The sequence below is a fragment of the Homarus americanus genome, unplaced genomic scaffold (genome assembly GCF_018991925.1).
Source record: "Homarus americanus isolate GMGI-L3 unplaced genomic scaffold, GMGI_Hamer_2.0 scaffold18703, whole genome shotgun sequence".
Taxonomy (NCBI): domain Eukaryota; kingdom Metazoa; phylum Arthropoda; class Malacostraca; order Decapoda; family Nephropidae; genus Homarus; species Homarus americanus.
The window spans coordinates 9,282,414-9,344,998 of record NW_024749779.1 but is presented as its reverse complement, the minus strand read 5'-3'; the positions used below and the strand labels follow the sequence as shown (position 1 = coordinate 9,344,998).

Below are 62,585 nucleotides of genomic sequence, written 5' to 3'. Positions count from 1 at the left end.
TTTACAACAGTAACGTCTCAGAGCTGTGCATTATAAATAAAACAAGAAACAAGTGCTTGGTGGATTATCCTAACTAGTATATTATCTTTGCTAGTTCACTACTCATGCTCATCGATTTCATAATGAAGCAGAGTCGTCGTCGGCTACAAAGGACAGCCTTAAACAAGTGTGTGTGTGTAATAATAATAATAATAATAATAATAATAATAATAATAATTAACGGTTTATTGAAGGAGCATGGCAGCCGGAAGGCTGAAAATATATAGTTGCATAATTGGGAATGGGTCTCTTGATTGACAAATAATATAAAATATGTGATACAAATATGGTATGCAATAACTATGTGCGGAAAAGGTCATACTACAGTGCATTTCAACATAGTGAAAATGCAGAAAAGTAATACTGGCTGGGAGTGAATACACTGATTGATTACAAGTTATTGATAATTTTTACAATGGTTGGGACTGGGCTGTTCTTATTGCGATCAGTACGTGCTCGTATCGGCTGGATGCGGTTGTGGTGTCGAACAGCAATTCGTGGACGAGGGATCTCGGGTGGTAGTAGATGCCTGTGTCGAGGATGGTGCAGAAGCTGCTCACCAAATTTACAGATGAGGTCATGATAATGATCAGAGAGAGCCGAGATGATCAGTGTGTTGAGCGCTTCTTGATATGTTGAGTAAGGAGGGGAGAGAATAATCTTGCATGCCCTGTTATGCATTTTTACGTTGTGTGGCATTTAGGGAGGAAGACCAGGCAGGGGAGGCATAGGTGAGCTTGGGAAGTATGAATGTTGAGTAAACACTGAGGAGCTCGGGCGCAGGAACTTCGAGGAACTTGAGTCGGCGGAGGAGGTGGAGACGGAAACTGGAGGATTTGACAACTTCACTGACGTGTGTTTTCCAATATAGTTTGTTATCTATAGTGACGCCGAGGAGCTTAGTGGAGTCTACAACCTAGAGTGTGTTGGGGCCAAGAGTAATGGAAGGGAGTGGGACAACGTCGGAGGAGAGGTTGATGTGCATAACCACGGTCTTGGTATGTTTGATGGTGACGTGGTTGTTGGTGGCCCAATTTTAGAGACTGTTCAATAAATCCTGGCGGGCGGTATAGTCGGGAGCCGAATTGTTGACACTGATCCCAATGGTGTAGTCGTCGACATATTTCGAGCGAGCAGGGATTTCTCTTAGGGAATCATTGATAAGCATAAGGATGCAGAGAGGTTCCATCTTGGTGCCTTAGGGGACGCCTCAGGTGAGTGACTGAAAAGTGGAGACAACCCCTCGAGGTGGATAGCTTTGTTGATGATTAAATTGTGGTCGACTAGGTCAAAAGCTTTAGTGAAGTCAAAGAAGGCGACAGCCACAGACGTTTTTCGTGTTTCCAGATGGCGATATATGTAGTCGAGAAAGCTGACAAGACAGTTTTCATATTGCCAAACTGCTGAGGATCTATGGCGCCTGCAATATCAGCATAAACCAAGTCAAAAACGAAAATTTCACAGATTAAGCTGGGTATTGGGGTGATTGCAATGGGTCGTAGCTCATTTAAGGATTGTGGGCTAGTTGATTTGGTCACTGGTGACACATATGAGGTCTTCCAGTCAGGTGGTCATCTTGCTTGGCTGATGGAAGAATTAATGATGGAGCAGAGGGGCTTAGCTATTTCCGGGAAGAATTCCTTGTAGAGTTTTATTAGTAAGTTAATTGGGGTGGTGGAGCTCTTCAACTTCAGGTTGTCCAGACGTTTTGCTACTTCAAATTCTTCTACTAAGTCAGTGGGAAAGGGGGCTGGTAGGTAGGCAGGGAGACTGGTTGTACAGGTATCAAGCCGGGGGAACGTCTGGCATATAGTTGCGAAATGGTTGTTTGATTTCTCAGCTGCGTCACCATTAGTTCTTTAAGCTTACCATACCACTGACTGTTGTTGGTCTGCTTCAGGTGTTGCAACTTGGTTGGGTAGTGGGACTTATATGCGGTGTGTATTTCGCGGATGACTTGCTTGAGAAGGGACCTGTAGCGGTTGTGGTCATTGATCCGAGATGAGATCCAGGGCAAGTCAGCTGGGTGTGATTTGACAGACTTCTCGGGGAAGAAGTGGTGGTAAGCTTCTGTGGTAGTATTAGTATAATTTATCCATTTGTGTCCACGTTATCTACACTAAGTACTTCAGTACAGGGATGGTGAACTATCCACTGCCCGAAGAGACGTACAGTAAAGTCAGTAATCGGCCTGTAGGTCTTGATGTAGGGTCTTTGCACTTGGCTGGTAGTGGCACCTGGAGACCAGAGCACTGATAGGTGTGTGCCACACCCAATAGGAGGCATCGGTTGAGGTAGTTAGTACTGGTCCGCTAAGTCAATTAAGATAAGGGCAAGGATATTTTGACAGTGTGCGGGGAAGTTTACAACTTGTGATAGTGACAACTGGTCCTGGATTTCAATGGTGTTAATTTCGTTAGAATCCCCGCATAAAACGAGCGTGACACATGGGTACCTAACTCTGAGGTGGTCTGAGGTAGTAATGAGGTGATTGATAAGAGTGTCTCTGGTGGGTGAGCGAGGTGGATGGTATGCCACACAGTATATTATAGAAACAGTGTGGCGTGGGTGGGCCCGTGGCACGACCCGTACTCATTATGCCTTCACATCAGCTGGAACTTGAACATCCAGGAGTGACAGGCGTAGTTCATCTTGGCATAAGAGGGCAACGCTCCCTCTGCGTCCATGTGAACGAAGGTGATGAAATAGTTGATATCCCCCAATGTGACACGTCTCAGGAACAATTTGCCAAGCTTCACATATGGCAACGACGTTGGCAGCGACTGAGCAGTTGCCTGTTTGTCAAATTTATTAGTTAAGGAAGTGACGTTGGGGAGCAGTAAATAAGGGAGATGATACCGTATTCGTGGAACTTCAGTGTAATGGTAGAGGGAGCGTCTGGAGTAAGTAATTGCTGGGCATCTGTTGATATCTGTTGTTGAGGACAGACGGATGTGCTCGTCCTCGGTGGCCATAAACTCACTGGCGGCACTTTGAGGGCCACTGACACTGGTAAACATATGCTAATATTTGTCTTGTGAGTCCTTGTCTCCGGCACTTAGGAGTCACCAACATGGTACCCACGGAATATGTAGACACTGCGGTGGTCCGTGTCACTGGCACTTTGAAGGTGTCAGACAAAGTGCTCACGGTCTGGTATTACACTGCTGTGAATTACGCTTGTTTTTGTGCTTTTCCTTGGAATACACTATCGGATCACTGTTTGGTAGCCAATCATTGCTCTAATCGCTTGAATGTTTTGGTGATAAATCCTGGTGTAGTGAGGTTGGGAAGGAGTTAAAATATAGCAGGGGGGTATACATACTTGGCCTGGCTGCCAATCAGGAGCGCCTCCAAACACGTCTTATCTCTCTGAGGGCTGACTGATATGTGTGTATGTGTGTGTGTGTGTGTGTGTGTGTGTGTGTGTGTGTGTGTGTGTGTGGATCTAGGCAGCGGTGCAATCCGGTTCTGTCTGTTCGACAAAGCAGCCGTTTCGAGGAGCCACTCTGCTTACCCCACATGGGGAAGGGGCTAGAAAAGGTGCCCTAATCATAGACTGCCTAAAAATAAAACGTGACTGGGAAACCGCACCCAGTAAGGCCATCTTTATGCGGTCGAAAACATAATCATAATCACAGATAAAAAAACAACATCAACTATACAACCTCTTATGGTCATTACAAGGAATGCAAAGACCCTTCTGGATTCTGGCACAAATGTGCGTCCTGAAAGATGAACCACCCCCAAAACAGAAGAGGTTTTAACGCTAAGCATCTGGAGGATCCAGCTGTAGCTCATGCTTTCAGAGAGCAGCTCGAACATGGACTGATAAACAACCCGACAACAAACAACCCAAATCCCAGTGCCGAAAGGGATATTCTCGACACTGACATGACAAAAACCTGCAGAGACCCTTGGCCAGATCGAACGAATACACTTGGACTGGTTTGATGAAAATGACCCGGCATTCAATGTGCTCGTCGATGATAAACGCGCTCCTTTAACTGACTGGCAGAACAACCCTACATCTTGGACCAAAGCTGATATCTTCCGCAAGAAGAAAGCGGCGCCCCAGGGCGAACTTTGCAATCTAAGGACCGACTGGCTTAAAAAAAGCGCATGTGAAACACAAAAGTTTGCAGAACAGCACAAGATGTGCAAATTTTTCAATTCCACTGAAACATTTTATGGGCCAATCACTCGTGGCACAGCCCCCATCCCCTCATCAGACGTAACTCTCTAATTAAAGACGATGAAGGCCTTCAGCGATGGAAAGGGCGCTACCATTCACTGCTCAACCGAAACACCGAAGTGAATGTCCTGACTAGCCAGCAGGTCCCCCAGCATCAAAAGCTGACCCACCTCAGCTAATTTCCATCCCTGGATGAGGTAGCTACAGTATTGCCATCAAACAGATGAAAAATATCACAGCCTCAGGGCCTGATGGAATCCCAGCCGAAGTGTATAAAGCAGGAGGACCTTTGCTTACTAGCCGTCTTCACTTTCTCCTGGAGAATATATGGAAAACGGAGGAAATTTCCCAAGCTCTTAAAGACGCCTCCATTATCAATATTTATAAGAACAGGGGAGACCGGTCAGATTGTGGCAAATACCCCGGGATCTCGCTGCTGTCCATAGCCCGCAAGATTATCGACCGAGTCCTCCTAAACAGACTTCTTCCTGAGGCGAAAAACTCCCTCCCAGAATCTCAATGTGTCTTTAGATCATTACGTGGCACCACTGACATGATCTTCGCTGCCCGTCAGATACAGGAAAAGTGTTGAGAACAGCGTCATGACCTGTACAGGGTCATCATCGACCTAACCAAGGCCTTCTACTCGGTCAACAGGGAAGCCCTCTGGTGAACCCTCAGCCGTTTTGTCTGCTCACTAAAATTCATCGCCATTGTGAGGCAGCTCCTGGCATGATTTGCAGTGTCCTGCACAATGGCACCCAGTCTGAGTTCTTCCCCATCCAAACGGTGGTTAAATTTAACCGGCGGGGTGGACTCCAGACAAGAACAAATGTGTCGGCTTCTTCCATTACTGAACTTCAGTATGCAGACGACCTCACGTTAGAGTCAGATTCTCTTTCAGCCTGCCCTTGGTTCATATACATCTCCACCATCCTTCCAACTTAACCGTACTACCCTCTCTAATGTTACCCACTTTTAGTATCGCGGCTCCTACCTCTCCACCACCGCGGACATCGATGAAGAGATTCAGCATCGGATTAGATGTGCATCTCAAGCCTTTAGCAGGATCCGAAACCGTATCTTCAGCTGTAGGGAGCTGAAATTATCTACAAAGTTACATGTATATCGAGCAGTGGTCCTCCCCACCTTGATATATGGCAGTGAGACATGGGTCATATACAGGAGGCACCTCAAGGCACTTGAAAACTTTCACTAACGTAGTCTACTTTCTATCCTCCAAGTTCGCTGGGAAGACAAGAGAATAAATGCCAGTATTCTTGCTAACACCAACTGTAGGAGCATCGAGGCAACCATAATCCATGAACAACTACGCTGGACTGGCCATATTACCCGAATGGACGACAGTAGATTGCCAAAGCAGCTACTTTACAGTCACCTAACAAATAGCAAACGTAACGCTGGCGGGCAAATGAAAGGTATAAGGATAGTCTTCAGACAAACCTGAAAAAATCCAAATCGACCCCCTCACCTGGGAGACGATTAATCCACACTGTAACGTTTGGAGGAGCACCACACAGAAAGTGTCAATACTTTCGAGTTAGCCCAACTGCATAGCGAGGCAGATAAGTGCCAATGCCGGAAAGACGATGCCGGTCCTGTATCAGCCTCTTTAATCACCTTAGAACTCACCACCGTAGGTGACATCCTTGCTATCTAGTACCATTTTATACTAGCTGGATGATCGTCATACTCGATTCCGAGTGACAGCAAAGTAGTAGTAAATAGTATGTGTGTACCGGGTCACCTGATTAGGTTAGGTTAGGTTAGGTTTGTTTGGTCTGTTCTTTTTGGTACATATAAAATTTCTCTCTCTCTATTTTACTAGAAATCACTGGAACTTGAAGCACTGATTAAGTTGATTGTAGGTTCGATTTCCATTGCTGCCACCATTTTTTGGGCTGTGGTTTGATATCGAACTATCTCACTTGTTAACACTTGCCTGAATGAGTGTAGGGTAGTCGCTGGTAACTTTGATGAAGCTGGGTGAGATATTAGGTAATCTCACGGCGTGTCACCTTTGATACAGTCGTAGATTGGTTGATAGTTGAATCGTCACAGCCGCCCTGGGTTGCACTTATAATTATCTTAGCTTGTAAGTTACACAAGTGCACACAGGTTCTGTTATCTTTACTTGTTGTTTCTTGGTTTAATGTAAACACACGTGGTGATTTCTAGTTATATTGGATAGTCTGATAGTTACAAGGTAGCTTGCTGACAGACTACTGAGCATTAGCTATTAGCTTGTAATTAGCTGATATAATTAGAGTGAGATACAGCCTGGGGAGCTAAGCTCACAACACATCTTTTTGGTATGGTGTCTTGGCGAGAACTGTGGGAAACTGTGTGAACTAGCTGACCTCTCTTCATCTGGTTGTTGGGGAGAATCTATACGTCAACACAGACATAAAATCTACACAGGCCTATTCTCACATGGAGGGCTGAGAAGATTTATGGGTTGTAACCCGAGAATGTGTGAAACAAACAAACTGTCCACCCTCAGAAGGGACGGGGGGGGGGGCAGAACATCTGCTAATGTAGCTGCATGCTCGATAGTCTGAGTGATAGAATGTATATAATGAATATATGTCCTCAGCCCATATTTATATAATATTAATTGATAGAGGCTAGAACAGGTTAGCTTTGGTTTGGTTAAGGTTATATTAGGTATATCGTTGATATACCTAACAATAAACCACCCTGCTATACAAAAAACAGTAGGTGACTTTACAGTCCGACCTAGCTGAATAGCCACTTCCTACACATAAAACAATGAAGTTTTCTTTGTAATTTCTGCGTCTTTTTATATAAACGTATTTATTTTCATGTATTATATATCTGGATACTCTAACTTTGGTGGCGAGTGTGGCATAGGATAGTTTACTTTAAAGTGGGATAATTTAGGTTATGCTACCTTAGGTTAGGTTATTTTTTTGTTATAATGTTATTTCTGTGCTTCAACAAATATGGTCTTTAGGTGCGTAATAAGATTAGTAATTCCACGATTACGAGAGAGATAAAACTCTCTAGAGGTTAGGTTAGGTTAGGTTAGGTAAGGTTAGGACTAGGACCTATTGGGACTGCGTCCATTTGACCCGAAAACTGCTTGATGTTTCTTGACATCTTGATTGGCGTAGAGAACGACTATATCACCGAGGTTCTCTGTAAGACCGAAAAGAAGTATATATATATATATATATATATATATATATATATATATATATATATATATATATATATATATATATATATATATATATATATATATATATATATATATATATATATATATATATATATATATATATATATATATATATATATATATATATATATATATATATATATATATATATATATATATATATATATATATATATATATATATATATATATATATATATATATATATATATATATATATATATTATAGAAGACAGAAATAATTATATTTTTCATCCAGTATTTTCACATCATTACAAAATACCACAAGAGAATCCGCTGAATTTATAATTGGAGGAAACGAATCAAATAACAAATATTGCTCAGGCAACATTAGATAGGGCAATGAAAGGTGAAGTCTATCAAGCATTTAGCAAATACCTTCAAGAAACAATAAGAGCACCAAGAACTGCAGAATGGAGGCTGCAGCAGTTTTATTATTTTACATGCTGGGCAGTCCCGTTTACACCCAACCCTATTGCTCATATGAGCATCAACCTTCGTTTGAAGCAATTCCAGGTATTCGAGTTAATGATGATATTTGGTAACTTGTTCCATTCATCCTACTCTGTTTTCAAACCAGTGTTTACCCTATTTCACGCCTAAATCGTTGTCTAATTTAAAACTATTACGAGTTCGCTCCTGGTTTGGGATATTTAGTACCTTTGCTTAATGTCCACTTTGTTTCTTCCTGCCATATACACCTCTATCAGGTCGCCCCTCGCTCTACATCTACTAGAGGAATTACCAAATTAGATACTTTTAACCTGTCTCTATACTCAAGTTCCTAATGCTGGGATTAGTCTTGTCATTCTCCTCTGAATTCTTTCCAAGGATTCTATATCCATTGTAATACGGTGACAGAACTGAACTAAATAATCCAGGTGTTTTCTCACAAGAGCAGATACAGTATTAGGATGACCTCGCTAGTCTTGTAACTAACACTCCTTTGTATGAACCCAAGTGCTTTATTGGCCTTTATTTAGAGCAAAAACACATTGTTTTACTTGACCCAAGGTTCCCTCTTATCATTACTCTAAATCTCTCTACGCAGTCGGATTTCTCTGGCATCGTTTGTTTCATCTGGTATCTGGTTTCCCTGTTTTACATCTCTATACTGAGTACTTTTACATTTATGCGACATTGAATTTCATCTGCCATTTTTCAGAGCATTCGAAAATTTGTTTAGATCTTCCTGTAGTTTTGCCGAGGTCTAAGTCGGGTTGATAACCGTCTATTTTAGTGTCATCAACAAATTACTTATGTTGCTGTCTATGCCGATATCTATGTCATTTATGTATATAATAAACAACTAATGGTCCCAGTACTGAGCAACGGGAACTCCACTTGTGACGTTGCTCAATAGGACTTAGTGCACGTTAATATACTTCGCTGTTTTCCTGTCATAATAACCGCCTAATCCATTTAGGATGTCTGCTTTGATATGAGCTTCTACCTTTCTAATTAGTCTTTCGTGGGGACTCTGTCGAAGAGCTTTGCTAAAGTGAGATATACCACATCATAATTATTGCACTATTCCACTGAATCGAAAACTGATGAAAAGAATGTTAATAGATTAGTTAGGCAAACGTCCGGCAGCCAGAAGCCATGCTGGGGAATCATTGATCAATAGGTGCTTCTCCAGGTGATTTCGAATATAGTTTGAAATGATTGCTTCCAGTAATTTGCCTACTATTGATGTTAGGCTGATTGGAGGCGTGGATTAGAGGATAGTGATCTATCGCTTCTTGGCATCCCGGTATTACATTCGCTATCCTCCAGGATTCTGGTACTACACCTGTTTTTGGGACATGTTAAACCACCAACTTTGCTAGGGCATACTGGCTCTTCCTTACATTCCTTTAATACTCTAGCAAATATCTCATCGAGGACCAGGTGACTTATTAGGCTTTAGTTTGTCTATTTGCTTACTAACATCGTTACTAGTCTTCTATCTCATAATTTGTTTTCTTCTTCTCTCTCTGAATAGAGTCAGTTGCCTCGGGTATCATGTTTTAAATTTTCGGTGGTGAAACTGTTGAAAATATTTAATCAGAATTATTGCTCATTTTCTCCGTCGTTATCAGTAGGCTACTTGAGTCTGACACGTATTGGTCCAATCTTTTCCGTGTTTTTAATTTTGATACATTGGTAAAATCACACAGGGGTTTTGTCTTCGCCTCCCTTGCTATCCTTACCTCATTCGACCCTCTTTGCTTTCCTTGCTCTAGTTTTTAACCCTACCTCGCCAATACCTTATAATAGTCCGGGAGGTGAATTCGCCCGCGATTTATCCGCTTCTCTCTTCCTTCCTTTGGCCAATGATGTTCTTTAAGTGTATTTATTTCATTTAGGGTCATTGTTGTCTGATCTGTAGAGTTTTTTGCTATGGTATGTTCTGCCTTTTGTGCATTAAGTAACTCACTATCTAATTGTCGTGGAACTCGGCAATCTCAGATCTCGTTATCAGGTCCGTGTCATCTGTCAGGTTCACGGCCAAGCGCGACACCCCCTCTCTCAGCTGCCTCTTTAAACTGTCAAAGTTTGCCCTTCTGAAATCTGGTACTTTAGTGGAATTTTCCTTACGTCTGCCCTGAAAATCTAACTGGAATCGAATTTCTTTGTGATCGCTGTTTGCAAGTTCGTTTCCTACCTCGACATTGCTAATGAGGTTTTCTCTGTTTGACAGAACTAAATCCAGTATATTATTACCCCGTGTGGGTTCGGTTATATGTTGACTTAGGAAACAGTCCTGGATCGTCTCGAGAAAATCCTCTGATTCTGAGTTACCCGTCAGAACAGTCCAATCTATTTGGCCAAGGTTAAAGTCGCCTACTATACAGACTTTGTTGTGTATGGAAGCCCTGCGCATTTCATCCCAGATAAGTCGCTCATTGACGCTATCAAGATTGGGGGGTCTATATATTACTCCTGTGATTAATTTTTCCCGACCGTCGCTTAATTCTATCCAAATTGTTTCTGTATTCCTCTCAGTTTTTATTTCCTTATTTATTTCACACTTCAGATTATCCCTAACATAGATTGCTACTCCGCCTCCTTTCCTGGTCTGCCTATCGGTATGGAACAGTTTGTAACCCGCAATTTGGTATTCGACTGGTAATTCACGTGTGTCTAGGTTGATCCATGTTTCAGTGAATGCAATTATATCGATTTCTTCGGTACATACCAAGGCCTTAATATCATCCATTTTGTTTCTCATACTTCTACTGTTCGCGTAGTATACATTTAAGTTAGTCGTGTTCTGAGTCCTTCCCTTACCGCGTTTAGTTTTAAACTCCCTGTCTAATTTAGTTTTGTCATCATTCCTAACACTATTTCCCTGTAATCTTTCGCCTTGTTTACCCGCTCCCACTGCAGTCTCCTCCACCCCCGTGCCCCTATGTTCTCTTAGCAGTTTAAAGACTTCGATATCTTTTGAACTGCCCCCTCTAGAGCCCCAGCCAGGGTTGCTACTCCATCCCTAGACAGGTGCACCCCATCCCTAGCATAAAGGTCCCTTCTGCCATAGAAGTTGTCCCAGTTGTCAATGAATGGGACTGATATTGACTTGCAATATCTGTCAAGACGGTCGTTAACACCAACTGCCCTTGACAACCATTCACTGCCAACTCTCCTTCTAGGCAGGACACCGCATATGATAGGGATCCCTCCCTTAGTCCTAATACGATTTATGGCTGCCTTGAACTTATCAAGAAGTTCCTCGCTCCTACACCGGCCAATATCATTGCCTCCTGCACTGAGGCAGATAATGGGTTTGTTCCCATTACCAGACAAGATATTGTCCATCCTGTCAACTATATCCCCCACCCCAGCTCCTGGCAAACACACCCTCATCCTATTTTTGTTTTTACCACAAAAGGCCCTGTCCAATCGAACTAGCTAACACCCAGTAAGCTATCTACTAGTCGAAGGTACTGTACTGTACGTTGGATTAGTGGATATTTCGATTAGTTTTGGTAAAATCACGTGTGTGTGTGTGTGTGTGTGTGTGCGTGTGTGTGTGTAGTTATAGCCTGCGCTCTTGTCACACCACAAAAATCAACTCATGCCCAACCATCATCCAGCTCATCATACTTTTTATCATCATCAAAACTCCTATACCCCCAAAAGTCCTATGGCTACAGATGAGTGGCGACGGGGACAAGCAGAGATGAATGCCGGGAGTCTCTAGTCACAACTCTGCACATGGACGGCATTGGGATGTAGGTAGCAGTGCAATTCAGTCCTGTCTGTGCGACTGAGCAGCCCTTACCAAGAGCCACTCTGCTCACCCCACATGGGGCGGGGGCTAGAAAAGGAACGCTAAAAAAGCCTGCTTGAAGAACCAACGTGACTATGCAACCGCACGCAGTAAGGTCATCCTTATGCAGTCGAAACATAATCACCTCGTATGGTCGTTGCATGGAATGTTAGGACCCTTTTGAATACTGTCACAAATGAGAGTCCTGAAAGATGAACCACCCTTGTGGCAATAGAGCTGTCTAGGTATAACATCGACATAGCAGTCATTAGTGAGTCCCGGCTTCCAGACGAGGGTCGACTCACAGAACAGGGTTCCGGCTATACTTTCTTCTGGAAGGGCAAGCCTGTTGAGGAGAGAAACAGCATTTATGGAGATGGCTTTGCCGGCCAGATACAGGAAAAGTGCAGAAAACAGCGTCGTGACTTGCACATTGGCTTGCACTGACCTTACTAAGGCCTTGGACTCGGGCAACACGGAAACACTCTGGTGGACCCTCAGTCGTTCTGGCTGCCCATCAAAATTCATTGTCATTGTAAGGCAACTTCACAATGGCACCCAGTCTGAGTTCTTCCCCACGCAAATGGGGTAAGACAAGTATGTGTACTGGATATCAATTCTCTTTTCCATTTTCTTGGCTGCCTTTCTTTCTCGCGTCAGTGCCAATTTAGCCGTTAGGGTGGACATCCAGTACTTGATGAACGGACTTTTAAGCATAAGACAACTCTCGGCAAGACCAAAGGTGTCAGTTGCTTCCATCACTGAACTTCCTGTATGCAGATCCTCGTCGATCACACTGAACACCTACACAGATGTGCAGATGCGTATGCACAATTCGGCCTTGTGGTGAATGCACATTAGGGTTGCTCATTTTTTCACACTTTTTTAAAATTGTAAATGGGGGTGTTTTTTCCCATTATTTTGTTACTCTTGAATTCATTGGTGCCAGAATTAATGAAATCCAACATGTTCTAGGGGTCGCGAATCTAAATATAAAAAATGAATTTTTGCGAAAAAACGTCAAAACTCAAGCTTTTTCTCTTATAGATCAGCAATCGCGCTGCTTTTCACTACTTAACCCTAATGGCTGGCTAGAGCAGCTATTCAGCTTTCCATTGACACCTAATTCGATTGCATGCACCTCTTATTTGACCTTCTAAGTCAGGTCAAAGGCTGTAGCCTACCTGCGTTAACGGAGTTATAAATTCACTAGGTTCACATTGGCAGCTTTAAAACCCTGCGCTTCTTTGCAGTGTTTTGACATGTGTTGTGTTGTTGTTGGTACTGTGGTGTTATTTTATAATTTACTCAAATCTGCTATATAGTGTGGCAGTAAATTTATGGTTATCTATTTATGTTGTATTTTCTACAGGTGATTAAATTGCTCTTATGTGACCCTATTTTGTTTGCCTATTTTGTTTTATTACAAAACGTTTTTTTCTTACAGAGTTCATCTGTTTATATACATACAATCATGGAAGAGAGTGAGTCGCAGTCGGGGGAGAATGCTAAGGGGACTGTCAGGCCAACATCATCCACTACCCGTTCTGCCACTGAAAACTATCTAGTAGGCCAGCCAGCATCGTCAATTAGAGGCAGTAAACTCCCGACGATGCGTCAAGTCCTGAAGTTCTTCTTTCACACAGTGAATGAATCTGGTGACAGACAGGAGACGTTTAAAGAAACAGTGAGAAACGTACTCAAGTTCTGGAATTTAGCTCCCATCAAGACTATCTCAGAGAGGGGGTGCCGGGAGAAGCTGACAAGGTTATGGGAGCACTGGAGAAGTCTACAAAAAAGTCGGGACAGGGCTGCAAAGGGCAAGGTTGAAAACTTCAAGTCTCAACTTGACCTGTTGTGGGACATCGGAGCACCGGACGCCGTAGAGGACATCGAGAAGAACCGGCTGCTTACACCGGCCGACAAACAACAAGACATCGCCTTCTATCAAGACCAACGCGGAGAAAGAAAAGCGTTCATGAGTGGTAACGATAAGATTTTTGCCGCTAAGAAGAGAAAGCAGGAGGAACGAGTCGAGAAGCAAAGGTCGAAACAGGGAAGGTTCGCAGCCTGTGAACCAAGCAGCAGTGATTCGAGACCTCAAACCTCTGTGGTGGCTGACACCCCAACGGAAGTAGAAATGGAGAAAAAGGACACAGCGATACAACCTGGCAGGTACACATCAAAGCACCTTTATCTGACGGTTCAGCTTCCACGTCGCATTCTCCAAGAGCCAGCATTAAAGGAACTCGCTGACCGTCTTCGGATATCCAATAACGAAGTAAGTGTATCCATAACTGTGTTTGGAATGTTTGAAATTTCTGTTAATTATTTGATAAGCACTTAAACAGTCGACATTTTCTACTGACACCCTTGCCTGCTTTTGCTCGCAGATAGTTTCGGTGGTCGCAGCAGTGCTGCGCTCTGCTAACCCGCCAGGCGATCTGTCTGAGTTCCGGATCTCGAGAGAGACTGCGAGACGGGCGCGAGCTTCACACCGTCGTCAGGTAGCTGCCGCACAAAGGGAAGCCTTCACGCCTCCACCACATGCAGTGGTGCACTGGGATGGTAAGCTGGTTAAGTTGAGAACACGTTTAGGTACTACATTCATATTTTACCAAAGCCTAGACTATTGTAATATATTGTTAGAAATGTATCAAATCATTAACAAAAAGCTTGGAGAAAAAGGCAGCCTTGATAATTCTTCATTATCTGTCTGAATTTTTATATTTCTCTGATTTCAGAACGTCGTGGGAGAAGAAGAACACCGACAGGCCATCTTCATCTCAGGGCGCGGCCATGAGGAAGGGAAGCTGCTTGCTGTCTTGCCAGTGAAGGACGGCACTGGCCTGACCCAGGCACGCGCAACAGCTCGTGCTATCGAGGACTGGAGCTGCGCTTCAAACGTCAAGGCACTGTGCTTTGATACAACGTCGTCCAACACAGGGCGAGTCCAAGGTGCGGTTGTCCATCTGGAGGCGCTGCTGGAAAAACAGCTGTTGAGGCTTGGGTGCAGACACCACGTCATGGAACTGGTGGTGAGAGCCGCTGCCAGCAACATCTTCGGCAAAACATCGGCCCCTACGGACCCTCTCTTCCAGACTCTTAAGAAAAGGTGGAGTCAACTAGATCACTCTCAGTATCTCAGGCTGGACATTGCAAATCTACCAGAGTCTGACTGGCTCAGTCACCTCCGACACAGGACCGTTAGCTACCTGCTGACCGTCACAGAATGGGCCAGAGAGGATTACCGAGAAGCGGCAGAACTAACGCTCCTCGTCCTCGGTGTGAATCCTCCGCGCGGCACGCACTTTCTGCGTCCTGGCGCATGTCACCACGCTCGCTGGATGGCGAAGATCATATACTACCTCAAGATCTACATGTTTAGCCACCAGCTAGAGCTCAGCAGTGACCTGTGCGTCAAGCTGCAGAGGATGGCGATCTTTGTGTCTCTGCTGTACACACCGGCGTGGCTGAAATCACCAGTAGCCGAGGATGCGCCTGTGAATGACCTGCAACTGCATCACGAACTCCTCCGCTACAGGGCCGTGGACTGTGAGGTGGCTGATGCGGCGCTGGCGGTCGCGAGCCGCCACCTGTGGTATCTAAGGCCACAGACCGTCGTTCTGTCGCTGTGCAGCGAGAAGTTGAGTGCGGCAGAGAAAAAGGAGATGGCGACCAAATTGAGCTGCCTAGAAGAAACGAACGACTACGCCAACGACAACTTGGTCATCCAACAGACTACACGGCTTTCCGACCTGATAGATGAACGTTCATGGATGATCTTCAAGGAGCATCATGTGTGCGGCACAGCATGGCTGATGTCACCGGTGGAAGACTGGGAGAAAAACGAAGAGTTCATGAAGCTGAAAGATTTCTCCAGAAGCCTGAAGGTAACCAATGACGTGGCCGAAAGGGGAATAAAGCTTATGCAGGACTTCATTGGTTCAGTCACGAAGGATGAGCAGCAGCTGCAGGATGTCATGCAACTTGTGGAAAAGCACAGGAAGCAGATGAGTGGCTTCAGCAAGTCTGCTCTGATGCAACTGTGAGAGTTGAATAGAGGGGGGATTGAACTTTCAAATTGCATCTCCTCCTAGAGTTATTGACCTATTTCAATGATGTTTGTTTTTTAAGAGGGAAATATATCATGGAAAAGACTGTGACGGCAAAATATTGATATGTGTTTTCGAATAAATGGAAAAGTCAAAACTATGAATATTTTGGAATCTGGTTCCCTTAACGCAGGTAAAGCCTTTGACCTGAACTAGAAGGTCAACTAAGAGGTGCATCCAATCGAATTAGGTGTCAATGGAAAGCTGAATAGCTGCTCTAGCCAGCCATTAGGGTTAAGTAGTGAAAAGCAGCGCGATTGCTGATCTATAAGAGAAAAAGCTTGAGTTTTGACGTTTTTTCGCAAAAATTCATTTTTTATATTTGGATTCGCGACCCCTAGAACATGTTGGATTTCATTAATTCTGGCACCAATGAATTTAGGAGTAACGAAATAATGGGAAAAAACACCCCCACCTACAATTTTCTAAAATTGGGAAAAATGAGCAACCCTAAATTTGCACATAAGACTCAGATTCTCTTTCAGCCTGCCGCTGGTTCAACCATACCTCCACTATCCAACATTTTTTTTTTTTTTTACGGGGAATAACCCACCCGTGGTCAAGGGGGCAAAAAAATATGAGTAAAGATAAATTAAAAATAGAAAAGAAAAAGTTGATATTAATATACACCACGAAGATCCCGGAAATCAGCTTTTTAAAGTGAGACTGATTGTATGAGTATGGAATCACAGAAGAAGGCAGAACATTACACAGTTTGGTTGTGTAAGGAAAGAAGGATGTACTGCAACAGGTTATTCTAGTGTGACCGACATTCACAGAGAAACGGTGGGCACAGCGGGCAAGACGAGTGTTACGAGCCCATGGCGTTGCCGGCGGTACACAGGATGCCAAATCCCCCGAACATTACCCGTTAGAGTACCTGTAAAAAAGAGAGAGTGACGCAACATTGCGGGGAAGAGAAAGGGAAGAAAGATTATCAACTAAAGAGGGAGAGTTAATAAGACGAAATGCCTTTAATTCCACCCTATCTAACAGTTGGACAGAAGAAGAGCCACCCCAGATATGAGAACAGTACTCCAAGTTAGGAAGAATGAATCCATTTTATACTTGAAGCAACTGCTCAGGAGTAAAGTAGCTACGGCATCTGTACAGCACTCCCAGCTTTCGGGAGGCAGCTTTAGCAATGTTGAGGATATGTGGCCTCCATGACATATTAGATGAAATGGTGAGGCCTAGCATATCTATTTTAGAATTTGGCAGAATGATTGCATCTTGAAATGTGATTGGTGGGAGATCATCTAATTTGAAAAGTGTAATTGGTAAATACTGAGTTTTATTAATATTGAATTTAACCAAGTTCTACCTCCCCATTCGGAGATGCTGCACAGATCCACATTGATAGATGTAATGATATCAGCTCTAGAAACAGATATACAGTAGTTTGTGAATTAGGGGGGGGGGATGTGAGGAAGAGTGAAGAGTTGAATCATTAGCGTAAGAATGGATAGAATTAGTTGTAGTGTGAAGTAAATCATTGATAAAAAGAAGGAAGAGAGTAGGTGAAAGAACAAAACCCTGTGGGACACCACTATTGGTGGTGAAAGAGTGAGAGATCGATCCCTCGACAACAACTGCCATGGATCGGTTCTCAAGGAAGCTAGAAATTAGAGAACAAAGTGGGGAAGAGAAGCCAGAAGAGGGAAGTTTAGAAGGCAAAGACTTGTGCCATAACTTGTCAAATGCTTTCGAGATATCGAGGACCACGACGAAAGTTTCCCCAATCCCTAAGAGAGGATGACCAAAGATGGGTGCAATAGGAGAACAGATCACCAGTAGATCTCGCCTGGCGAAAGCCACATTGGTGATCCGACAAAAGAGAATGACGTTCAAGGTGACGTAGAAAATGAGAGTTTAATGGTACTTCTCTCTCTTATGTTACTCACTTTCAGTACCTTGGCTCCCACCTGTCCACCACTGCGGACATGGATGAAGAGATTTAAGATCAGATCAGATGCTCATCTCAAGCCTTTGGTGAACTCCGTACCCGTGTCTTCAGCTGTAAGGAGCTGAAATAATTTACAAAACTGCATGTGTATGGCAGTGAGACATGGGTCACATATTGCAGGCAGCTCAAGACATTCGAACAATTTCACCAACGTAGTCTACATTCCATCCTCCGAGTTTGCTGGGAAGACAAGAGAACAAATGCCAATATTCTTGCTGACACCAACTGTAGGAGTATCGAAGCTACCATTATCCATGAACAACTACGTTGGACTGGCCATGTTACCTGCATGGACGTCAGTAAACTGCCAAAGCAGCTACTTTGGCGGACAACGGAAGTGGTATACAGTAAGGAGATTCTTAAGACAAACCTGAAAAAGTGCCAAATCGACCCCGTCACCTGGGAGACGATCATTCCACACTGTAACGCTTGGAAAAGCTCGACTCCATAATGAGGCAGCCAAGCCGCAGCGCCGGAAAGACGCTGCCGCCATCCCTCCCGCACTAAATGTAGCCCTTCACAGGTTCAACATCTGTGGACGACCCTGCCGATCTCGTATTGGCCTCTCGAGTCACCCCAGAACTTACCGACGAAGGTGATAGCCTTAATAAGCCATATCATTATATCATTGTATCATAGCTGGATGATCGTCATACTCGATTCCGAGTGACAGCAATGTAGTAGTAGTATTAGTAGTAGTAGTAGTAGTGTGTGTGTGTGTGTTTGTTCTCCTGAGAGTCACGGCTCTCTTATTTCGGTGTTCTGACTGACTGACTGGTGGGCAGTAACAACTGAGCTCTTGGGTTTAGTGTGAATAATTACAATGGAATAAAACGAGAGAGAGAGCTGGAGACTTTACCTGGGTAGTAAGTGAGGCGCTGTTGTCACTGCCACCGTGCATGTAGCAGATACCTAACTCTGTTATGAAGGTCAACACGCTCACTATCAGTCCTGAAACCCAAGATGAACATGAGAAGGTACTCGGTGATGATATGTTTATCTTTGTTGTGTTATCATTGACCCAGGTGGAGTGGTTAATATCACCTATATTATTTATTACCCTGATTCACACACACTACCCCCTTCTTCTTCTTCTTCTTCTTCTTCTTCTTCTTCTTCTTCTTCTTCTTCTTCTTCTTCTTCTTCTTCTTCTTCTTCTGCTTCTTCTTCTTTACCACATTCTCCCTCTCTCATTCTCACATCTGTCTCTTTCTTTCCTTCTATACCCCTTTCTATCTCTCTCCTACTACAGTATACTATATACTTCATCTGTCTCTCTCTCTCTCATCGAGTTTCTCCTCTTACCTCTCCCGGTCTTTCTCCTCCTCCTCCTCCTCCTCCTCCACTTCTACCCCTCATCTTACTTATTCATCTACACTTAAGAACATAAGAATGGAGGAAACTGTAGCGGGCCTATTGGCCCATACTGGGCAGTCCCATTTACACCTAACCCCTATTGCTCATATATCCATCCAACCTATGTTTGAAGCTATCCAGCGAATTCGAGTTGATGATGATATTTGGTAACTTGTTCCACTCGTCCACTACTCTATTTCCAAACAATGTTTACCTATTTCGCGCCAAAATCTAAATTTGTCTAATTTAAAACCATTGTTACGAGTTCGCTCCTGGTTGGATAGTTTGAGCACCTTTGTACTGTAATGTGCCCTTCGTTTAGCCCTGACTTCCATGTATACACCTCTATCATATCGCCCCTCACTCTACGTCTCTCGAGGGAGTGCAAATTAAGATGCTTTAACCTGTCTCTGTACTCAATGTTTCTAATGCCCGGGATTAGTCTTGTCATTCTCCTCTGAATTCTGTCCAAGGATTCTATATCCATTCTGTAATACGGTGACCAGAATTGAACTGTGTAATCCAAGTGAGGTCTCACAAGCGCAAGATATAGTTTTAGGATGACCTCGCTAGTCTTGTAACTAACACTCCTTTGTATGAACCCAAGTACTTTATTAACCTTGTTTCGAGGAAATACACATTGCTTACTTGGCTTAAGATTCCTACTCATTATTACTCCTAAATCTTTCTCGCAGTCGGATTTCTCAATAACATCGTTGTTCATCTGGTAACTGGTTTCCCTGTTTACATCTCCTATACTGAGTACTTTAAATTTGTCCACATTGAATTTCATCTGCCATTTTTCAGACCATTCGAAAATTTTTTTTAGATCTTCCTGTAGTTTTGCGGAGTCCTAGTCAGATTTAATTACGCTCCCCATTTTAGTGTCATCAGCAAATTTACTTATGTTGCTTGTCTACGCCGATATCTATGTCGTTTATGTATATAATAAATAATAATGGTCCAAGTACTGAGCCTTGGGGAACTCCACCAGTGACGTTGCTGCAATCGGATTTAGTGCCGTTAATGCTCACTCGCTGTTTCCTGTCCTGTAACCACGCCCTAATCTATTTTAGAATATCTCCTTTAATGCCATGAGCCTCCACTTTTCTTTTTAGCCTTTCGTGGTGGACTCTGTCGAAGCTTTGCTAAAATCGAGATATACCACATCATAATTGTGCCCCTCGTCCACTGATTCGGAAATAGATGCAAAAAAATATTAATAGATTAGTTAGACATGAACGCCCTTAGTTAGACACGCCTTACTTAGACATGAACACCCGCTTGTGAAACCATGTTGGGAATCATTGATCAACTTGTGCTTCTCCAGGTGATTTTGAATAGAGTTTGATGTTAGACTGATTGGACGGTAGTTAGAGGATAGTGATCTATCTCCCTTCTTGAAAATCGGTATTACATTCACTATCCTCCAGGATTCTGGTACTACACCCGTTTTTAAGGACATGTTCAACAACTTTGCTAAGGGCATACGAAGCTCTTCCTTACATTCCTTTAATACTCTGGCAAATATCTCATCTGGACCTGGTAACTTAATAGGCTTTTGTTTGTCTATTTACTTACTAGCATCGTTACTAGTCACTACTATCTCGCTTAATTTATTTTGCTTCACTATCTCTGTATAGAGTCGGTGCCTCAGGTATCATGTTTAAATTTTCGGTGGTGAAAACTGTCGAAAAATATTTATTCAGATTATTGCTTATTTCTATGTCTTTATCAGTTAGCTCGCTGGTATTTGACTGTATTGGTCTAATCTTTTCTCGTATTTTAGTTTGATACATTTGATAGAATCCCTTGGGGGTTTGACTTCGCCTCCCTTGTTACCTTCAGCTCATTATTCCTCTTTGCTTTTCTTATCTTGGTCTTAACCCTACCGGCCAATACCTTATAATAACCTCGGAGGTAAACTTCATCACGATTTATTCTCCTACCTATATTGCCCTTCCTTTATCCAATAATATTCTTTAAATAATTATTTATCTATTTAGGGTCATTGTTGTTTAATCTGAGTTTTCTGTATGGTATGTTCTGCCTTTGTGCATTAAGTAACTCATTATTTAAATTGTTGTGGAACTCGTCAACCTCAGATCTCGTGATCAGGTGATCCTCAGCCGTCAGGTCTCCAGGTAAGGTGAGGTCGTGCTCTGTGAGTACAGTGTGAGGTCACCTCATGTGAGGTCATGTAATTCACCCCCAAGCGTGATACCCCTTCTTTCAGCTGCCTCTTCAAACTATCAAAGTTTGCCCTTCTGAAATCTGGGACTTTAGTGGAATTTTCCTTGCGACTGTCCTGAAATTCTAATTTAAATCATATTTCTTTGTGATCGCTGTTAGCAAGTTCGTTCCCTACCTCGAAATTACTAATGAGGTTTTCTCTGTTTGACAGAACTAAAGCGAGTATATAATTACCCCGGGTGGGTTCGGTTATATGTTGGCTTAGGAAACAGTTCTGGATTATTTCAAGAAAATCCTCTTTGCTTTTCATCCCAAATAAATCTCTCATTAACTCTATCAAGATTAGGTCTATATATTACTCTGTGATTAATTTTTCCCTACCATCGATTAATTCTATCCAAATTGTTTCTGCATTCCGCTCAGTTATTATTTTTTTATTTATTTCACACTTCAGATTATCCCTGACGTAGATTGCTACTTCGCCTCCTTTCCTAATCTGCCTATCGGGAAGGAATAATTTGTACCTGCAATTGGGTATTTGACAGGTACCTCACGTGAGTCTAGGTTAATCCATATTTCGGTAATGCTATTATATCGTTACGTTGTCACACTGTGTTTATACATAATTTCTCTTAGTCCACTTCACCTGAGAGATCCATCATCTCTTAACACAGTTTGCTTCTTACTTTTTTTACACCTTAAAGGAAAATAGCTACAGGTATGATATCTGGAAAATAATTCTTTCCTGTAACGATTATATATATTTTTTGATATGAGTTAGGGGGGTGTTGAATACTGTATTAATTTATTACCATTATGAATATTCGAAAAAGATATTTGTCTTCTATTCATGATTTCTGCATTTTAATATTAATACTTTACATTATTTGTACTAAAAAGATTCTTCATTTTGTTTACTGTACGTACCTTGTGACCCAGCTTACCTGCCGCCAACACCATGAAAGGTCCTGACATGGCTTCAGTGTTGAGGGGAGCGATACCCTCCCTGCGGTCAGAAGTGGGCGGACGGAGGCACTGAGTGGTGTTGGTAATCTCTGCCGCCAGCCACTTGTCTAGGATGCCAGACTCCTTCACGGCACGGATGCTGTCAGATGAAGATTGTATCCATCTGCTTAGAACGAGGTAAAATGGTCAACAGCTATATATGGTCACTTTCCTACTTATGTGGATTTTTGTTTTTAGTTTTATCTCAGCATTATCGTCTTGCAAAACATGAAAAACATAATTGTATGGAGAAAAAAAATCACGGAAAAAAAAAAAAAATATTTTTTTCCTAGAAGCAACTATAATTTAGCATACACTCTTATCTCACTGTAATGTTTACATGACCAACACGAGGCACGTACTGTAAGTATTACTATACCAACATACGAGAACAGAGGAATCATGCTGACGTAATTTTGCGAAATAACTTACAAACAGGCTAACCAAAGCTAAAAGAAAAAGAACAGGACCACTTAACTGCTTATCCCTCTACACGAGCCATTCTAACCTAACCTAACCTAACCTAACCTAACCTCTTACTTAACCTAACCATAAGGTTAGGTTGGTTTAGGTTATCTGTAAGTTATTTCGCAAAATTTCCAATATGCATGTCAGTAATTTTGCAAAATAACCTACAGTAAATCTAATAAGATGATACGATGTCTGTTTCAAACCTACATTTTGTTGGCTCTGGGGCGGTAGGTGGAGTTGATCTTAAAGGCCATGGAGATCAGCACATTACTATAGACATTCTCTCGGGAGATGTACAGGTGACACTGGCCGCTGGTGCTGAGGAAGAGCACGTGTTAGGAGAGCAGGTAACTGTATAGACGAAATATATACAATATATCTATCTAATATACTATAGGACAAGGCGCCTGTCTGTCTGTCTGTCTGTCTGTTTTGGGCAGCCGAAACGGCACAATCGTTTTTCATCAAAATTGATGGAAAAATCGCAAAAAAATCGTAGAGTGGAACAAACCTGGTCCCATGTCGATGGTTTCTTTAGGAAGGCATTAATTAGCAATTTTATTTACGATGGAAAACGATGCAAGTCTACTGACTTGGCGCACCCTAATTAACCATGCAAGTCTACGGACTTAGCGCACCCTCATTCGCTGCAAGCTGTCAGCCGGACGGCGAACCTGGCACGAAGGGCCTACTGTCATACAATACAATACAATGTAATACAATACAATACAAAACAAAACAAAACAGTACAGTACAGTACAGTACAATATAGTACAATACCATACAATACCATACAATACCATACCATACAATACGATACACAACGAACTATAAATATTTGCAAGAATAAAACATAATTATATAGACATGTAAGACTCACACCTTGATAAGATATCCGTAAGACATTAGCTATTGGAAATGTGATTAAAGGTTTTGTTATTAATCCAGTGTGAAATGTATCGGTATTGGTGGTACAATCCTAATGGTCTCTAATCCTGTTGATTAGGTGAGGTTAATCTGGGTTTATTGAGATTAAAGAAAAGGTGTGGGGTTTATTCTACCTGTGATAGTCTCAGGTACGACCCTTATTGTAACAATCACGACTATGATTATAACAACCAGGACCATGATTACAACAACCACGACCATGATTATAACAACCACGACCATGATTATAACAACCACGACCATGATTATAACAACCACGACCATTATTATAACAACCACGACCATGATTATAACAACCACGACCATGATTACAACAACCACGACCATGATTATAACAACCACGACCATGATTATAACAACCACGACCATGACCATGATTATAACAACCACGACCATTATAACAACCACGACCATGATTATAACAACCACAACCATGATTTTAACAACCACGACCATGTTTATAACAACCACGACCATGATTATATCAATCACGACCATCTTAAAACAACCACGACCATGATTATAACAACCAGGACCATGATTATAACAACTACGACCATGATTATAACAACCATGACTGATTATAACAACCACGACCATGATTCTAATAACCACGACCATGATTATAACAACCACGACCATGATTATAACAACCACAACCATGATTATAACAACCACGACCATCATTATAACAACCACGACCATCATTATAACCACCACGACCATCATTATAACAACCACGACTATGATTATAACAACCACGACCATCATTATAACAACCACAACCAAGATTATAACAACCACGACCATGATTATAACAACCACGACTATGATTATAACAACCACGACCATGATTATAACAACCACGACAATGATTATAACAACCACGACCATGATTATAACAACATCGGTAAACTGTACCGCCGAATTCGCCACCGGGCACGAAGGGCCCACGATGACTTGTGTACAGTATGTACTATAGATGATGCAAGTTTAATGTATAGGCCAATTTTATATTTATGATACCGGAGGATTGTCTATAGACGAAATGTATACGTATATTGCATATACTGTACGTATAAGTATTCTATATACAGTCTATATCTATCTTAGTATAGAAGTCATATGCAGAGACGATTTCGGTATATGTACATGTTGACTATAGTACTAAAAGAGGTGGACATATTGACGACATACATAATCTATAATGAATCTATATAAATGCAGTAAATGACATTTAACCTATAGGCAGAAGAAGTAATAGACACGTATGCTAGGATATAAATATATGAATGATGTTTATATGTGTTTGCAAAGGAAGAATATCTATAAATGGATTGTAATAGGAATAGTAATGTTGAAAAAAAGTAATGGTGCAAGGTGAAGGAAAATTCATCCTTGACAATTAATGGCTGTTGAAGTTACAAGCAACAGAACATATAATGACTCTTTCTTTTATGTTGGCTCCTGTTGATTTTAAGTGTACAGCTGCTTTTGTTGTTACTGTTATCATTTGTTATGTAGCTTCTGATTATGGATCTGGGATAATAAACAACAACAACTTGTTGATGGTTCAAATATTACACTTTAAATTAATGGGTTCCTTTGCAGCCCCGATTGCTCGCCACGTGTAATTATTCGATGGTGAATTGATAGATAGATAGATAGTGTAATGGGCCCCTGTCTCATCAACAGAACATATTATATAAATGGGTCAATACATCTGATATTATATTCAGATTCACCCCCTGTAACTTTCCACTGTCTATGAGTAAGAAATGGGTTGTACACGTGAGAGGGCAACTCTCCCAGGAGGGAGAGACCCATAGTCAGCATATCTGTAAGCCCGCACAGCGAGGCCCTCACTCTTCAGTCGCACACTTCATTCGTGCATGTGAAGATAACATGCGCACTAGTCAAATAACGACTGATGAAGATAAAAAGGCATATGTACGTTCCCACATTACGCAGGGTTCTTATGCCGGCAGTCGGTTAAATGCGTTTGGTTTGCAGAGCCCTGATTATGAAAAATTTAAGCGAACGTTAATTGGGATCTTTGGGGGTAGGTCACAGCTGGGCCAGCTGCAATGGATCTTCAGATGGATGGATCGTTGCACGCCAGGGATACGCAATGAAACGCCTGTCGACGCTGTCGACATCGCAGGTGAGGTTCGCCAGGACATGCAAGCGACATTCCGGGCCTCAGACTGGTACGACGCGCAGGGTAATATGTCAGCGGACAATGTGGAAACGTTGATAGAACTAATAAGTTTTCTGCTTTACGTCCGTCGTCCCTTATATAGCCGGGCACAAGAAGTACAGTATGAACCACCCCTGGATATGGTGGAATACGCAAATAAGCTCTGTCCCCAGGCTACGGGCCCCTTAATGGCACAGCCCTCAGTGACGTCACCGCAACCTTTGACGTCTATAGTGCAACCCCAGATGCCTCACATGGCGCACATGCATCACTCCCAGACTCCTTATGCGACACACTTGGCTCCGATTGCTCCTCCCTGCCTGACATATAAACAAAAAACATCTTTACGATACGCACATTGTAATAAACGTGGCCACGTAATGGAAGATTGTTTTCAGCTCCGAGGTAATAGTGCAAATTTTAAGGCCACACCCGGTGCAAAGCCATTCTCAAGGTCATACAGTGAGGCAGCCAAACCAGCACCTCCTCTTAACAAGAAAGCCCGCAAATGGTGCTCTCTTCACAAATCGACATCTCATAGTTCACATGAGTGCGATGTGCTAATAAAGGCTAGGGGTGTGGACCTTAGTGAAACAGAGGTGTCGTATAGGCGTAAGCAGAAACGTCCCCAGGACAAGTCGTCGGGGGAAGACCAGCACACACCACAACAAGGAGAGGGATAGCTAGGGCAAATCCCGCCCCTCCACACAGCACTTCTATAGCGGCGTCGTTGGTAGCGGCGCTTAGCAAAGTGGAAGTGTTGTCAGTGCAGGTGAGAGTGGATAATACCAGATTGGCTCTTGATTTAGACACAGGTGCTTGCGCTAATGTATTGACCTTGACATCATATCACGAGTTACAACGTAAATTCCCTAACCGCAACTTCAAATGGAGGCCTAGTAACGCTGAGCTCGAAGGAGTTTCAGGTACTCAGCTGAGCATCAAAGGAATGGTGACGTTACCACTCAGATTCTCAAGACGTGGCTCTCCCTTCTACGCGGACTTCTATATAGTCCAGCAGTTTAATTTGCCAGCCGACGGGTTACTTGGTCTACCAACTCTTCGAAAGAACATGATAGATGTTCTTCCACGTAATAATAGTGTTACGTTTAAAGGTGTTTCCTACACAGCAATGAGTCATTCTGAACCTTTGCTCACAGCTACGACGAAAGTGTTGTCTACCAATCCTATTAAGAGGAAGGCGGATCGTGCTTCAGAGATACCTCTTTACCTCAACCACACACTTTCCCAGCGTGATTACAGCAACAAGAGTTGGAAGATCGTACCAGCAGTGTTGAAGAGTACTCTCCATTACCAAAATGAGGAAATCACCAAAGCAACTGTCGAACTACCCAACGTGTACACGGGCACAGATGTTGTGTGTCTCCCGGAAATGTGCAAGGTAAAAGGGCTGTCATGTGAATCTATCCTGAGCACTATACGCCCTGGTGGTTTGACAGACGTACTGATTCTAAATCGAACAGGCGTTCAACGAATCTTAAAGAAAGGATGTTATTTGTGTGATTTTCTAGTATATCACAACAATGTCGAAGTACAGCCTACTAAATTCCCAATTCGAGGTATTGTTTCGAAGTGCCAACAGACTCGACTGGCCAGGATAGATCAAATAGCACCACATGTTAAGGTGATCGATCATCCCCAGGGCAAGACACGCCTTTTATAGCTGCTTACCGACTATAGAAATATAGTAGCCTTGCCAGGGGAAACGCTAGGTCAGACAGATTTAACATCCCATCATATAGCGTTAAAGGGGGGAACCAACCCTATTTACGTACCAGCTTATAGCTAACCTCATGGCCAGCGCGCTGTAGTGCAAGATATGGTACAGGGTATGTTAGATGAGAATGTTATTAGACACTCAAAATCCCCCTTCAATAGCCCATTATTCCTCGTCCCGAAAAAGGATGGTGGATGGCGCCCTGTTATAGATATCAGGCGCGTCAATGATCAAACGATCCCTGATAGGTACCCTATGCCTATCTTCAGCGACATATTGCAATCCTTAGGCAAGGATAATGCGGTATTTAGCAAATTAGATTTGTTTAGTGGGTATTGGCAAATACCACTCGATGAGAAATCACGAGAAATCACGGCATTTAGCTCGCCTCTAGGCCACTTTGCGTTTCCACGAATGCCATTTGGTCTCAGAAATGCCCCACTAACATTTCAAAGAATGATCAACACCCTGTTTGCCGGATTGATTGGTACCACAGTCTGCGCTTATTTGGATGATCTAGTAGTAGTCAGTAAGGACGTCGATTCCCATCTGATTAAAATGCGTGAAGTGTTGGACAAACTTTCCACAGCAGGCCTCAAAATATAACTCTCAAAGTGTGAGTTTTTAAAATCAAGAATCCATTTCCTTGGTCATGTAGTTGACGGTGAGGGCATACATACACTACAGTTAATGATAAAGTCAAAGCTGTATCTCAGTTCCCGCGTCCTACCTCAAATGATCATGTGCGTAGCTTTCTTGGCTTATCTGGATATTTCCGTTGCTTTATCAAGAACTATGCAACATTACCATCGCCCCTAACGAGGTTGCTCAAAAAGATGCAATGTGTATATGGGACGCTGAACACGAAGATAGTTTTACTGCATTGAAGATAGCGCTTACCAATGCCCCGGTTCTTGCATTCCCAGACTACACTCAACCTTTCACTCTCTGTACTGACGCTTCCGGAATTGGAGTCGGAGCAGTGCTCATGCAAGAGGATACGCGTAGGAAGTTTAGAGTGATAGCATTTGCAAGTCGCAAACTAATTGATGCTGAAACACGTTATTCGGTGACGCATTTAGAAACGTTAGCCGTTGTGTGGGCACTTAAGAAGTTCAAAGACATTATCTTTGGCTACAAGATAACTGTTTTTACTGATCATGCGGCAGTCACCGAACTGTTCCATGGCAGAAACTTATAAGGCAGATTAGCACGCTGGTATCTGACAATTCAAGAGTTTGACCACGAATTTAGGTATTTACCTGGGAGGGCGAATGTTGTCGCCGACGCTCTGTCAAGAAATATAGCACCAGTCATGCCTGTATCAACATTCACTCTTTCGCAACTGGAAGATGAGCAACGACGTGACCCATAATGGTCAGCTGTTATTTTTGCTCTCGAATCGGGTGAGGATATTAAACTCCCCAAGTTATTTCTTCCCTTAAGTCAGTTTGAATTACGACATAACATACTCAATAGGACGAGAAAATCTCCTGAGGGTAATGTGTCTCAAATTGTCGTACCTGACAGGTTGTGCAAAGCAGTAATGACGTTGTCCCATGATGTCCCACAGGCAGGTCACCAAGGTCGTGATAAATGCTTAGCGGATTTACGAAAGAAGTATTTCTGGAACACTATGAAGAAAGACAGAAATACACATAGCTAATTGTTTGGCGTGTGCTCAACATAAAGGTTCAACAGGATCACCAGCCCCGATTCTACAATATCCTACACTAGACCGTCCGTTTGACACAGTCGCTATTGACTTGTTACAACTCCGGATGAGTCATCAGGGATCAGCCTACGTCTTAGCATGTGTGGATCATTTTTCAAGGTTCGTGGTCTTGGTCCCACAAAAAAGCAAAACGGCCGAAGCAGTAGCCTATGCTTTAGTGATGAATCTTATATGTCCATATACTACGCCTAAAGTTCTGCTCTCTGACAATGGCACAGAGTTCAAGAATCAGCTAGTAGCGCATATATGTGCACAATATGGTATTAAACAATATTTTGTGACAGCTTATCATCCACAGGCTAATGGCCTTGTTGAGAGAACCAATCGTAAAATCCTAGAAATACTGCGTCCAATTGTCAGCGGTTTTCATACGCATGGGAGGATTGGTTACCGCAGGTTGCAGCGTCGATAAATGGGTCAGTTAATAAATTGTCCAGAAGCAGAGTGTCCCAAATGACTATTGTATGAAATTTCGTTCTACGAATAGACGTTAAATCGTTTGTTATTCCTTACAGAATGGCTTGGATCTTCAGTGTGTTGCTCCTACTCTGTTGTGGCACCGTTGTGTTGACAGACATGTCCACGTCAGTCCTCAAACCAGGTGGACTTGTGGCACCTCTCGGACGCGTTCTCATAGTTGAGGACGTGGTGAACATCAAGTATGAACTACATCCACTACTCCAACTTCCGCGTCAGATGGAAAACGTCGACGGCTAACTACAATCAGCATTGGACATCCTTCGTGGTCTCAGCACAGCTTCTAAGAATTCGACAATAGTTTCACAAACTATAGACCTTCTACACTTTCGTCTCCAGAACCTTCGCGAGTTTCTCGTCGATGTTGGGAAAAATCTACCTGCGTCTCAAGCGGATCTTGCTAAAGAATTGCATTCTCAGGCACGACGAAAAAGGGGTCTCTTTAATTTTGTGGGTCTCATCCAAAGCGCCTTGTTTGGCACGGCAACGGCCGCTGATGTAGCTAAATTGGGGGGCCGAATGAACGTTGTCGTTCAGGTTGTATCTCAACAGAGTCGTGTTACTTCTCAAACCTTTCACGCGATTACTGCTCTAGAATCAAAGGTTAATGCAATCATATTGGAGTCTAACCAAGTTTCGAGGATTGTTATTAGGTTACAGAAAGCAATCCTGACATTAGAATGGCTCCTTTATTTCACAGAATATTTGCATGCTGCTGAAATTTTAGTTCATAAAATTGTAACCTCTAAAAATGAACTAATAGACAGCATTGTAGATGCCGGGATAGGACGTGTGGACGCGAAGCTTGTGCCTGTGCAGACGCTTCTTGAAGCTTTAAAAATAGCCAAGTTGCAGTATCATTTAACTCCTATTTTTAATGACAATGAGGTTCACTATTATTACCCACTGTTGGAGTCAACTCTCACGCACAATGCAATTCTGATCCACATTCCTATGCGAGGGCACCATGAGTTTAATGCATGGCATTTATAACCCTTCCCCTGGTTTGTGAACGACACACTGTATACCCTGGATAGGCCTAAAGAACTTTTCTTATTAGATGAAGAGTATTCTTTGTTATCAATAGAGGATTCTGAGGTACTGTCACGGTGTAAGTCATCTTATATACACCTACACGTATGTCCAGCCTACATGTTCGCATTTATTCCTGCTGCAGAGGGAATATGTGAATTAGCAGTCATACAACCAAATGTACGCACAGCATTAGCGCAATGCAGTTATAGGCCAGTTAGTCTAAAGACTATGTTCCACGCTCATCTTCACAATGTGCGGTATTTGTTCTTTCCAAATCTCACTACTGTCATTTTAAAATGCCATGATGGTGTTAAGCAGCTAGTTGTGAAAGGGCATTACAAGGCTCCTGATTACTGTGAAATCACTTGTAGTACATTGCGGACCTTGCCTACTCATCAGCATTTTACGTTAAATATAAAACTCAAGTCTGCTTTAATTTAACTTCCTATAATGAATTTCACTATTAAGGATATTCAAATAGTATCAGAGAAATTAAAGTTTTAGCTTTCTTGAACGAGACGTATTTTGCTGATTTGAAAAATAACTTGCCATTTTACCTATCACGGGAATTTGCACTACCAAGTCTTAAAATTCCCTCTATTTTGTTAATTCTGGCAATTATGTTCCTGTTCTGTTATTACAGGGCAGTGTCACCCAAATTCAACATTGTTCATAACATACTAACCTGTACGACACTAAAGTCTAGGTCCCCTGTAGTAGCTAATACCCCTACAGTAGTAGAATCCCCAGCTCAGTGTCTACATATCTGTTTATAACATGGTTAGGGTTGTCTAGGATGTACTGTACTCTGTGAGTTATTTAGGCCTCACGGAGCTCGGCTGGTAGGTGACTGAGCGATGTAATGGGCCCCTGTCTCATCAACAGAACATATTATATAAATGGGTCAATACATCTGATATTATATTCAGATTCACCCCTGTCTATGAGTAAGACATGGATTGTACACGTGAGAGGGCAACTCTCCCAGGAGGGAGAGACCCATAGCCAGCATATCTGTAAGCCCGCACAGCAAGGCCCTTACTCCTAAGTCGCTCACAGAAAGTAATATCGTAAGGAAGTGACCTAACGTTTATAATACATAAACGCCGTCCCTTTCTCATTCACTCCTAAACAGTGGAGCTTACGGTCGATCTACACTCAGGAAATATATATACAATCCTTTTATAATAAAACAGGGAAGTACCGTTTGGGTTTCGTTACTTAAACCCAAATAATAAATATATGTGAACGGCCTGGTTAATTGCACAAGTAGCCGATTCATAATAGATTAATAGATAAATAGACAGATAGATATTTTGTAATAAGTAACGCAAACAATAACAACATAATATATACTTAATAAAAGCCTTCACACATAATCATAGAGGCCATTTATGGATTTAAATTTCTAACAAAATTAAATCGTTTTTGTCTATATTTAAAAAAGAAACTGCTTGTGTGGCTTCTTATTAATGACCATTCTCTCACGTAAGGCTGTGACAGAGTACCTAAAGTCCCAGGACATGGCCTTCTTCATGGTGGTCCTATCACATATGGCAGCAAACTCCCCACTGGCGATGTCTTCTCGCGACGCCCAACAGTCAGGGAAGGTTCCGGCAGTATCAGTGAATACTTTCCTTCGTACCTTGTCCTCAGACTCCTAATGTGAGAGTGCAACAGATAATATTGATATCATAGACATGGAAGAGTTTCTAAATTTCGTAGATTGTGTTTTATTCTGCATTTTTTTTAAATATATTTGAATGGGTATGACTGATCCTACTTGAAAGCTAGTTAAATTGTTTCAGTATGTAAGTTCATTGCATAATTTGGCTTTTTTTACTCGTGGTCAGCTCTCTGGTGGTTCTGAAATCAAATTTTTTTGAGTGTCAGTGATCATTCACTTCCACGCAAAAACACCAAAACAAATTGTTGTAGTCGACTAGTAATATGTCGTGTTAAGATTTTTACCTGGAAGTATTGAAACATCATAGAACCAGCCTCCAGGCGCCAGGGCAGGTCAGACTGAGACACTAGATCAGCCAGGGAGTCTATGGGGATGGTGACCCGAGGCACCGTCAACATGGCCGTCAGGATGCCACCGTACGAGGACATGAACACTAAGGAGGCAAGGAGCCACGTGGTCACAATGAGGCGACCTCCGTCCTTCTTGGGCATCCAATCAGAGCCTGCGAGAGGATGGGGGAAGGGTCGTCATGGCCATGTAGGATATAGAAGGTTATGAACACTTAAGTGACACAGGAGTCATAGGGTCACTAGGAGGAGGACCTCACCCTTTCTTGGTGTTCGACATCCAACTTTTCTAGCATATCCTCCAAAAGCAAAAATCTTACTATAAAATTTTTAATATTCGGCATATCTCAGCCAGGCCTGACTGTCATAATTGTCTTAAAAAAACCCCACTTTTTTATGATTATCAGTACTGTTATATCCTTATTGCGCTCACAATACATTATCGTGTATTCCAACTACAGTACCTGTGTCATCAAACAGTACTTCTCAATGACTATAAAGAAATAAAGACTTCATTCAAATTTTCAGTAGCATCATATATATATATATATATATATATATATATATATATATATATATATATATATATATATATATATATATATATATATATATATATATATATATATATATATATATATATATATGTAACCGGTCGGAATATACGGGACTTTAGTTTCTCACTTGACTTGGGATTTATTAAAGATTAATAGATGGTAATGGCAGTGGAAGCGCCCCTTTGAGAAAAATCCCGAACCAGCACAAGAACACTTAAATCTACTAAACAAAATGAATTGTCCGAGACCCGTGGAAGGATAGCGTCTGTGACTGGGATGAATGAGACACTCTGTAAAATTTAGACACTTATATTCCCTCCAACACTACAAACACAATCAAATAATGGTACACCAATATGCGCACCTCTTAACTCGAACTTAAAACACTACTCTGGGGAATAAAAGTTATACATGATATAGAAAATATTAGAAACTCAGGCAACAATAAATTTGAAGTATTATGAAATGTTGCTTGCACACATGAAACAGGCCTTAAGGGCTTTCAACAAAATAATATCCAGCACTGACAAAATGGTATTCAAAAATAAGAAATTAATAATTCCACCATGAATAGGCCTAAAGGGCACTCAATATAATTATGTTACACCAACAGATGCAGGCCTTAAGGGTTTTCAACAAAATAATATCAGTCACTGAGGAAATGGTTTCAAAAAATAAGAAATTAAATACTCTACAATGAATAGGCCTTAAGGGCACTCAATATAATTATATTACCCCAACAGCTGCACAATTCCTAACCTAACTTAAACACTACTCTGGGGAACAAAGGTTATACCTGAGATCAGAATTATGGAGAAAAATTAGATGCATTAAAAGAATCAAATCACAGTATCACTCTGGTTCCACTTAGTGACACAAACATTCAAACAACAATACTATCAAAATTATTTAAGAAATATTAAACCACACACGTCAAGATAACATCAGTAACTGAGAAATGGTATTAACTACACACAAATATAGTCACTATTATTGATTTGTTACTGGGTCCACCAATACTCGTGAACCATGCTCCACCCAACTCAACATACACCCGTAATAAGGGAGATAAAATGTTCCTCTAGGTATCCCCTAGACTCATGGTCTCAGTGTGCGACCCTGTATCACTCAGCTGGCCTCACTTTGCCCCCAGTACATCCATGAAACGGAAGGGAGTGAGCAAATCAGACCTTGTACAGTTGAGAGAAGCTGTAGCTTCCCGTTAGCAAGAGGGTTTCACTAAGCTGCTCGAGACATGTGGTGTTGTGAGCCGAGGTAGAGGAGAGCTGCTGACCCCAACGATCGTCCCGTCGTCAGCTGGGCACCCAGACCGCTAGATTCCCTCAAGAGATCCTTTGATACCCCGCTAAACAGTGACAGGCCTACACTGATCGGTCCAATGGCGACAATCGCCACCCTCAATCATCAACGGCAGTCTCAAACGGCAGTCAATCTCTCGCAGTCAAACTCCGGTCACTCAGGTCAACTCCGGTCAACTCCGGTCAAGTGGGTTCTGACGGAAACCCTGAAATGAACTCACTGTTAACTCTTGTTAACTTTACCACTGCCCTATCTAACCCTGTCTGAGATCGAATGAGACTTACTTGTTATACTGCAACAGTGCAACACAGGTGACTAGGCCACGTGACTATTTCTGTGACGGACGGGCAGGGACGTCTTGTTTGTCTGAATGCTCCCCGTGACTGAGAGAGAGCCCGCCTCGTGTCCTCTCAAGGCGTCAGCTTAGGCCTACGTGACATATTTTCCGCCTAACTAATAACTCCTTGGGACACCCGTAACATTATTCAGACTGATAAACGATCTATAATAATTTCAAATTCAATAATAGTCCCTTAACTTAATGAATTGCATCATTATTAATTCGGCAAATTACATTTAATATCACTTAGGCCTAGTTCCACAACCTCTCCCTATGTGCAGGGAGCGCTTTCTTCCCTCCGACGACCTTGAACGCTCATTATCCCTAATAGCGGGGCATTTGAAATTACTCTGAAATTTCTGAATATTACATATATATATATATATATATATATATATATATATATATATATATATATATATATATATATATATATATATATATATATATATATATATATATATATATATATATATATATATATATATATATATATATATATATATATATATATATATATGCTGATAACACAAGGAAGAAAACACAAGTTGTTTCAGTTACATCTTCAGGGGTGTACAGAACTAACCCCTTCTTGTGGTTATCAGCATATATCACGCGCAACTACAGTGATTTACTTGCATATATATATATATATATATATATATATATATATATATATATATATATATATATATATATATATATATATATATATATATATATATATATATATATATATATATATATATATATATATATATATATATATATATATATATATATATATATATATATATATATATATATATATTTCATTAGCCCAATAAACACGAGGACTTCTACATAAAATCAACACCTCAACCTGGCAGGTGTTGATTGTATGTAGAAGTCCGCTTGTTTATTGGGCTAATGAAATATATATGGATCCTCGTGTTTCGAAGCCGGATTTGGTAAAACGTTACTCTGACCACCTAAGTGATACGGGTAGTCCCCATTAGAGGTTCACGGCGCCATAAGCTCGTTGAACAGGCTTTGTGTGAAATATAACAGAGTCTAGGACTGCTTTTAGTATCCTGGTGGTCCAGTGGTTAGCGTTCCCCGGTTACAGTCATGGGCTCGTGGGCCGTGGGTTCGAATCCTGGCGGGTTGAGGTGTTGATTATATATATATATATATATAGATATATATATATATAATGTGGATAAGTCATTGTGCCCCCAAACGCACGCTGTCGACTCACAGAAACATGAAGCAGTAGGTATCACTTACTCTCCTGCGTGAGTGTTTTAACTCCCCACATAGCGGCCTGCGCGAAGGTGTCGCGCGAGAGTAAGTTGAAGACATTGGCCTCAGCTTTCACTACCAGCGCTATTGCCAACACCACGGTCACCAGGCTCACTATCGTCAACATCCACACCTAAACCACGGGGAGATTCCTGTTATTTTTTGGGTTGAATAGAAAATTATATTTGTAAAATGTGATGAAAATTTTCCCTAAATACTATAATTTAATTTTTATACAATACTGCTTTCTTACATTACACAGGGATTTGAATTGCATTACTATAAAAATCCACCAACTACTCTTATAGTGAACCAGCAATATACCCACTGCATTCATTAGCGTTTTAAAACGGGGGGTAACCTTAAGAGTATATAGTGACTAACGTTATGTCTTTCCTGGCGGCTCCATAATATCAAAGAAAATAACTACATATAAGACGCAGCCTTAAACGAAAATGCTAAGTGTTGAGGATAAACGAAAGGCACTTTTTCCTGCTCCTGTTAGATCTGTATTCTTTTCGTACTATTTGAACGGATGAATGGGACGAGCATCAGCAAGAAATTTAAACAAATGAACAGCGATTCTTAGATGGAATATTACAAGGAAATAATTAATTCTTGGATTCATATGATGGAGTCATTAATTAATAGCATTTACTATAAATAAAACCCCTATGATTAGGTAAAATAGTAGTTCTTACCTGAGGTTATGTTGTGTTAGGTTTTCTTCTATTTTCTACCATAATCGCTTATTTGCACTGAAAACACTACATTTATAAATATGTATAATTTTTGTTTTTGTTTTTGCTGAATATTTTGTTAATATTTATGAACGCAGCGCCGGTCATAAAAAAAAAATACCTAATCCATTTCTTTGGATATCCCAAACACAAATCCTCCTTATTTAATTTTAACAGTTTACATTGTATTTACGTGGAAACTAGACTGCTTCATGATATTTGACACTAAAATAACAGTTCACAACAAGTGGATGAATATTTCTATTTAACTTGTCAATAACTATCCTACTATGTTGTTAATAATAGTTAATAAAAAAATCCTCTTGATACGCCGACTGCATCATTTGGGCAGCCCTTTTTGGTTGATGTTGACATTGGTCACGGGCAACATTCTCTCCCTTCTTTGCCACTGTGCATTATGGACATCGCACACTTATCCCAGTTAGATCGGTAAAGAACAGTGAAATTGTGTGATGGAGAACGCTGCGATATCGGTTTCACCGATTGTGAGAGTAAAATTGTCATAAGGAAACGTGCCTGTAGATACCAGTGTTTGTGGGATGTCTTATTATTGTTTACATTAAAGATTTGTCTTATGACATATAACAATTGTAGTGTTTTGTATATATATAGGCATAATAAACTGATTCTGATCGACGATACATGTCATGTGCTTAGAGTAATTTAATTCTTATTTACTACATTTTAGATCCTCTGTGATGTTTCTGGAAAGATGTATAATTATCAAAATAAGACCTAAGAGAATTATGAGAAAAAGAGAGATTCGGTGGCACTGAGGTAGCGTGTTTGACACTAACTACTAGTTTCTTACTGTAATAACACTGAACCTATGGAATATGGTCCTCACTGACTCTAGCAGGGATCCTACAAGTACAGTACAGCACTCGGCACCACTACCAAGCGCACGACCCGTCCGTTATCAAAAAAAAAATGCGATTTTTGTTATCTCCATTATTGGTAACAACATTTATGACATTTTGTCTTTACATCTAGCAGTCATTTAGCAAGGAAAGACACATGCAAATAATTTGGGGAATATTTAATTAATATTGTTACAAAAAATGATCCCACTAACAAAAATCAGCCAAATTTCTCTCTCTCTCTCTCTCTCTCTCTCTCTCTCTCTCTCTCTCTCTCAAAATCTATCCATTATATGCTAGTGGCTAAGAAAAATTGTGCCAGTAGATTACGCTTGAATAACCATGGACAAAGTAGATCCAGTCACACGAAAGTCTGGCCACCTCTGCAAGTCTAGAGATACTAAATTAGCCGACATTGCGAAATTATTTAACTTAAGTATAAGGTTGTAGTTATTTATCTAGTCACGTACTGTACCTTTACTTATTCTACTATTTGTCCAGCATTCGGTCTGATTGCTTGAGGCTGATTATGCTGATTACCTATCCAAACGTAATCAAACCTAACCTAAAACTTAAATAACTTATCCAACCCTAACCTGACCTAACGTTGACTCCCTTTATACAAACATTGTTCTGCAAACTCTTATGTAAAGTCATGGATCAGATCGTTCAAACTTTTTCGTAAAATATTTCACTTCCTCAAAGAATTTAAAAGCATTACCTACGAGCAATAATGTCTACATATTCATCCGCCAAACTTAAACTGACCGAATTCACTAATTAATGGCTCATAATGACGTCAACAGCTTCATGAGCCTCGTCCAATCAGAACGAATGCTAGACAAATAGTGGAATTAAGGGATGGTCAGTGACCGGACAAATAACTATCTTGTAAATATAAATAATAATCAATCATTCAAAGAGAGAGAGACTCCATATTACTCTTTACACACCTCCATAGCGAAGGGTTTGAGGAAGCCTGACATGTCGCTCTGCAGGGTGGGTCGGATCATGAGAATGGCGTTGTTCTCGCTGAAGAAGGGATGGGAGAAGTCACACACCGTCTCCCGCTGAGGCGTCACACCGAAGGGCCCCACAGCAAATTCCACGTCCTGTAGAATTCATCTCTCGAAGCATAAATTTGCATTACCTATCTAAAAGCTTTTCCCACCTGCTCTTGAAATATTTGTTAAATATTGCTCACATATTTTTGTATTATTTTATTTATTTTTGTGGTTTTATTACTAATTTTAATAGAAATTATTCTTGAGGAGATGAGGAATCTTTAATGTATTGCTTCTAAAACCCAGAAAAACTGTATTTGAAGCAACTGAAACATACAAGTATGGCTTTACACTACAATAATTCTTAATTCTGTGGTAAAATGCTTCAGTTGAAAGCCCCATGCTGTGACCCATCAATTGTATGGACATATACAGGAAGATGTAGATCATTGACTCATCTCCCACGACCCACCTTTCTCTGTAGCATCCCCAACAAGCCAGTCCAGGATCCGTCAGGCTGAGGACCTCCCCAGATGTGGTCAGAGGGCTGGACGAGCTCATAGCTGCAAACACCAGAATCACTAGTTAGTATTAAAAATAAAAAGCTTGTTATCACCTGAAGATTAACCATCCTAATACTAACATTACCTAACCTGATCTCCTGAAGTTGCATTCGCGTGATTAATGTTCAGGAGATCCAGTTATATATATATATATATATATATATATATATATATATATATATATATATATATATATATATATATATATATATATATATATATATATATATATATATATATATATATATATATATATATATATATATATATATATATATATATATATATATATATATATATGTAATATTCAGAAATTTCAGTGTAATTTCAAACGCCGCGCCATTGGCGATGCTGAGTTCAAGGTCGTCTGAGGGAAGACTGCTCTCCCACTCACGTAGCGAGAGGTTGTGGAACTAGGCCTATACGATATTTAATGTAATTTACCGAGTTAATAGGAACGCGAATCATGAAATTAAATATCAGTTATTAAATTGAAAATAATTATAGATCGTTTCCTAGTCTGAAAATGTTGCGTACGTCCTAATTAAGCTGTTAATCCTCTGGTAAATAAGTCACTCCTGGAAAGCGTGAACCAGTGAGCAAGCATGGCTGGGGAGCTGTGAGAGAGGTCATGGACCACCTCTGTGCTGTACCCAGGAGAGACGGATCGCGTGACCTGGTTCCTTCGTTTATTTAACATCAGTATAACAAGTAAATCTCATTCGATCTCAGATAGGGGTTAGATAGGGCAGTGATAAAGTTATCAAGAGCTAACAGTGAGTTAATTTCAGGGTTTCCTTCAGAACCCACTTGACTGGGAGAGTGATGACTGCGAGACATTGACTGCCGTTTGAGACTGCCGTTGATGATTGAGGATTGGCGATTGTCGCCGTTGGACCAATCAGTGTAGGCCTGTCACTGTTTAGCGGGGTAGCAAAGAAGCTCTTGAGTGAACCTAGCCGTCTGGGTGCCCAGCTAACGACCGGACGATCGTTGGGGTCATCAGCTCTCCTCTACCTAGGCTCACAATACCACATATCTCAAGCAGCTTAGTGAAACCCTTTTGCTAACGGGAAGCTAAAGCTTCTCTCAACTGTACAAGGTCTGATTGGCTCACTCCCTTCCGCTTCATGGATGTACTGGGGGTAAAGTGAAGCTAGCTGAGTGATACAGGGTCGCACACTGGGTGCCAAGAGTCAGTGGAGCTTAGAGGTAAACTTTCCAAGGTGGAGAAAGGCTGATTTGGGCCTTAAACTACTGGTGCCTGTTGGTTGTGCCTTAAACGACAACGGAGTGCAGGTGGAATCTGTGTGTGTGTTAGGTTAGGAAGCATGGTTCACGGGTATTGGTGGACTCAGTAACTTCTTAATAATAGTGACAATATTTTTGTGTGTAGTTAATACTATTTTCTCAGTTCCTAATGTATGCTGTGTGCATTTAATATTTCCTTATAATGTCAATCTCAAGTATAACCTTTGTTCCCCAGAGTAGTGTTTAAGTTAGGTTAGGAGGTGTGTATCTGTTGGGGTAATATAATTTTGTTAAGCACCCTGAAGGCCTATTCAGGGTGGGGTTAATAAGTTCTGATTTTTATACCATTTTCTCAGTGCTGGATATAATTTTGGTGAGTGCCCTTAAGGCCTATTCATTGTAGAGTTATTAATTTCTTATTTTTTTAATACCATTTTCTCAGTGATTGACATTTTGTTGAAAGCCCTTATGGCCTGGTTCATGTGTGCAAGCAACATTTCTTAATACTTTAAACTTATTGTCCTCTAATGAGGCATTGCCTGAGTTTCTAATAATTTCAACATCATGTATAACTTTTATTCCCCAGAGTAGTATTTTAAGTTCAGGTTAAGAAGTGCGCATATTGGTGTACCATTATTTGATTGTGTTTGTAGTGTTGGAGGGAATATAAGTGTAAATTTTACAGTGTGTCTCATTCATCCCAGTCACAGACGCTATCCTTCCACGGGTCACGGACAATTCATTTTGTTTAGTAAATTTAAGTGCTCTTGTGCTGGTTCGGGATTTCTCTGTGTGTTTGTTTGTGTGTTTGTGGGTTTGTGTGTCCACACGAGAATCTCGGCAACTACTTTACCGACTCTGTAGTGATGATGGATGGTGTTATATGTAGTGATGATGGATGGTGTTATATGTAGTGATGATGGATGATGTTATATGTAGTGATGATGGATGTTGTTATATGTAGTGATGATGGGTGGTGTTATATGTAGTGATGATGGATGGTGTTATATATAGTGATGATGGATGGTGTTATATGTAGTGATGATGGATGATGTTATATGTAGTGATGATGGTTGTTGTTGTATGTTGTGATGATGGGTGGTGTTATAATTATGTAGTGATGATGGATGGTGTTATATGTAGTGATGAAGGATGGTGTTATATGTAGTGATGAATGATGGTGTTATATGTAGTGATGATGGATGATGTTATATGTAGTGATGATGGGTGTTCTTATATGTAGTGATGATGGATGGTGTTATATGTAGTCATGATTAGGCAATAAAATAATAACAGTTTAATGCTAAAAAAATATACTTTGCTGTACCGTTGTAGTGAAAAACATGGTGGAACTTATATTGATGGAAGAAGTAGTTTTGGGGACTGAACAGTGAGGCAATGTGGAGCCTCCCGGAGGGTGTTGTCCTACCGTGGCCTCGCGAATGAGCCGCCCGTCTGTTTGTGGGTGGGTTTGTTTGTTTGTGTGTTTGCACAAGAATTTAGGAAACTACTTTACCGATCTGTAGTGATGATGGATGGTGTTATATGTAGTGATGATGGATGGTGTTATATGTAGTGATGATGGATGATGTTATATGTAGTGATGATGGCTGTTGTTATATGTAGTGATGATGGGTGGTGTTATATGTAGTGATGATGGATGGTGCTATATGTAGTGATGATGGATGGTGATATATGTAGTGATGATGCATGATGTTATATGTAGTGATGATGGATGTTGTTATATGTAGTGATGATGGATGGTGTTATATGTAGTAATGATGGATGATGTTATATGTAGTGATGATGGATGGTATTATATGTAGTGATGGTGAATGGTGTTATATGTAGTGATGATTAGACAATAAAATAATAACAGTTCAATGCTAAAAATATTAACTTTGCTGTACCGTTGTAGTGGAACTTACATATACCGTTAATGAACTATTGATTTAAGAAGAAGTTTTGGGGAGTGAACAGTGAGACAATGTGGAGTTTCCCGGAGGGTGGCGTCCTACCATGGCCTAGGGAATGAGCCGCCAGGACCAAACTTGGCATGGATAGCAAGTGTTTCCTTGCTTCTCTCATGGACTGTTATATGTTGGATGCTCCAGAGTGGGAACTGGCAAAAATCTGTACATACTTGCTGCTAATGGCAAAACCAAAAATGTGGTCTACCCTAATGCACTACAGTGAGACAATGTGGAGCCTCCCGGAGGGTTGCGTCCTACCGTGTGTGTCCGCACGAGAATCTCGGGAACTACTTTACCGATCTGTAGTGATGATGGATGGTGTTATATGTAGTGATGATGGATGGTGTCATATGTAGTGATGATGGATGGTGTTATATGTAGTGATGATGGATGATGTTATATGTAGTGATGATGGCTGTTGTTATATGTAGTGATGATGGGTGGTGTTATATGTAGTGATGATGGATGGTGTTATATGTAGTGATGATGGATGGTGATATATGTAGTGATGATGCATGATGTTATATGTAGTGATGATGGATGTTGTTATATGTAGTGATGATGGATGGTGTTATATGTAGTGATGATGGATGATGTTATATGTAGTGATGATGGGTGGTGTTATATGTAGTGATGATTAGACAATAAAATAATAACAGTTTAATGCTAAGAAATATACTTTGCTGTATCTTTGTAGTGAAAAACATGGTGGAACTTACATACACCGTTAATGAACTATTGATGGAAGACGAAGTTTTGGAGACTGAACAGTGAGACAATGTGAAGCCTCCCGGAGGGTGGCGTCCTACCGTTGCCTAGCGGATGAGCTGCCAGGAAGGCGGCGATTCTGCTAGTACATATATATAATTATACGTCACAGATAGATAGATAGGTGAAAATTTAATAGTTCACTAGCTTACTTGTTTACCTACATACTGCTATGTTACTCACTCAAAGTTCATCCTTTCAGCCAAGATCTCTAGCATGTTGGCCATAGGTCCTAAGACCCTGATGGTGCCATTTTCCTGTGCCTCAACTTTTGTCCACGGCACCCACTGTTAGTGAGAGAGAGAGAGAGAGAGAGAGAGAGAGAGAGAGAGAGAGAGGTCTTTTAATCTGCAATAGTTTGGTAACGTAGGACTACACAGACTAAAGTATTTGGGTAACCTTTGAAAATAATATTGTGACGCGATCAGCCTTCAAGGACTATAATGTACAGACGAGGTCAAAAGTAATAATCCTACTACCATACAAGGGAGCTCAAGGCCTTTCTACACGATGAGTCACAAGAAGGTGGGGGGAGGGGGTGAATTGGTGGGGGGAGAGCCTGCAGTGGAGGACCCGGGTAGGGGCGGAGGGAGCGAGTCAAGAGCCATATACGAAGAACTCAACACAGTAGGGTGTGTCAATTTTGTCAACATGTTAAAAATCAAATTTGGTAGTCAAAATATTGTGCCTCTTTATGTCTAAACTTGAGATTAGCAAACAAAAATGAATTGAAATAACCCTCACCTACATCAATTATACCTTAAAGTTTCAAATATCAGTATTTCAACAAATTAATGAGACTTGATTAGAATTATTCACTTGATATTAACTAATCTCATGTAAGCATATGGATTATGGAGTATTTTATGGTTCTATAGCTTGTGTACAATATGCATGTCAGAACATGAACATGAACAGGCTCTCCGTGTGGGACAGTTTAATTCTTGTTTTGACTTGTACCAAGCGTGAGGATAAGGCGCCCGGCTCACTCTCCTTCTAGATATCATAGACGGTGGTTTGCTCTCATTGCACTTGCACCTACTCTACCAGACGAATTCTACATTTTAATTATTGTAAGTAGGGCATATTGATTGTCGCAGTTACTTATATCATTGTATAAAACATTATGTTCTAAGAAATTATTATGTTATTTCTGTTACAGCATTTTTGATAAACAAATTGATATTTTTTGAAACAACAATTGAATTATGAAACATTGAAATATTTTTCTATTTGTCAGATAGTGTGAAGATGTCAAAATTGAAGACAAGAAGTCAGTTGTCAACCCACTTGAGCCTGCTAGTTGGTAAAGGGAAGGAGCTTCCTGTATCAGAACTTCCAACAGTGAGAGACATGCTAAGATTAGGGTTACTCCTTCGAGAAAAAAATGCAAAGGACAGAAGGAACTATACAGATAAAGAACTCATAAATGACATGATAGTCCCTCTTCTGCATCAATGGACAAAAGCTAATGCACTATTCAAACCACCTGTGATTAATCAGTGTCGAACTATTGAGCTAAAACTAACGAAATTATGGCACAAAGCAGTTGAAACATCACTTGGTAAAGGAAACTTGGCCAGGAAAAATGAATTTCTGCACACACTTGATACTCTGTTTGACATTTTGACCTGCAAGTGCTCCATACAATTATGTTCTGAATCCAACTGTTCTCACTCAGGTAAGAGAGAAAATAATTCCCACATTGATTGTGGTTGTCCTCGTGAAAAGAAGATCCCTGTTTTAGAGCTTGAATTTATAAAGGCACAGAGGACAAAGGCAGAAGGCCAAGGAAGTATGCAAATGGGTTCAATAGATTATTCAGAAACAAAGAAGCAGATTGCTAATGCCAAGAAGAGAGAACAAATCCGAGAGAGGGAACAAAAGAAGAAAATGAAGAGTGAAGAAGCCATCCAAAGAGAGGAAGAGCTGTGTCAAGATGTTTATCACTTCTTTGATAGTTCTTCTGATGAACAGGAAGCAACATCAGATGATAGTTCCAAAGAGCCATCTGAACCTTTACCAAAGAAAATGAAATACAACACAAGAAATATTTCAAACATTGCTTTAGCTAGTATTCGCCACCATGCTGGACTTCGTGAGGCTGCAGAAATTGCAACTGCCGCTTGGATAGATGCAGGCCTCATCAGCCGAGAGGATGTATCTTTGGTGATAGATCATAATAAAATTAGAAGAGCACAAGAAAAAATAATGAAGGAAATATCTGATCAGCATGAAAAAGATTTAAGCGAGGGAGGGCTCTCCTGTCTTTTGTTTGATGGAAGAATAGATGACACAAAAGTTTTGCTAGAAGTAGAGGGAGTGAACAGAAAGTTTCCAGGTCTCATCAAAGAAGAACACTACTCTGTCTGTTCTGAGCCTGGTGGTCGGTTTTTGTTTCACTTTGCTCCCGAAACTGAAGTAGAAGGGAAGAAACATGCAGAGGTCATTGCTGATCATATTTTATGTTGGGTTCAGGAGAGAGGACTTGGCAGTTCACTGCAGGCTGTTGGTGGAGATTCAACTGCAGTGAACATCGGATGGCAGGGGGGTGTAATGACGCATTTAGAGAAAAAACTAGGAAGAAGACTTGTTTGGATTGTATGTGATTTACATACAGGCGAGCTACCTCTTCGTCATCTCATCCAGGAACTTGATGGTCCTACAAAGAGCAACAACAAGTGGTCAGGTCCCCTTGGCATCATGCTGGATGAAGCAACACAACTAGAAATAAATACAACCTTTCCAAAGGTCGAAGTTGGCCCTCCCCTTCCGGCGTTGTCTGAAGGAGTCATCAAAGATCTCAGCACAGATCAATCCTATGCTTATCGTATTGCCCAAGCAATAAGATCAGGAGAAGTGCCTCAGTCATTGGCTCTCTTGGAGATTGGACCTGTCAGTCACAGCCGTTGGTTAACTACAGCTCTTCGTTTCTGCAGGATTTGGATTTCCAAACACGAATTGAAGGGCAAAGTGCTGAAGAATTTGAGGTTAATTGTTGAATTTATTATTGGAGTTTATCTTCCCCAGTGGTTTAGTGTGAAACTTAATCCTATGTGGGTGGATGGGCCCAATCACCTTTTGTTTCAATTGCAGCTAGTAAGAACACAGAGGAAGGTAGTGAGGGACATCGTGTTACCTGTGGCAAGAAGGTCCGCTTGGTATGCTCGATCAGAAGCAGTTTTGCAAGCAATGCTTTGCAGTCAATGTACCAATCTCCGAACCGAGGCTGTAGAAGTCATTCTAAAGATTAGAGGAACGCTAATAGATGACGACCAGTTGGGAGACTGTTCGTTTCATTCAAGAAAAGTTCCCCCAATAAACGTCAATGCCACCAAATTGTCAGAATTGGTTGACTTGAGTTTGGAAGTCTTAGAGCCACCATTGACAACAAGTCTAACTAGCCAAGAATTGAGAAACCTTAAAGAGACTCCAATGCAGGTGCCGAAGTGGCCTTCCCACACTCAAAGTGTGGAGAGATGTGTGAAAATGGTCACAGAAGCAGCGGGCCATGTTTACAGCCACGAGAGGCGAGAAGGTTACATCAAAGCACAAATAGCAAGCAGACTACTGATGACAAGAAACCAAAGCAAAGAGAGTATGAAGGCATTGGTTACTTTCAAATAGACTACGGATAATAAAATATAATAATTTGAAACTTGAAACAGTAACATGTGTGCAAACGCTGGTTATGTTATAAATTCACAAATATGTACATTTAAAAATCCATTTGATGTAGGTAGGACTTATTATAAAAAAAAATTTATGCCAGAATATTGTTTTGCATGCTTAAAGACTACAATAAATTGCTACCAAATTACTCGATTTTCAATTTAGCCAGTTCACCCCCTAAATTGACACACCCTATCAACACAGCCATCTACAATACCAAAAATATAGCCCCTAGCTATTCAGGCATCACCAAGGAGATCCTCAGCCACATAAACAACCCGGGCATGGAGAGACTGAGAACCACAATGAACGCTTGCCTGGCCTCTGATTACTTTCCAACTAAATTCAAAGAGGCCATTATTATCCTAACACCAAAACAAGGAAAAAACCTCGCCATCCCACTAAACTAGAGACCGATCTCCCTCCTCGAAGTACCTGGAAAAATCCTAAAAAAAATCATCAATAACCGTCTGAGAAATCACCTGGAAACAACCAACAGAGTCAACTGCAGACAATTCGGGTTCAGGAAAGGGAAGTCCACCACAACAGCGATAGCCCTGGCATGTGAAAACATAGCCAGAGCCGCGGCAAGTGGTAGACAATGTAATCTAACTCTCCGGGATGTCGCGAAGGCATTTGAGAAAGTCTGGCATGACGGTCTAAAATATAAGATCCTCCAACTCGGACTTCCCACCAACATTGAAAAGCTGCTTTGCAACTTTCTTGACGGCAGAAATGCCAGACTGAGGGTAGGACAATACACAGGAGAGACTCATGAGCAGAGTCCCTCCGGGGAGCGTCCTCTCCCCCACCCTATATATTATCTACACAAGTGACACCCCGCCCCCCACTAGAATAGGTAACGAAGATATTATGTATGCAGATGACATCACTCAAATAACAAAACATCAAGGAAAATCAGCGTTACAGGTCGACAACACTAGGCGGGAATAAGAAAAGGTAAATAATTACGAAAAACAATGTAAAATCCAAATCAGTCTCCCGAAATTCACAGTGATACCCTTATGCAGAAGGAAAACCCATCCATTAGTAACCAATAATGCCCAGATAGAATACAAAGGCACAGGCATCCTCCTGGGACTGCATATATCCACGACAGGTTACTCCCATCATGCCCACACCAGGAAGGAAAAGGCAAAAAGAGAGCTGAGAAAACTATACCGCTATAAAGTGCTTCCTGAGAAAATAAATTTCCGCCTTGTGACAACATTTATCATACAGATATTAACTTACCCAGCAGTACCTCTTCATACTATGAGCACCACTCAAATATTAAAATTATAGGTGGTCCAAAATGAAGCCCTAAGATTCGTCACAGGTGAAAGATACCCCTTCACCAGAACCACAGCCGAGATACATAGAGACCTGAGAATAAAATCCATCAACCAGCAGCTGCACACCCTGGACAGCAGAGTTTGGCAAAAGATAGAACGATCAGAGCAAAAACTCCTTCAAAGACTCCCACCAGATAATGACAAAAACCATTCATGGTTCCCAAAAAGTTACCAAATCTCAAAAGGTCCATTCCCACCCCCGATCTATACGGCCAGGCAATGGACAACCTCCGTAGACCAGCATCCGCCAGTAGGGTCGGCGGAATATGAAATAAGGCCCACAAAACACCCATATCTGGGACAGGGTAGGATGTCTAGTGCCTGTACCGACAGACAATGACTAACCCATGACACAACCCTAACACACCATTAGCTTAGCTAGGCGGTCAGCCCGTCCTCTCTTACCTCCTCCTAAATTTGTTCAATTTCAGAACATTAACTTCCTTCCCCCACCGCTAATCTACTTTCACCCCTCCTTTCTCTACAAAAAAAAATCAACGTAGTGAAAGTGCACTCGTATGTGGTCTTATAATTATCCTTAACACCTGAAGAATATGTTAAGTTTGGTTGATGTAGCTAGACGTTGACGGCCTTAATGACCTTGGCAGTTAATTTTACCGCCACAACACCCCGTTACGTACTGTACTGCGGTGTCCCTTAGGACTAATTTAGTTTAAAACTCGGTTTGAAACACGACGTACCTCTTCAAGGGAAGATATTGTTTAATAATACGGGCGTAAAACCCAACATCAAACCAACCTGGAAGGCGGGTTGTCCGGGGAGGTGAAAGGGAGGTGTCGTAAGGACTTAACTTTCCCTTAGTTATCAATGCTTTTACTTGAGATTCTGGGGAGGAATGTGCGTCAGCTTTTGGCAGGTATTGTGTCATTAGGAATGATAAGGCGTCTGACTTTGGTGATATGACAACCTAAGAGAAAAGGGGGCGTGGCTTTGCGTTCTGCCTTGCTCACCACCAGTAACACTAAACTAAGCTGTTACTTGATCACTTCCACCTTCTGCCATTACTATTCTTGAAGAACTAAACAAAAACACGATTAATTGAAGAAAAAACAAATTAATAATGATTGTTGGATAGACTATGACTTGTCCACCCTTAAGTTTTCGGTCCCAAGAAGACTCCATGAGGTCATTGGACGGACTATTGAGAGATTCTGTATGACCTGTGTTGGTAAATATTAAATATAAATTCAATTTCCACCATCGTATTTAAAATTTCTCCTCACATCAAAGTAATTGTAAATATCTAAAACCCGAATCACAACCTGAAAAATAATGATTATTAAGGAAATGGTTGGCACATTATAATAATCTTTAAATAAGAGTCCGCAACTACTATTTTTCAAGTAAGTAAATCTATGATAGTATTGCGAGAGAAAAACTTTTATCAGTCCTTCTACTCTGATGGGCAGTTTGCATTGCATACCACCCTCCCACATCCCACCCCTCTCTCCCTCCAAGTCGATCATTCCTCCTATCCACCTGACCTGACATGCGGCGCAGAAAGGACCCAACCAGACACTGGGGTTAGGTGGTGGTGGAGTGGATGATTACTTTTGACAGCGGTTATACCTATTTTTAACCAATTTCCACCCTTAGTTGTCATGAGCCAGCTACCAATTAATAACCACCACCCTCAGTAGTTCACAACGACTCAAAATAGTTCAGCCTCTCCTTGGGCGATGGAAATCTCCTGGCGGCAGGGATTCAAATTAAAGTTTGCATTCGCCTGAACTAACCAGCGGTTTTCGACCGCAAAGTGGTGTGAATTCCTTGGGTTACATTCACATTACTTTTACCAATTAAATTTAATTCAATTGTATGTTTCTTTCGTTTTGGAGTAAGGATTTATGTTCAGTTAAAACAGTGTTGATTTCCTTTTAAACAGTACCGTGTTGTTTTATGTTAATATAATGATACAAAAAATAACAATAAATTTATCGACCCATTATTGCTATAAAGGGTTAATACTGGTTCGGACTTATTAAAATAAAACTGAATAATTGGTCTTACGCTGAGTTCAAGGAGCTTATTAACTTTTCAAGGCGTTGATTGGGAGATTCGCCTTTCCCCAAAAGTTCTTCATTTACCGAAAGCCGCTAGATATAAGTAACTTTGCGACCCCTGTCCATGATTTAACTCCAAATTAGATATTCTAACCCTGAATAAACTCAGTTATATTTTTTTTGCCAGCTAGTATATTTAAAAAAATTCCATTGGTAAATTTTTCTATACTTATTACTTAGCCGCAATCAAATATGAACATAATTAAATTATTATTATTATTTTTTTTTTTTTTACAAATCCATGGAAGTAAGTCAAATTATCTAATTCTTTGTGATGGTATTACTGCTGTTAAGTCGGCGTTCCAGAACGTAGGGACAGGCTCTTGTATATCCTGTTTTTCTAGCTTAATTGCCATTTTTAATTAAGTAATCACTATTAAGTTTTCTTGTCTTATACGTGGTGTCTTCGAATTGTTGGAAGCGTTCTGCTGAACCTCCCATCCCAATGCCACGTAACTTTTTGTGACATCGAATTGTTAGAAAGCGTCCTTTTGGACCATCCATTTCAATCGCAAGGGCGACTCAATTCTTACTTATTAAGCTGGTGGAAAACTCCAAACAAATTGTAAAGATCTGACGCAGTCAAAAACTACTAATTTAGAAACGACATAGTTCTCCAATATACACATACTGTATTGTATGCACATATGGTAACCCGAGCTATGGGCCGTCCCTGCCCAAAATTACTAACTATAACACTCCTAAAGAAAGATTAAGTGTACAAGCGAGTCGAAATTACTTTCTCCCTAGTGACCTACTTCGCACATTAAAATCGATGTTATTTAGTGTTCCACACCATGTACTTGAAGTAATGAGTAGACGTTAGTGCTTTAAGTTCACAATCTAATTTACCCAAAAGTGGTGTCAATCTATGCAGTTAATTGGGTGATTTTTCTGAGCCCTGTAACTATAATAATCAAATAAACGCAAAGAAAGTGTCTAGACTTAGATTTAAGTTGGGGAAAAGATTAGAGATATGTCCCCGAGGGGGCTAGTTTATTGGGCACCCCCTTACATCCTGTGCAAGGTGAAGCGCAGAAGCGTTTACATCGCCCATCTGGGAAGTATGCAAAGTTCATACTTGCCTTTATGACTCGTGCATTAAGGGCGTAAAAGCCTGAAGGGTCATAGGTTTTGTCAAGTTACATAAAGTGAGAGAATGATGAGTGTGTGGGGGGAATGTTTTCGGTACATTTCATCTGTTTATGGCAAAGCGTGGCAGGTCCCTAATAATGTCAAGTGCCAGGCCTGTCACTAGGAGGAGGGATATCTGGTCAGGGAGGGAAGAGGTGTTGGTAACAGCTGGGGACCTGTAGGAGGAGGTCTTAAGACAAGTGAGGATGTAGTGAGAGAGGGTGTGAGAATCGGGCTGGCCACAAGGTTTACAAACAGTGCTGCCAGGCTCAGGGTTGCCAATGTACTCCCATAGGTACCTGTACCCTAGGCGCAGTCCCATGTACATAATCTGTTGTGATCGGGTCAGGGATTGATACTCTTTGTAGTGGCGGTTGTCGTCACCGGTTACAGCATCATAGTGGCATAGCGTGACGCTACCCCGTTGTTTCAGATGTGTCCAATTTTCGTCGAAAGCCTCTCGTTGTGTGGAGTGGATGCGAGATTTGAGATGATTCAGGGAGAGGGCGAGAGTGGCTTCAATATCTTCTTCTTGTGCCGCTTCCTTGGCAAGCCGATCAACAGTTATTCCGATATGTGACGGGATCCAAATAAACTTGACACGGATGTCATCAGATTGTTCTAGCCCGGCGACGGCGGCTAGGCTGTGTTGGGCGGCAGGGGAGGAGGGGGAGGGTAATTTGAGCCTCGCTAGCGTAGAAGTGCTGTCACTGATTATAAGGAGGTTCCGGCGTTCAGTGCGAGCATAGGTCAACCCCTCATGAATGCTCGCGAGGATGGCTATGCTTTCAGCATCAGTGGAGGAGGCCCAGTCGTGGACCCTGATTTTCCTGCTGGCCTGGCGCTCAGGAATCCACACAGCTGCCCCAGCGCTGCCCAGCGTGGTAACAGACCCATCACAGAAGACGAGAATATGAGGGTGGGAGGTCTTAAGAGAGGAGGCAACATCATTAATCTGCTCAAGGCAGTTAAGTTTGAGCATATACCGCAGTTGGGTGGATTTACTACCAGGGAAGGTGTGGACGACAACATCAACACTCGGGGAAGTCCACGGCGGTAGAGGCGGATGTGTGTACTCGGGAGGGAGAGAGGTCGAGGGGGTGTAGAGGTGATAACGCAGGATGTCAGCAGCAGTGTGGACAGGCCAATGTTGAGAGGGGGAGGGAAAGGTAATGGGGACAGGCCGGAGCAGGAGGGTGTTAAGATATGAGTTCAGTGAGCGCGACAGGGGAGTCGGTTGCTCACTGCGAAGACGTTTAACACCAAGGATGGCATTGAGAGCAGTAATTCGATCGCAAACAGGAAGTAGGATTAGTTCACGCTGCATGACTTCTATTCTGGTGGTCATAGGGCAGCCGAGGATGAGTCTTATAGCTCTGTTTTGGATTTTCTCTATGCTTTGTTTCTCGCGCTGGAAGGCAACTACAAGGACGGGAGAGCCATAATCTATGACAGCTCTGACGATAGCAATGTACATGAGACGTAGGACCCTGACAGAGGCTCCTTTGAGGCCGTGAGTGAGGGACTGGAGGGGGTCTCGTTCGTTGGCGGCAGTGGGAGATGACGTGAGCGGCGACAGCGGAGGTGGTGGCTCTGGTAGTGGCTCGCACAGGTAGACCAAGGTACCTGTAGGTGCATACTTGATCGATGTCTTGTCCTTGCAGAGTCAACGGTGTCTGACGCCGGAAGCGTGAGATGAACTTGGTTTTAGTATGTGAAATAACTAGCCCGAGTGTTTGGCAGGTCCGGGCGAACGTGGAGAGTATAGGTTGTTTATGTTGCACTGTAGTAATTTGGAGGAGAATATCATCAGTGTAGGTTTTGATGTGACCGTCTAGGGCGCGCTCAGCAAAGATGTCGTTGAGACAGCAGATGGAGTTCATGAGAATATTAAAGAGTGTAGGGCTTAGTACACCTCCCTGAGGCGTGCCAAGATCAAGGTCCCTGATCGTAAAGTAGTGGCCCTGAAAACGAACACGGGCCTGTCGATGGGAGAGGTAGTCAGCAATCCACGTGAGGAGTTTGCCCTTCACATCCATGTGAGTGAGGCCCTCAAGGATCACTTCACTGTTGGCTTTATCAAAAGCACCCTTGAAGTCGCCTAAGAGGGAGGTTTTGGTTAAGGTGTTTGCCTTGTAGTGAGAGATGCAGTGAGCAGTACTCTTTCCGGGGCGGAAACCATAGAGGTCAGGGTGCAGGTGGGCTTCAATTTTCCAGTGGAGGCGGTGGCGTATCATGCGCTCCTTCATCTGGGATGGTGGTGGTAGTCTTCCATAAGTGAGGCAGCTGACCAGTATCAAAAGAGAGATTAAATAGATAGAGGAGGGGGTTACCAGGGGTGGCAATAAGGGCATTTAGCACATCATATTTGACGCCGTCATCGCCAGCGGGGCGGTGGACCGACCACGCTTAATAGCATTTAGTAGTTCACAGTGTGTGAAAGGCACGTCAGTGTCTGCAGATAGGTCTTGGTACTCAGAGATGCGCTTTCAGCGTTGTGGTTGCAGTGCGAGGGTGAGGTCTCGTACAACTGGTGGGAGAGCATAAATGGAGGCGGCCTCCTGCCCCGTCTGGGAGAGCGCTTCGGCTCGGGCAGCTGGTCAGGGGTGGAGCGCGGGTCTAGCGTTGGTGCCCCGGGTATGGTTAATGGTGCGCCATATATCACCTATATGTGTAGACTGGTCAATAGAAGAAGCAAAATCAAACCACTGCTTCTCTCGTGCGAGAGTGATGGCAGATTGGAGCTCTTTATTTGTGCGCATCAGGAAGCGTAAAGCGTCAGGGGAGCTGGAAGATTTCTTCTACTGGTCGACTGCTAGTCGGTGCCATACTCGGATAGACTTAACATGAGGGTCACGGTTAACATTCCACTGACTCCTGGGCTGGCGGTTAGGGCGGTGGTGTTTTGGGTTAGGGCGGAGGAGGTCAGTGCATTGTTTGGACAGATCAAGGTAGAGTTGGTCTGCGGTGGTGACAGTGTAACCATGAAACCATTCAGCAATGGTAGTGATAAAGGCAGGTATGTTGGCAGGGGGTAGGCTGAGCCTAGGGCCCTTGGGTGGTGGTAATGTGGATAAGGAAATGGTCACTGTGGGGAGAGTGGAGGATGCGGGTGGAGTGTTGGCGGTGAGAGTCAGAGTAGAGAGCGATGTAGTCAAATTTCCCTCCCCCGATGTGGGTGGGTGATGGAGGGCAGAGAAGACGTACAGGGTCATCAGTGGTTTGTAGGGAAGGAGAGCCAGGAGTTACCCCGGAAGTTTGAGTGGGGCCCCTGGGAGCCGAGACTGGGGTGTCGGGCATTGAGGTCCCCCACAAGGACGGTGGGGGTGGAGGTGATATGGTGTGGTAGGACAGGTAGACTAGTGGTGGAGGGAGGCACATAGACATTGACAATATTGAGGGACATACCTTTTAGTGTGATTGTGATGGCATGTGCGTCGGTGGTGTCGTCATCAAGGGGGACGTAGAGAGGTTGGTAGGGGACATCCTTCTTGACGTAGATCCGCAGTCCACGTGCATGGCTTCGTGGTAGTCCATCGATGCGGAGAACAGGGGTGGATGGGCTCTCAACACATATATAGCCACTGAGCACATAGGTACCAGCAGCACACCGCGTTTCTTGGAGGCACAGCACGTCAACGTCTTCAGTGTAGACGTAGGTTTTGAGGGCACCAAACTTGCTTTGCAAGCTGTTTATGTTCCAGGTGAGTACCTGCAGTCCTGTAGCGTTGCTATCCATTGTGGTGTATTAGACTGATTACCCCTGAGGTGGACGGATGGGCCTTAGGTGCCGGCATGTCGGTGGAGTATGGGTAGCCGGGGGTGGAGTCCTCAGGTCCAATAGGTAGCCCTGGTGGAGACAGCACAGACACAGGAGCGGGCGTGGCTTGCGGTGGGTAGACAGGTTGAGGCACCACGTGACGTGAAGATGAGGCAGGGCTTGGCTCAGGGGCAGCAGTACACACAACCTGTGAGCAGGGGCGGCTCACAGGGGGACTACCAGCTTGTGTCAAACCAAAAGAGGGGAGTGACTGAGTGGGAGCAAAGGGCAAGAGTTGGCGGTGTAGGTCGGAGATGGCGGTACAGAGTGTAACGAAGAGTTTCTCAACATGACTGGTAAATTCTTGGAAGAGGGACATGATCTGTGTCATGTCACTGGAGAGGGGTTGTGGGGGGGCACTGGTGGGGGCACAAGGCTTGACAGCGTCAGGGTAGAAACAGGGTTGTGGGGGGGGCACTGATTGGGGCACAAGGCTTGACAGCGTCAGGGTAGAGATGGGGTTGTGGGGGGCACTGGTGGGAGCACGAGGCTTGATAGTGTTAGAGTAGAGACAGGGAGGAGGCTCAGCAGTGGTTGAGTTAGGGAATGGTAGGTGCTGTTGTGGTGCAGCCTGGTGAAGCCAGGCAGGGGCAGGTGTCCCAGTAGACTGGGGGGGTGGGGGCGTTGTGGTAGACGCGTCCCTTGGGGAGGCCTCTCCCCTGGGACAGAAGGGCGACTGGGGCACTGCCGTGAGTCAGTATTGTGCCGGCCGCCACAGTTACAGCACCTGGGCTCAACTACATTGCCCACACCACCCCTAATAAGGTGGTCTTTGATTTTCTGGGCACAGGCGGTGGAGTTGTGGTTACGTGAGCAGAAGCGACATCTGGGACGATCACGTCGGCAGCAGGTAGTGAAGGTGTGACCCCAATGAGAGCAGATAACACAAAATGCAGGTGCAGGATGATAGGGTTCTGCATAAAGTGGTGGAAGGATTGGATGGGCTTCCACAGTGGTTGGACATACCCTTCCCTTCCACTTGTCAATAACAGCAGCTTGTGGAGTGTTTCCCCGGTAATGTCGACGTATAGTGAGTATATTAGAATTAAAGTCACGGGCATCTTTGATCTCAGCGTATAGAGGGAATTGTTTCACTAGGTTGTGGCAACATTCATCAGAGTCTGCTGGGGGGGGGGGCACTAGGACAACCCCGTCAAAGCTAACATTACTAAGTGTTTCATAGACCTCAAGATTCTGACACTTGATAAAGTTCCGGTTCTTACCTTGTCGGAATTGAAAGTTGGGACCATGCTGTCTGCAGTACTTCATCAACCAATTAAACCGATCCTCGACGGATTTTAATGAGTCCTTGGGAAAGTGGAGATTCAGCTTACTTGTTTGTTTGGCAGAAGGCAGGGTGATAGGATCCATGGCATTGCTGTTTCCACTGTGGCTAGTGTTTCCCATAGAAACATTACCGTTACTGTCATAATCACTGGGGTCTGACTCTTGAAGGGTGTTGGATTCAGTCAAGACCTGCTGTGTTTTATTCCCAGTTGAATTCTTTCTGCTTTCTTCTGTGTGTGTCGTCCTTTTCTTCCTATCATTCATGATCTCATCACTGTCACTTCCTTCACTTTTCTTCGCCGACTCTCGCCTTCTCTTCTTTTCTTTCTTACTAATCACCTCTTGAAAATTGTTTATCACTTCTATTGTTGTTGGCCACGGATCGTCTGCTTCTGATTCGCTACTTGAAAGCCTCAGGTCGTCTTCTAAGTAGTTCAGTAGGGCAATCTTTTCTTCTTAAGCCAAAGCCTTCATAGGTTTCTGCCCACTACTCTCCCCAGGCATTGTGCAATGCTTGTGTTCGGTCACAGGTGAGATGGAGAAGCAACGACGTCACTACCACGTCATACAACGTCACGCTCTTCGCACTGCGCATGCGCCGATGCTAAAATAACCGACCAGAGGGTCCAGGCAGAAAGTCCAGATATTTTATCCAAAATATTGTCTAAGTCCAGCAACTATAAATTTCACAAGCGACACTGTGCTTACAACTGGGCTCCACTGTAGTTCTCTAAACAGACTGAAGGTAGCCGTCTCACTAAATTCATCAGAATTGGGAATTGTAGGGAGCGTTCACTCACAGCCTTTGTTAACGTTTCACGGTGCGCATGTCGAATGAGTTGCGGAAAACCTTACCTCATAATTAATTTTGTAACCGATGCCTACTTTGTTCGTGATCTCTACGCGCTTGACAGTTCAGCTTTCCTTGGAGTTACTTAGGTAATTATTAACTGTGCAATTAGCGGAGTGGAATTCAAATCTTAGTCACGTCTGCGGTGAATTAACGCCGAGTCGTAACCTAATCCTTAATTTTACGCAACTAAAACTGAACTAAATTAAATTTTTAAAATTAAATAATTAATATTAATTCAACTTCAATCTTAAATTAAATTCAATCTCGGTGATTATGCTGATAGTTCTTCAGTTGGCAAATTGGAGGAGGTTAATTTAAGGAAACTTGATTGGTGTGAACTAAAACACAATTATAAAATTCAAAGTCCTTCGAGTGTGACCAAACAACTGCTGAAAAAGATTATCATCATTAAGGGATCCGTTGCGAGGGATGTTACTGTATCTCTGAAGAGGCCTACCGTCTTCTTCCCTCACCAGAATGGACGAGTTGACGGTCACCATTTTTTTTTTAGAAAAACTTCAAAAAGTACCAAATTTAACCATATTTTCTAAAAAAAAAATAAAAAATAGGCCAGAAAGTATAAAAAAATAATGGTTAAAGTTGCTCAAAAATCACGAGACTGCAAAACGCCCGGTGGGTGGTTGTGAAGTCACCCGCTAGTGGTGAAGCCAAGGGCGGGAGTTATCCATTTGAATTACACGCTTTGATAGTCAACCTTTGATAAAAAAATATATATTAAAGGAAAGAAAAATGCACCGCTGGTGCTTCGTTCCACTGTGTAAGAGCACGGACAGAACCACACCAGGAAAAATATTCGTCCTAGTACCGAGGGAAATGAAGATAAGGATGATGTGGTGGCTTGCTACTTGCCGAAAGTTTCCCATATCAGAGCATTGTTTCAACTGTTGTAAAGATCATTTTAATATGAGTATCAAGTTAATATTTAGTGTCATGTCTTTAAATTAGATATAGATAAATCAGTTATCTGGTATCATCGTGTGTATTTGAATGCTGGGTGCCAAAGGGAGGCATAGAAAGATGACAACTTTTGACAGTGGATATTAAAGCTTTCGTCACTGATTTCCTTCGTTTTTTAAATCAAGACAGGACTTGAGATATACATGGCCAGAGGATTTGCTTAATACAATCAGAGATAGGCTAGGGATAGCCAGGGAACATGCTAGGATGCCCTAGGGACAGGCTGAGGCCAGATATTTCACCCTTAACTACTACCTTTTGAAGGTAAGGTTTCAATAGGTTAGATGAGGTTAGATGATGATACCTTACAGTAGGTCATTATGTTGCTTCTTATTAGCTTTGTGATGTTTCATTCAATATCCTGCCATATTCATTATCAAGGGGTGAAAAATCTTGAAGTTCCACCATTTGCATGATTGCTTCGGCTTATTTACAATATTATATTAAAGTTCCTGGTACTTGGATACAATATTCTTAATTTTAAAAAGTGAATGCCACTTATGATAACAAATGTAAGACTGAAATGTTCTCTTCTCACATTTTCGAGAGCAAATTTTAGGCATATGAACTTGTAATGATTGTTTCTCTTGCAAACAAATCAGTGTTAGGCTCCTGAATCTATGCTTTTTTTTACAACTGAAGGAGGATATGGAGAACTATCTTTGTTATATAACTTTTTTGTATTTTTTTTCCATACTCCCTACATAATACTGACTATATTATTAGAAAATTATTAATTTTCTGCACAGTCATTATTCAAATTTTGCTGAAGTTTTCTTGCATAGTATTTACTAATTTGCTTTTCTAATGCTTCTAAATGTAACACAATAAAGCATTTGTGAATGTATAATATATATTACTAACCACAGTAGTGTACAACTGTATCTGGTAATAGCTGTCTCAAGTACAAATATTAAAGTGCAATACAATCTAGGATTCTAGGAAATAATGACTAATAATAGATAATAATGGTCAATGAATGCACCCCCAAATTAAAAAAAAAATACATATTTTGTTTAATTTGGTGGCGCCTAGAATAGGAGTGGCGTAAGCGCCAAAATCACGATTTGGAGATATGGCCACAGGCGTGTTCACTGGCCTTTGTTATACATGATCAATCCTGACTGAGTGTCGCTTGCGCCGCCGCAAGGTCGAGAATTCCACTGGAAGAGCAAGGGGTGATCATCAAATCACACGTAACTAATATAACCAGTTTCGTGAAAATTTAGTTATGTCTATTGAATTTAATTTTTATTTTTAGGGGGAGCGGTTGGGGGAAGTTTCATTGAAATACATGCAGTAGTTTCCATGGTACAACGACCCCACCCTGGGTTTCGTACTGGCAGTTTTACCTGGCAATACTTGGTAAAATAAGGTTGTATGTAAAGATTTTTGTGATTGCTGGATCTATTTTCGGCGCCTCTATTTTCTAATGTTTACTCAGCAGCAAGCATTCACAATCCAAAGTCCAGAACCTGTCATCACTTCTATATTGATTCATATCTTCACGAATATTATGCTTTAATAGCAACGTGAAGTGTATGAGAGTTATGTGAGTTTAGTATGGGACTATTTAGATCTCTATAATAGGTATATTTTCTGCATGTGTATGCTGCAACGTCTGAGCAGGTCAGTTAGTAGTGGTAAACTTTGGGACTTACAACTTGTATTTGTTATTGTTCACTGCATTTTAATCACTTACGAAATAACCCTGACTCATATTGTTAAAATTACATCTTTACACCTTATATGAACAGGGCTGAAATTATCTAAAGTTGTCATCCGCTGTAAACTCCTTGACTGCGTGTTTATGTGCGTCGTCTGCTCATAGATTCTGGCGTAATCGCAGTTTCCTAAGTGCCATAAATAATTGAACTTATCACGATTAAATCACGATGCTTTCAACTTTAATTTAAAAAATAAAATATATTGTATTTTTCTAACAGTGTGACACAGTGCATTGAATATGTTTCCCCAGAACCGCCAACTCGACCAACCTGTTAGGGGGTTCACTTGGGTCTTGGTGATGAACGAAGATAGGAAACGTCCAGGGATGTGAATGGCTTTACATCAACCCCAATGGACAGAATATCTATTAGTTTAGAACTAGAAAGAATGTTTCGAAAGAGAAAAAATCGCTTAGCAGAGATAAATGAAAGATCGTGGTGAAGGAGGGCGAGAACTAGAGAGAAAAGCGCAAGGGGGAGAACGAATAGTACCAGCTGAGGAAAGAGAAAAATATCGTGCACATCAGGAGAGAGGTCATGAACATGAGTTGAAAGTTCTTCCGGAAATAGACCACCTTGCTTAGGAATATATACCTCCTTTCCAGTTATCCCAACAAGCAGGATCCGAAGAGAGATTTTTCTGAGTCCAATCCCGAGGATTTCTTTCACCAGTTTGAGTGAACTGCAGAGCATCTGAGTTAGCCTGAAAGTGTGGCTCATTCAGAGCAAACTTAGTGGAAGAGCTGCTAGAGTCTTTAGTATCTTTAAGGATTATACTTTCTACCAATTTGTCAAAACAAGCATCCTCGATGCTTATTCAGTTACAACAGAATCCTACTAACAGAAACATAGAAATTTGCAAAAAGCCCCTCAACTAACAAATGTTAAATTTGCAACTTAAAAACTACATTGCTTCAAACGATGGCTGAAAGCCACTAAAACCTCCATGTTTGACGAACTCGTTCAGTTGATTGTAGATGAGTAGTTTAGGAGGCAAATCCCACTCTATATCATGCTTTACTTGTCTATCACGAAAAGTTCTTTATTTACTGAAAATCTCTAGAGAGCAGTCAATAATTTTCTGTATTCAGGCAAAGGTTTCCTGGACTAGCCCCCAATTTAATGTTAAATGACTTGCACCTTTGCCTGAATTCAGGATATTGTTGACTGTTGTCTTGGGTTTGTTCGCAAGTAAAGAACTTATTGTGGTATGCAAATCTGTCAATCATCACCTTTAAAGGTTAAGAAGTTCTTACAACACGTAGTTAATTCTTAAGATTTATTTAATAAGTCTGAATCAGCATTAACTCTTTGTAGCAATAATGGACAGAGAAATTTAATGTTAATTTAATGTTGATTTTTTCTAACATAAAACGACCTGACAGTAATTTAAATAAAAGAAGAACACCACTTTGACTAAACATCAATCCCTACACCAAATCAAATGAACCACAATTGAAATAAAATTAACTGGCAAAAGAAATGTGAATGTGACCCAAAGAATTTGCACCACTTAGCTGTCCAAAACCGACGGAGTTGAACAAGCGATGAAGTTCTCAGTGTGAGACCAGAGGACCGACTTACCAACGCTGGTTAGTTCAGGTTGAGGTACATTTTAATATGAATCCCTGCTACCAGGTGATTTTCATCGCCTAAGGATAGGTTGAACTATTTTGCTTCGCTCGTGAACTACTGAGAATCATGGTTATTAATTGTAGGCTAACTCAGTACAACTAAGGGTGTAGATGGATGAAAATTATTGTCCCAATATCAATATGGAATAATAATAAAATGAATCATAGAAATAACGAATAACGGAAAGTATTTAATGAATATTAAAATGAAAGGTATCGATGATTATTTCAATGAACAATAATTAAAATAAATTATAAGAATATTAGCGGGAATAAAGGATGACTATAATTACTGTAATACAAACAGATGTCTATAACTTATAATAGCAAAATAGTTTTACTTCTACTA

At 41.7% G+C, this 62,585-nt stretch overlaps 1 protein-coding gene across 1 annotated transcript; it reads right to left on the bottom strand.

Annotated features, from left to right (window-relative positions):
• Positions 1 to 6,766: 6,766 nt before the first annotated feature.
• Positions 6,767 to 43,975, bottom strand: LOC121853911 (probable glutamate receptor). The gene is made up of 10 exons (XM_042348304.1): positions 43,876 to 43,975; positions 39,610 to 39,700; positions 39,087 to 39,245; positions 36,498 to 36,645; positions 32,949 to 33,166; positions 32,486 to 32,637; positions 23,052 to 23,162; positions 22,313 to 22,473; positions 18,679 to 18,770; positions 6,767 to 7,417 (listed from the first exon to the last, which is right to left on the bottom strand). The coding sequence occupies exons 1-10, from the start codon at positions 43,917 to 43,919 to the stop codon at positions 7,400 to 7,402; spliced, it is 1,194 nt and encodes a 397-aa protein (XP_042204238.1). The 5' UTR covers positions 43,920 to 43,975; the 3' UTR covers positions 6,767 to 7,399.
• Between the last annotated feature and the right edge of the window lie 18,610 nt (positions 43,976 to 62,585).

Coding starts and splice junctions, on each gene's coding strand:
- LOC121853911 (XM_042348304.1), bottom strand. CDS start 43,919: ATGGCCAACATGCTAGAGATCTTGGCTGAAAGGATGAACTTTGA. Junction 39,246..39,609: donor TGGGGATGCTACAGAGAAAG/GTGGGTCGTGGG, acceptor TGAATTCTACAG/GACGTGGAATTTGCTGTGGG. Junction 32,638..32,948: donor TGATGTTTCAATACTTCCAG/GTAAAAATCTTA, acceptor CTCTCACATTAG/GAGTCTGAGGACAAGGTACG.